The sequence below is a fragment of the Lactuca sativa genome, chromosome 8, assembly GCF_002870075.4.
Source record: "Lactuca sativa cultivar Salinas chromosome 8, Lsat_Salinas_v11, whole genome shotgun sequence".
In the NCBI taxonomy this organism is placed as follows: Eukaryota; Viridiplantae; Streptophyta; class Magnoliopsida; order Asterales; family Asteraceae; genus Lactuca; species Lactuca sativa.
The window spans coordinates 125,021,708-125,093,796 of NC_056630.2; the positions used below are offsets into that span (position 1 = coordinate 125,021,708).

The following is a 72,089-nucleotide window of genomic DNA, read 5'->3' on the forward strand; positions in this document are numbered from 1 at the left end:
TTAAGAGCTATCTAGTCCCATTTCCTTGATGAGTGACTAACTTAGGCTTGTATGTAAGTAAATTAGAGACAAGAAAACAATCAAAAACACCAAGCTTTGGGTGTTTACGGCCCAAGAGTTTCTTGGACCATGAACACCAAATTCAAGGGCCTAAAGGTGCCCTAATCACTCCTAAGGCTTTAGACTTTAATACTCATTTAATCCTAGCTAATTTATGGACTTCAAAACATCAAAAGCACCCCTTAAAGGGAGCTTACGGCCAAGAGAATACTCTTAGGCCGTAAACACCAAATAAGGGCACCAAAGTGTGCCTAGGGTCCTCCTTAGCCTTAAACAAATGCCTAGAAATTATCCTACTTGTGTTTGGGACTTGAAAGAATAAAATTACCCATCCCTTGAGAGTTTACGGTTGTAAGCTCCAAAAGAAATGGTCTTTTGGCCGAAAACTCCTTCAAGGAGTGTATTAAGTCCCTAAACTACCCAAAGGATTAAACAAACAAGTTAGGCTTATTCTAGAAATCAAATAACACTTCAAAACACCAATTACCACCAAGATTGAAGTTCACGGCCGTAAACTCAAGGGTTTACGACCGTAAACTCCTTGTGTGGGGTTTATTGAGTAGTAAACACTTATATAAGGCCCTTTGGTACATTAAACCCCTTTAGCCTTGTCCCATAACAACCTAGAAGCAACCCTTAGGACCTATGACACTTATACAAAGTGTTTACATGTTCCTGAGTGTCCCAAATTATTTCATTAAGTTATTATTTGGCTAATTAGTTATATATATATATATATATATATATATATATATATATATATATATATATATATATATATATGCTCATTATATGATAACTAGGCTCGTGCGTGTGAACAAGTCTCCGTTTGCCACCTAGCACGGTATCCGATACTTCAATCCAATCCACTCACCGCAAGTGAGTTCATACCCCTTTAATTAACCTTTGAAATACTTTTAAATGTTTTAAATACTTTTATGGGGGGGGGGGGGGAATACAAGTTAAATACTTATAGTTATTACATCAATCACATGTGATTAATAACTAGAAAACCAATGATTTTATCACTGTTTATCAAACTGTTTTACTTCAAAATGTTTTACAAACTCTTTTACTTATTAAATACTTTTATTAAACTTTGTTTTACTTCTTATAAATTGCATGCCTATATATGTATAGATATATAATCAATGTTTAAAGGGCTTAGGAAGGCCATCCGCCCTATTTCCTTTTTCTCGATTTGGATGTGGTCTGGTGGGATTTCGGGTGACCGTCCGAAGGTCGTTTAAATATTAATTATATATCAAATATACATATATAGACATAAAAGTACTTCCATATTCATGCTTATTAGACACATCATTAGTAAGTTACCATCGGAGTAACACAGGATCATACTACTACAATTTCTAGATCAATGAGTCAGTTCATTCATGAGTCAATACTTATTAGTATGAGTACATATACAATAATACTAGAAAGAGTACATATACAACTATACTAGAAAGAGAACATATACAACTATACTAGAAAGAGAACATATACAACTATACTAGAACGAGTAACATTACATTACATATACATGAATACGTTAACAATTATGATCCACTATATCGGAGCATGCCTTAAATGTCATGGCCCGAGTTGTAGCCAGAATTCTCTTGGAGGGAGAGCGTGAGTTTGCGTATAGATCTATATTGGATTGACTATCCTACACCTTGCTGCTAGCTACAGCCGGACCTGCAGGTCTGCGGGTGCCAAACGTCATTCCGTTATTACGACCATTCGTATGTCGTTGTTACTAGTCGATAGTATGGTGCAATTTATCACATGATACCTTAATATAAATCCGGTTTAAGGTAGTTAGTACAGCAGTAGTTCCTATAATACAACACTATAGTACTACAATAATTTACCCATTACATATATTTAGTGATTATTTCACTTAAACATTAATGTACAAACTATATTTTGTTAAATGATAGTTACACTTGGGAAATTACACACTTTTACAACAAACGAGCATACAAAACAGTTAAGCCTTGGTAGAAGGCTACTTTAATAGAAAATATAGGTTTTTCTGAGAAATTCAAACTTTTACAAACACTTACAAACATTTACTTACATTTTACAAACTTACACTTGAGACATGTTCAAACGTTTTTGATAACAAACATCGACACTAAAATACTTATGAACTCACCAGCTTAATGTTGATAAACTCTTTCAAAATAACTTGTATTCTCAGGTCATCAGTAGACAGGTACCGATGCCAGCTTTTGAGAAGATGGAGCGCATCCAAGACTCATCTTATTATTTTGATTTACATTATTTTTTGTGTCTATAACTGTACAGAACACGCTTGTATTAAAATTATATATTTAATGCAATGGATGATGTTGTTTGCTTATTTACTTTTACTGTGTTGTGATACTTTACATGACATCCTCCGCCCCAGAACGTTTTCGCCGTTCTTGGTTTTGGGGTGTGACAGCGTCGTAAGGTTACAGTACGCAAATGTGTGTCGTCTTCTTTATAAAAGGGGCTTCATTGACACACATTTGTGTGTCATCTGACCCTTTTATGACACGTAATGTGTGTCGTTAAAGGGTATTTTTCTACTAGTGAAGAACAAACACGTAAAATGTAATAAAAAAATTCTAAAAATAAACTAGAAACTCAGGAACCACAACGTGGAAATGGGCTCACCACGACGTGGTCACTGTAAAAACAGAAAACAAAAATAAATTTTTATGGATTTTACCCCACAAAAAGGTTCATTCAACTAATGGTAGGTAATTTTCACTAAAATTAAATTGTTCCCCGACAACACCATCAAAAACTTGAGTTTATTTTACTACCAGTTTTAAATTTATAAAACATATAAGATATCAACCAGTTTAAAGCAAATAGACAGTGTACTTAGTTGCGAAATAATGTAGTTAAGGTAAGAAGGTTATCAAACACTTAGGGAACGAGTATGATTTCAATGAAAAACTATTGCTATTAATTAAACTAAGAAATACTATAAATGGGGGGGGGGGGGGTTCTAATTTTACAAGTTTAGAAAAACGTAAATCATCAAACTAAAACAATTGAATTAACTAACACTGCTATAAATAAAGCAAGCAAACAAGTAACGATTTTTATCAAGATTAAAGAGCACTTTCATTTAGCTTCGAATCACATCTTCCCTATGGTTGATTTCTTCAGTGCAATGGAATATTTAGTTGGTCACTGATTTCTAATGTACTAGTTATCTTGTTCCAATTTCCTAGCGTTTAACAATTTATGAATGACTATTACAATGATCATAACAAGTGAACACCTAATTGATAGTATGTATTTGGATTATGAATGATTTATTATCTATGATCAAGATAATTAATCAAGCACATAACATGGATAACTAATGCTCTCTAATACAATCAAAGTTACTAATTAATATAACCTAACCCTGGGATTTGTTTAATCTCTAGATCTAACTATTTAATGATCATAAACAGTTAAATAACAAGTTAATGCAATTGGAATATCATCTAACTACACATAACTTGAAAATAAGCAATCAAAATTAGTACTTTAATATGTTAGGTAGTTGATATATCAAACACAAGTAAAAACCAACAAAATAAACCAAAAACATATAGTTTCAAGGATCTTCTTTGCTAAACGAAAGTCTTAAACTAGAAACACGAATAAACATTGAGTAAACTAGATTAGACATGTCCAAATCAAGCAAATTGAATGATTCATCGCTTCTCATCTTTGGATCTCTTCAAATCTTGTTCTTCAATCAATCTCTGGCCTCCTTAGTGTTTCTAGGGAGTTTTTGGTCGTAATTAGTCGCAGATAATCATAGCTCTCCTCCAAAATTCCGACTTAAATATGTATTTATAACTTTGCCAAAAATACATTACCTCGTCGTGGTAGATGGCTCACCACGTCGTGATGTTGTGTTTTAGGTGTACCCTCCATGTTTTCCATGTAGATCATCCGAGAATCTTCTAATGCTCGACACGTCACCACACCATGGTATTCATGTGACCATGACATGTCAAACACTTTTGCACGTGTTCTTCTCTCTTGATGATTGCTTCAAGTCCTTAGCCTCCAACCTAACATTTTGCTCATTTTTCCTTGAGAATGTCTTTATCGCTACAAAAATGAAATATAAACAAATTAAGTATCATTTAATAGTAAATGATGCCGAAATGTAGCTAAAAATACAAATATATCGCCTAAAATATATGACTAAATATGACGATATCACAAAGCAAAAAGTCGATGTGGCTTATACATATTATCTTATTTGGCAAACATTCGGGTTAAACTGAACCCTTACGTAGATCTGTACTCACTTTCCCTAATTTTTTCTTCTTTTATTCTTTTAGCAAACCACAATTTTATACAACTACTTTCCAAGGTCATCAAAGTGGTTTATCATTATAGAGTGGCGTAAGCAAGACAATGAATGTTTACTTTGGGAGATGTCATTATGGACAACCTTTCTTACCTTGCTTACACAATTTTGGAATGATAAACCACTTGAACGACCTTTGAAAACAGTTGCACAAAATCGTGATGTTCGGAGAGAATAAAATAATAAGAAATTAGCGGAAATGAATAGAAATATGTGTAAGAGTTCAACTTAATCAAGTTGTGTGCCAACTAGGATCATATATGGAAACCATATCATTTTTTTTTTTGCCTACTCGACAAATAGAAAACATGAAACACATGAAGTAAACCGATTGATAAAATTTAAAACAAAATTGTAAGAAGGCAAAATAAAACATAATGTATTTATGCAATTTTCCCTTTAAATAAATAAGCATCACCCCATAGATAAGTTTTGCAAAAGCCTTACGATAATGGAGATATTCATCGGCTTTTTGGTTATAAAATTTGCTCTAATATGACACAAAAATACTTGGTTTGTTATGGATGCTCTAAGCACATAGGTTGCATAATCTTTTTCCAGCTTTGATCAAATCATTTAACAAATATTTTCAGTGAAAATGGTTAATTTTCTTTTTTGCCTAAATGGTCGCTCACGTGTCATATTGTCCTAACTATGTTAAGTATCATATAAATTAACCAAAAACTAATTTGATAAAATTAAAAGATTTACTATTTAGCAAAGCAAAAAGAACGAGTTGAGGCCCAACATAAACAGCCCGCCGTCCATGCCGGCACGTCGTAGAAGCAGAGAAAATGACATGCCGTTAAATAAGACGACGGACGGACGACGGCGAGGGTGACTAACGAATGGCCGACTTCGCACTTTGTCTGCTATTCCACTTGGAAGTTGGCGGACAAACACGCCACAGTGTTGGAAAAAAATTGCAACAAGTGGATTTTTATAGGTCTACTTTCAAAATAGATAAACATGTATTTTAGTAATTTTAATTATTTGTTTTTTAAAGCAAACAAAGCATTATATATTCACTCAACTCAAGATACTCATTATATACTTATGTTATTTGCGTTTAATCATTAACATATCCATTTATATAGATTACTAATAACCAACGAGATAGCTACCATCTTCTATGTTCACTTGATTGCTGGTTTAAGGTTGTGGTTAACGCGTCGTAGTTTATTTTTCGAATTTTTGGTTGTTATATTTAGTAAACCAAAAAACAAGCTTATAAGTTAGTTTTTAAAAAGCAACTTAGGTCATGTTTGATATACTAGTTGAAAATTTAGTTGATAGTTGAAAAACTATCTACTAACTGAAAAACTAGCTGATAAATTAGCTAGAATATGACTGTAAACGAATTGAACGTTCAGCGAACTGTTTGTGAACCGTTCGGCGGAAAATTTGTCTATATTCGTTTATTTAATAAATGAATAAACATGAATACAAATTCTCGTTCGTTTAGTTAAACGAATGAACATGAACAATATTCGTGTTCGTTCAATTATGTTCATGAACGTTTGTTTATGTTGTTCGTTTATGTTTGTTTATATTTATTCATATAAGTTTCTTTTATGTTCATATATGAATAATTATGTTTGATTACATTAATATATTATATGTTCAATTATGTTTGTTTATCTTTTTGTTCATTTATGTTAATTCTTTAAGTTCGTTTAGTATGTTCACGAACATAAACGAACAAACATGAGCACTACAATTTGTTAAAACAAACGAACATGAACAAGAAAACTCGTTCGTGTTCGTTCATTTGTTCATCTAAATTAAATGAACAAACTTAAACAAGCCTTCGTTCGTATTCGGCCAGTTTATTTACAACCCAGCTGATAGAAGATATAAAATGACATAAATTAACATTTAGAAATATATGATTTTTATAAGTGATTAAGGGTATATTTAGAAAAAAAAAATTAAAAGCTAGTCTTATATATTTCATAAGCACTTAACTTTTTATTTTTCTAACCTTGTTAGCCATAAAAATGAACACTATAATTTGTTAAAGGAACGAACATGAACAATAAAACTCGTTCGTGTTCATTCATTTGTTCATCTAAATTAAACGAACAAACTTAAACAAGCCTCAGTGCGTGTTCGTTCGGTTCATTTACAGCCCAACTGCTGGAAGATATAAAATGACATAAATGAACATTTAGAAATATATGATTTATAACTGATTAAGAGTATATTTAAAAAAAATTATTATTTTTTTAAGAGTATATTTAAAACGACTATCACTTTATTTTTCTCTAACAAAAAAGAACAAAATAATTAGAGAATCTTTAAATATTTAAAAATTTAGCCGTTAAAAAACTCTCATTGATCACTATATTTTTTATATAATAAAACAATTTTTAGCGAATTTATAAAAATAAAACAACTTTTCAATGGATATATTTTTTCGAAAATAAAAAGACATTGTTTTTCTAAAATATAGTGAATATATAACAAGCCTCCCAATATTATTGGAAAAACCACAAAACCATTTAACTACTAAAATAAACACAAAAACATATTTTGTGTGTATACACACACGTATATTTCGAAGTCTAATTTAATATTTTTTTGTTGTTAATTTTTTCCTTCCAAAGTAGAATATGAAAAAAAATCAAATATTCCAATTTAAATTTTAATTATCACAAAGTTTAAGTCGTAGCAAATTAAGGTGTTGTTTGTTTTTTGAAAAAAAAAAAAAAAAAAAAAACTTCTTCAGACATTTTATTGTTGCGCGACACACCATACGATCAACACTTTTTATCTCGCAGTTGTTTGTTTTCAAAAGTCTTCAGATTAAAAAACATGTGTGCGTGTTCTTTTTAGCGCAACACTTGTTTTGCCTATTCCAACTTCTTCTTCTTCTTTTTTTCTTGCTAAAATATTGATTATATATCGTTAAAATCTTTTTTCATTTTTTTTTATTTTTTGTTTATTTTTGTTTATTTTTTTCTTTTTATTTATATTGAATAAAAATAATTTGTTGATGAAATATCATTATTTTATGCTAAAATATTTTTTTTTGTTAAAATATCATTATTTTTTTGTTGGAATATCATAAATTATTGCCAAAATATCATACATTATTAAATTTTCGGTATTAAAAAACTATTTTCGGATTATAAAATCAGTTTAATTTGAATTTTTAATATATGCAGCAACATGCAGATGTTAAAAAAACAAACACGCTTCTTATTACAGTTTGCAGCCGTTTGGTCCACATCTTCTACTGTAGAGAGTTATAAAGGTGGTCCGCAGGCTTTATGATTTTTTACTTCAAAAAAACAAATAACACCTAAGACTATGTTTTATGTACTAGTTGAATAACTAGCTTTTACCTAAAAATTAGCTGATAGGATAACTAATAAAACTTAAATTTTATAAAACTAGTTTATAAATGCTTGAAATATATAAAATGACATAAAAATATATTTAAAATGATATACATTTTATAATTAATTAAGAATATATTTGATTTTTAAAAAAAAAAAAAAAACTTGTAGAAGTTTTTCTTTTTCTTTTTTTATTTTTAAAAGAAATTGTCTTTCTAAAATATAGTTAATATAACCAGATTCCCGATATTATTGAAAAAAAAACCACAAAACCATTTAACTACTAAAAGAAACACAAAAACATATTTTTTTTGTGCATATATATAATGCACAACTATATATATATATATATATATATATATATATATATATATATATATATAGTTGTGTCACTTGTATATTAAGTCGGTGCACTTAATAGAAAGAACATATATATTTTTTATTATACTACGTGCCGAAATCGAAACAGTGGTCCGGGACCCCCGGGCTCGACTAAAGTTCGCCACTTGAATCCATAAAGTCTAATTTTTTTTTGTTCTTAATTTTTTCATTCCAAAGTCAAATACGTAAAATGAATCAAATATTCCAATTTTATCACAAAATTTAAGTCGTGGCAAACTAAGGTACTGTTTGTTTTTTGAAGTCAAAATATATGCAATCTGCGTACCATATATGTAAGCCTCTGCAGTAGAAGAGGTGGACCGAATGTCTGCAGTCTGTAATAAAAAGACCGTTTGTTTTTAACGTCTGTAGCTGTTGAAAAAAATTGATTTTTCAAACTTAGTTTCATATCATAAACATTAAAAATGCATTTTCAGCAAAAAAAAAAAAGAAAGAAAGAAAATGCACGGTGACCCATGTTTTTTTTTGTTTAGGTTAAAATTAGGTCTGAAGACCTTTGAAGACAGTGGTTCATGTCTGCGCCAGGAAGACCTCGCGCAAACGTTTTTTGATCTGTGCACTTCCAAAAAACAAATACTCTGCGAAGACATATGTTTGCGTGTTGTCTGCGCGACGCAGACAAAAGTGGTTGCGCTGATCTTCACAAAAAAAAAAAAAAACAAATAGCCTCTAAGATTATGTTTGGTGTGGTAGTTGAATAACTAGCTTTTACCTAAAAATTAGCTAATAGGATAACTGATAAAACCGACATTTTATAAAACTAGTTAAATACTTAAAAATATAAAATGACATAAAAATATATTTAAAAATATGTATTTTTTATAATTAATTAAAAATATATTTGAATTTAAAAGAAAAAACTCTAGCAGTTTTTTAGATATGAAGTTTTTGGTTTGCTAAAGATGATGAATTCAAAAAATTCAAAAAATAAACTGCATAATCAAGTAGTTGCAGGGTACAACATAACCTAAATTTTATTACACTATCAATTATTTTGAACATCAATAGCTTTTAATAAAAAAAAATCAACAAAAAAAATATGTAAATATGCTATATAAAAAAGTTACATAAGGAAAATGAAATTTTCATAAATAAAGTCTTGTACTAGTAGTTTTTTCATAAATAAAGTCTTGTACTAGTATTTCAATTGGTTGTTTTTGTTTGTAAAAAAAACCCATCCGATTAGGCATTTCAAGTCAAAATCACAATTTTTAAAAATTTCAACAAGTTATGTTCTCTTCAACCAAAAAATAAATCATGATTTTTTTATAAATAAAACCAAAACATAGATATTTTTATGGGGAATAATGTCATAAGAATTTTAATAATATTTTTGACAGACCATTTATATAGTTTTGTCTGCATAAAATAATTAAAAAAGCTGCGGAATTGGCATTCCCATGTCTTTGTTATGACAGTGAAAAAGAGAAGAAAAATCTTGTGTTTGGCAGGGAAAAAGAGATCTCCCAATTTGCTTTCATATCATATCAGACCCTCCCTCCCTGCACATGACCACACCATAACCTGATCCCGCCGCACTCACACCATTACTCATGCCTGTCAGAATTATTTCCAACAAGGATATTTTCGTCTTTTCCACCTTCTCCCTTAAGGGTATAACCGTCAATCACAAATTTCGCGCTGCACCCAAATTCTTTACATCCACACCCAACAGAGTTTCGTTGTTACATAACACCCCCACATAAATGGATATTTACACAGCTTGCACATTTTCTAGTAACGATTTATGATATTTTGCTCCACCCCCACTCTTAAATAACACCGTGAGAATTTGGGATACATTTTGATTTCAACATTAGGTTATTATTTAAATATTAAATTTAAATATGATGAGTAAATAGTTTTTGTATAAAAATATAACTAAACATGCAATTATTGAGCTTAAGGTTAAACATGGGGGCTGAAAATAAAACATGGTTCCATCGCTTACATGCAAAGCGTAACTGCCACGTGTACTTAAGGCGTGGCGACACAGTCCAACAACAGCAGAAACGGAAGCGGCGACGTGGGGCCCACCTGCCTTCCATTCTCCCGCCTCTTCAACTCACGAACCCCTGTAACAACGGCCGTACAACCATAAAAACGGGACTGTGGGTCCCATCCTCCATCCCCACTTTATTTTTTATCACGTATTTGATCAACTAATTTTACGGATTTAATTTATAAACATTTTTCCAATGAATATTTATTATCATAATTTCTTTTAGAAAGATTAGTTTTAAAATAATTATAGGGTTTGGTTATCTCACATGCAAGTAGGGTGAGTATTGACATAGTGGGGTCCAACTACAGCACCCACCCGACCCGTATATCCAATGAACATTAACCTGCATACAATACCCTTGGCAAAAGCAAAAGAGGGAAAAGAACCCCTTGTTCCCCCACTTGCTTCTGTAGGCGCGTGTCATTCACTCTTCCCACCACTACTCTTCTCCATATTTATATATCCCCAACACTTCACACCGTTTCCTACTCCATTAAATATCTCTGCATCTTCTCCCTATCCAAATAGCGACCGACGGCGTGAAACTCATAATTAGACCCTTTTAAGTAGCAGGGATTTCTTTGCTGTAATCAGGTGGTGACTTATTTGTGATAGTGAAAATCTGCCATGGCGCAAGAGTTGGCTGACGGTGAGTTTTGGCTACCACCGGAGTTTCTCAACGACGAGGACATACTCATGGACTTCATTCCTGGAAAACCCAACCCTGCAACCCCCACCGGCGTTTTGAACAAGGGCTCTTACAGTTTCGGGTCGTACGGGCCTAACTCGGATCTGAGTTCTCCGGTGGAGTCTGTAATGGGCTCTACTGAGACGGAGAGTGATGAAGAAGATTACCTGAACTGTTTGTCCCAAAAGTTCGCTAAAACTACTCTACAAGATGATTTCCGGAAAGCAGATGCCAATTTCAACTACGAAAACAACCACTCTAAGGTATCGTTTTCAACCCTTTTTTGGGTGTTTTTGTTATTATATTCTCTTAAATCGTAATTTCTAATTTGGGGATTTCTTTTTGTGCAAATAGGCCACTAGGGTTATGGCGGGTTCGCCGCAATCAACACTGTGCGGTTGTAAAATGAGTTCAAGCAGGGGTAGCCCTAATTGTCCTTCACCGCCGGCCACGGCGGCGCTTAACCGCAACGAGGCTTCATGGGATCTTTTGTACGCTGCTGCCGGCGAAGTAGCTCGGATGAGGATGGTTGAAGAAGCTGCTTCCCGTTACTATAACCAAAACAAAAATTACATGGCTCAACAAGCACCTCGAAGAACATCAAGCCCTAACCTCAACTATCAACAACTTCAAGTTGCTCAAGTCAGTATCCAATATCCCTTTTATTTCGTACTCATTGTTATATTCCCATTTCTTCTAAATTCTGATGGTTTTTGTTCCTTTATGTAGTTTCAGCAGTTGAAGCAGCAACAAATGGCGAAGCAACATCAGTATCTGCAATTGATGCAACAGAACAGAACTAGGAATGACTCTGTAAACGGCCGGCCGGTGGCTCCGCCGGCGTCTGCGTGGCCTACGCCTCAACAATCCCAGCAGCAGCCACAGCAACGACCACCTGGGTCGGGTATGCGGGCTGTGTTCCTCGGAAACCTTACCACCAAACGAGAATCCACCGGTACTGGTGTTTTCTTGCCTCGCCAAATTGGAGCTCCAACTGAGCCTCTCAAGAAACGAGGTCTAATTTCTCACTTACTTCATTTGTTTTTTTCCACTAATCTTTTTTCGATTTTATTAAATGATAATTTTAATTTGAATTACTGGATCTGACTTCTTTTTGGTATTATTTGGTTTGATTTTTTCAGGATGTTCGACAGTTCTGCTTCCCGATAGAGTTGTTCAGGCACTGAACTTGAACTTGGAAGCCATGGAAGCCGAGTCTAAGCTTCAGTCTCGTTGCAATGGAGGACCTCTTGCTTCTGACTACGGTAACTTTCGCACTCCACTTTTTTGTATTTAATATCTCCTGTTTTCATATTTGTAAATTCAAGTTTCTTAAATCTGTTTCTTGTTTCAGACGCCGAGATGATGTACCGGAGTAGCGTTATGATGGCCCAACAGCGGAGAAACACCCACCGTCAACAACCGGCATCAAAGGCGGAGTTCCGGCTACCTCAAGAATGGACCTATTGAAGAATCCAAATAGTAGTTTTAGCAAAAAAAAAATAGTATAATATATAGTATAGAAGATGATTTTAAGAATGGGATTTGTTTTGTTTTTTAGTGTTTGAACGAATGAATCAAAAAGGGGGGATGATGAATAAAGAAAGTGTTGGTGGGTGGGGTGATAGGAGAAGCAAAAATGCTCCGTTTTGGGTTAGAAAGGAGGGTTTTGTTTATTTTAAGAATAAGGTGATCAAGGTTTAGATTTAGTAGAAGGTGAAAGAAAGTCAAGCACAATGTACAAGTTTTTAATCCATGAGGTGGGTCGGGTCGGGTCGTGTTCTGGTTAATGTCTTTGGATGCTAGCCATCAACTTGGTGATATTTTATTTTGTTTTTGGACACGAAAGTTTGTAGGAATGACAATTCCAACCCAGTATTTGGTAAAAAACTGGGCAAGTTATAATAAAAGTAACTATTAATTTTTATAGCTTTTGTTTTGTTCAATGAAATGTTGATTATTATGTAATAAATTGAATTATAAATGAGTTGATACGACTATGGTTGATGCATCTATAAATTTTATCATTGGTATATTATTAAATGAAGTGGATACAAAGACAATAAAATTCAACGACGTTGTCATTAGAATATTGCGGCAGAAAAAGACCAGTAAAATTTATTGAACGTAAAAAATTAAACTATTAAAATTTTAATGCGACATTTTTAGAATTGTAGAAAATATCAAAATAAAGTGTCACCTTGATACTTAACAAGTAATGCACCAAATTTGAGATTTGAGATTTGAGATAAGAGAGAGGGAAACTTTGTTTTGTAGAAAACTGAAAAGTGGTGGTTTTTGTCGGGTATATAAGAATTTGAAAGGGTGAAAAGAACCCTAAACCGGTGCGTTTTGAATTGTAGCAAACTTCTTCTCCTGTTTGTTCAACAACCGAATCTACTTACCTTACGTTTTTCTTAATTATTTGTATGACGATAATTATCATTAGTCTACTGTTTTTTTAATATTAATTACTTATCGATTTTATTTGGTTGTTGAGAATAATTTGTTTGTATATAATCAGTAACCATGTGTCTTCTATTAAGTTTTTGGGTTGGCATTTTGGATTGATTTCTTTTTTTTTGTTTGTTTGAAAAAATTACTAAATTTCTATCCAAACAAACTTTTTCTTTTCAATTCGAGTTTTTTTTTTCTTAAAACCTTAAATGTAAAAGTTTTTACAAATTTGTTGTATATCTAAAGACTAGTCGGTAGAATAACTAAAAAAAGAGATGGTAGCTATTAAAATATAACGTTTGAAAAAAAATAACTAAACATCGAAATGTAAGCTAGTGAATAAATGTAAAATGTAAAATGATATCAAATAATATGTAAAATGATATCAAATAATATGTAAATGAATAATTCAATAATATATAAATATGAATACAGGTATGTTAGTTGAGATTTTTTTTTAATAAACTAAAGTCTGTAAAAATATAAAAAATAATTACAAAATAAAGTGATAAAATGAAATAACATTGAACTAGAAAGAATTAGACGGACAAAATCAAAAGGTAAGTTGATAACTTAATATATGCTCAACGATTATTGAAAAAAAAAAAAACTATATTTTCACTCGTTTTGAATTGTGACAAGTTCTCATTGTAATAATAATTAGCTATAAAAGGATTTTCGTTGGAGTTGCTCTTATAAATTTGAACATATTTTGTTAGAACAAATTTTATTAAGCTAGCAAGAAGATAGACAGAACAAACAAATAACATCAAGAAATAACAAATTTATAATCCTGCAACCAACGTATCCAATTACATCCATAATATTCTCAAAATCTAAGCTCTCGTAATCCAAGTTTTCTCAAAATCCCTAATCTCACTCTAAGGTTATAATATACTGTCTTTCTTTACATAAAAAAAAAAAGACATGAATAACACTTAAAGCATATCCAATAAATAATATATGTTATAATTAAAAAAAAAATTATCATCTTATATTGGTTAATGTCATAAAACCCTCAAGTTTTCAGGGTTTTATCGGTTTTGTCCAAAGTTGAATTTTATGTCCGTTTTTACGCTAACATTTTCGAAAAAATGTTCGGTTTTACCTCTTTACCGGTGATAACAGGTTTTCTTTACCATTATATTAAATTCGTAAAAAAAACCTTAAGTTTACATTTTTTTTTTGCGTTTTTACCCTTAAGTTTAGAATTTTTTTTTTACACTTTTACCCTAACTATTTTTTCATAATATACGTATTCATTCAGAAAAATCGTATTTATATACAAAAAAATGTTTAATTAAATATTATATTTATATTTTTTTAATGTTATATATATATATATATATATATATATATATATATATATATATATATATATATATATATATATGTGTGTGTGTGTGTGTGTGTGTTTGTGTGTGTGTGTTTGCAAAGTTATACCATTTAAAAAGACAAATAATATTTTTAGAATTATGAATACGTGTTTTATAAATATAGTTTTTAGAAGTGTAAATAAATATTTTTACATTTTTATATATTAATATGTATCTATACTTCTAAAAATATATTTATACTTAAAAAAAAACATATATCAAAATATATAGTTACACTTCTAAAAATACATGTATATACTTATATAAACATGTTTATGATTCAACAAGTGTTTTTTTATTGATATATATATATATATATATATATATATATATATATATATATATATATATATATATATTTTTAAATACATAAAATGTAATGTCCCAAAGTTTAAGACTAAAAATTTCTTTTAATAAAACATTACTTTAAGCAAATTCATCATTTCAAAACATAACAGAGTATTAGTTTCCAAAATACATGCTCGTTATCAGAGAAAACATTCCCAGACTGTCTAATTTATGGTGTGTGTCATGCAATCACCCCGAGCTCTTCCCTCCGCTACCGGAAGTACCTGAAACCAAAACTGAAAACCGTAAGCACGAAGCTTAGTGAGTTCCCCACCCTACCACATACCATGCATAACCACATACTGCACATACTGGGCCACGCCCGCTATTATGGGCCTTGCCCCCTACCTCGGGCCTCGCACGCTACAACGGCCCCGCCTGGCTTCGAGCCCCGCTCGGATACAGATCTGTTTCACTTAGGCCTCGCCTGTCACAGGGCCTCGCCCACTAACATATAATAGCACATAAACATATCACATCACATCACATAAGCTAAACACATGCTAACGGATCTTGTCCTAAGGCCTCGCCTATCTCTGGCCCCGCCCTTGTCGTGCTACTGATGAGTCATGAAACCCCGTCCATACTCCTGCTGATAGTGAGGTACGGGCCCAGCCCAACCTCACTTCTTCCCTAACTTGGGCCTCGCCCCTGATCTGCTGCTACTGAGATGTGGAACACCATCCACACTCTGCTATTTGTGAGATACGGGACCTCGCCCACACTCACCTCCCTACCAGGCACATACAAGTATCACACAGACAACAAGTATAAACTATCACATAAACCATTCCTTGGGCACCCGCCCTCTATCATTGGACCTCGTCCCGAATATCATACTAGCATACTGTGCCTAAGGCTAACCCCCGAGTCTTATACTCATAATTACATGGGCCGACATTGTGGCCGTAGACCCATTCATACAAAGGGAAACTCACCTGCACTGGCTGAACTTGCTGATGATCCCACTAGCCGCTGCCCGACAACTCTCTGAACTCCTGCTCCACCCGCTCCCTGAGCTACCAATAACAATGCAACACTGAGTCTAACTGACCCCGAAAGACTACCAAGTCAACTCTGGTCAAAGTCAAAGTCCTGGTCAAAGTCAACCTCCCAGGTCAACCCTACTCGCCGAGTCACCTTATTGACTCACCGAGTTCATATGTTCAAATTCCTTCTATTCGCGACTCGACTCGCCGAGTCAGTCCATGACTCGCCGAGTCTACCGATTACCAAGTCCTGACCTGTCCAACTCACCGAGTCTCCATTCGAATCACTGATTCGAGTCTCAACTCGAAGGGTTTGGGGTTTCGCAACCTGACTCGCCGAGTCCAAGACAACCTTCAACAGATTCGTCGAGTTGTTCTTCCAACTCGCCGAGTTCCTGCCCAACTTCATCTGACTCGACGAGCTGTTCATCCCACTCGTTGAGTTCCTCCAAATCTTCATGCTACTCGCCGAGTCCACTCAAAGGACTATCCGAGTCCATTCAGACCTCCATACATGCAGAGGACTTTTGAGTCATGCATGGACTCCAAACTGTAGATCTACCCTTCCCAAGCCTATTCCTCACATAAAGTTGCAAACTTTACGTATAGAGAAGGAGATATAGGCAAAATACACCACAAACTAGGGTTTAAGGCAAGGAGGCTCCATAATCAACTCAAGGGCTGCTACTTTATGCTTCTCAAGACCATAATATGCTTAGATCTGAAGTAGCAACTTCAGATCTGGCTTCTAACTCGAAATAATAACATTATGGCTAAAAAGCCCCAACAACCACACATAGATCTAGGTGCAAAAAGGGTCCGGGAACTAGTTTATTACCTCCAAATGCTTAGAATGAACTCACAATCCCAGATCTATAGTCCCTTCTTGCTCCTCCAAGTTCCTTCTTCCTTCTCCAAGCTTTAATGCACCTTCCAAGGCAACAAATGGCTCAAATAGAGGATATGGCGGCTAGGGTTTAATGTTCTGGGTGAAAGAGGCAGTAAAGGAACCCCGGGGAAGAGAATGAGGCGCTTAAATAGGCTCCAAGTCCCGAATTTAGGGTTTTCTCCGCACAGACCAGACTCGCCGAGTCCACTTGGCCGACTCGCCGAGTTGGTCACTTACACCTCGACCCGGATCCCACTCGGACTCGCCGAGTTCCTCCTTGTACTCGCCGAGTCTCCTTTAAAATTAGGGTTTTCTTTCCTTTCTTGGCCTTCCCGATTTTGGGTGTTACATAAAATTATGTACTTGTAGTTCTACAAACATATTAATTTGTGTTTTTTTACATCTTAAATGGTTTATCCTAGAAAAAAACCCATACACACACACACACACACACACACACACACACATATATATATATATATATATATATATATATATATATATATATATGAAGAAATAACATTAAAAAAATATAAATACAATATTTAATTAAATCTTTTTCGTATATAAATATAATTTTTCTGCATGAACACATATAATATGAAAAAAAAAATACAAAGGGTAAAAATGTTAAAAAATATAAACTTAAGGGTAAAAAGGTAAAACACTACAAACGTAAGGTTTTTTTTTTTGCGAAATTAATATAATGGTAACATGTTATCACCGGTATAATGGTAAAACTGAACCTTCTTTTGAAAATGTTGGGGTAAAAACAGACATAAAATTGAACTTTGGGCAAAACTGACAAAACCCTAAAAACTTGAGGGTTTTTATAACATTAGCCCTCTTATATTTCACTAACTTTAATCCTTTATTAAAACAATTTATCCAATTGTCTCTCTCATAAACATGTATTTTTTTTATTATAAATTTAACTAATTTGTTGTCATCTATATAAAATATTCTATAACACCCTCTTATTTAACTTATGATTTTTTAAACATACACAATATTTAAAACATAAAATACTTTAGTAAAAATATTATTAAACATTAATATTTAACCCATAAATATGACTACGTGTCCAATTAAAAACTCTTATTCTTATTATTAACCCATAAATATGACTGGGTAACACTTTTACAAAATAAGTAAATAACACTGTCTTTTAATATTGATACCTACATAACAACAAATCACTTAAACAACCAAACATACCAACAGTCCAACACATAGCATAAAAATCACTTTATGATGATCTTTCTATGCGTTCTATAATATGAGAGCAAGAAACTAGCATAACCGATCATTATAAGAACTAGGAACACAAACATCACCATTAACTTACCTGAGATACGTTGTGGATAACAAGGACAAGAAATCAGCCGTTGATGACTACCTTCCCACCATAGAGTCCTGCAATGCGAATTCAGCCAACTTAAACGTACTTATCCCAACATAACCATAAAATAACAAAATATTCCTATTATTTGTCACTCAACTACATTAAGCTAAAAAAATACATATAATTTTTATTCCTTTTTATTTAATTTCGTTTAGTGAAATGGTTCCATCATAAGTTAAAGTAATCAAAAGAGACAAAATTCATAAAATTATAATGATGTCCTGACTTCTAAAATCCAATGTTACGTTGTCAATAAATAAACATATAAGATTCATTTTCTAGAATATACAGATTAGATAGGCGATATCTTGTTAATAACACAAAAGAATAACAAGTTAAGAATTTTTTTATTATAAAACAATGGTTTCTTAGTAATGAAATACTCAAATACCATATATAATACCATATTTAATCCATTCAAATCTAACTCTATAAGTTTTGTTCAATTCGTAATCGAACAAAAATCGATGCTCCCAAGTTTGATTAGACTTTGTTGTACAACATTTCATAGTTTGACTGAGTTTAAATAAAATAACACCAGTTGGGCTCACTTCATGGTTTGAATATAAAGTACAAACCAAGCATTTTTCGATTAAACAAAAATGTGTCTTAATTTGTTTTGGAAGTAGAAGTAAGAAGATGCCTTCTGCCCTTATGCCTTGACGACTTTTTCCTTCTTTTTCTTGGTTTCAGGCCGGACCGCTTGGTTTCGTACTTCTGGTTGTCGTTATTACCTAAACCGGACAACCATATAATAACACATACAAAACCGTCTTTCTATGTAGTTTATATATATAGCCACTTACCTTACTTAATTATATATATATATATATATATATATATATATATATATATATATATATATATATATATATATATATATATATATATATATATATATATATATATATATATATATATATATATATATATACACACACTGCTACATAACATAAGAACTAGTGATTTTAACAAAACTACCAAGACTATGATTTATTCATATCTAAAATCTCGACACGTGAAACAAATTAAAAATAGATGTCTACGTTTTTTTTTATAAAAAAAAATCGGTTTAAAAGGTGTTGCAAAGTCGATGTTGTGTCTATAGATTAACAAACATGGTTTATAAAAACACCTATTTGCTAACTGACTTTCGTGAGGTTGACATTTCATATGATTTAGCGTATGTAAATTGTAAACATAAATTTATGCTAAGGACTATATATGATATATCTATTTATTTAGAAAACTCGTGGTCCATGTACCAACATGCAAATAGAATGTTGTCTATCTCTTTTATTTGTTTTTCAATATTCACCTTATTTTTCTCAAGGAATAACACAAAAAAACATATGAATAATCACAAATAACACATATTCTATATTTCTTGATAAACCTTTTTGTTAAAGATTAACCTATAGCTAGCATTCTTTTTGTCTTTCATAAACGGAAGAATGTTGAGCACATTTTCGTCTAAAAAGTTTTATAGTTTTGCTCGATCATATATTATCTACGTTTTTTAGAGATTAAAACTTTTTGCCAATTCATTATGATGTACATATAAACCTCCAATCTCTTGAAATGGTTAGAGGTTTAAATAGCTGATATTAGTTAGGTTAGGTTCTAAACATACATTACCTAATAATATTATATCCAACAATTTATAACCTCTTTTAATGTACAATTATTGCTAGAAATGTTAGATCTACCAATTGATTTGCCATCGACACTAAAACAAAAAAACTACTTATGTAAATTACAATCTTTAATGCAACCAACCTTAATGTTAGTTTCTTTTGAAACGAAGTATTATATTAAAACAACTAGCAAGACGCTAAAAACAGTTACAAGATATTATAACAAACATTAAAAAGAAAACATCACCACATATTCCAATCAAAAGAAAAATACTTGGCACCATACTTCAACAACTTGTAAGAGATAAATTGAATCTTGTCCGGCGTCTTCATAGAAGAGCACCTTATTTTCTGAAAAACAAGGTTGTTTTGAGCCTTCCAAATTAACCAAATAGCAGAATAAATAAGGCTAAGCTTCAATCTCTTATACTTCTTGCCCAACCAATTGCAACTCAACATTAAGGAAAGGTCATCAAGGCTTACAGGAGGAGAGGGTAATAAACTCATCCAATTATATAAAGCCAATGGCAAACAGCCCGACATAAATGAAACTCAAAAAAAAGATGTGTGGTGTCTACGATAGTAGCTAAGCAAAAAGGACAATCAAAGGTGGGTAAAGTAAGTCCCTTTAACACAAGATTTTTAGCAACATAGATCCTATCTAGCAAAAACACCAAACGAAGCAATTTGTTTTTAAAGGAACCCATGAAACCCATTGAAATTTCACCAATACATCACTATTGACAATATCATCCGTTAGCTTCCTTAAGGACTTAACATAAAATATACCATTAGGATCAGCCTTCCAAGATCATGAGTTAGGAAGAGGAGAAGTTTCCAAACCTACGACCAAGCTGTTAAGGGTAGCTAACTGTCTGTACTCGACAATAATACACTTATACTTTGTAAGAAATATAACAACCCGAACTTTTATATCATATAATTATCTAGGGATTATCATAGTTTCTATAAAAAAATTGCGGAATTCAATAACACTAAAAATACTTTACATCCCACGCAATATTCAAGTTTACAATAAAATAATACACATAAGATACAACAACAATGTATGCTAAAAACAGAACTAATTCTAATCTAAGTCCTTATGCTCCTAGGTCCTCTCACACATCGACTAACACCTGAACCAACAAAACCTGAAAATCTACATACATCAAACCACATGTATGGCAAGTTATATTTTATCTATTTTCATGTAAATCATCATCTTCTTCTTATCTTTCTTTCTTTACATAATCTGACATTCTTTTTCTATTCTTTCTCGTATTCTGTAAATCCAATCTCTTCTTTCTCTTAACTTACACAATTATTCTTTCTCTTTACATGCACTTTTATTCTGATAAAAGGAGGTTTAGACCCATATGGGTGTGGGTAAGGTAGGATAGATGATTAGGGAAGTTCGATTTGTGATTTAGAGCCCAAGGGTATAACTGTAAAGTGACAATCGATCCTTTTATGAATTTTGGATTTTTGTTCGGAAATTTTTAAGGCAAGGTTGAGTTGATAGAAGTATCGAGCTTCTCGTTACCTTTCCGTGGATATAAAGAATATCAAAAACGGATAAGGGATGCAAAAGTTATGATCATTTGAAGTTAGAAGGGTTTTGGCCCAAACCGGATACGCAGGGCGTACCAGGTGGGAACGCATGGCGTTCAAAGAAAAATGGACAAGGGCCAACTTGGGAATGTTGGGTGTTTCCTGAGGGAACATAGGGCATTCGTGGGGCTGTTTTAAAAACTCGTTTTTAGGGTTTGACCCCTTTATAAGCATCATTATGGACCCAAACCTCTTCCATTCTTCAACCTCCATCCTCTCTAATCCTAAGGACGAAACCCTGGCCCCCATTTGAGTGATTATTGAGCTTCAAAGTGATTTATGTGTGTTTTTGGTGCTTGAGGAGAAAGAAGGAACTTCTTGAAGAGTCATTGCTTGACTTGGACCTTTTGGATCCATGCTCTGTTCACCTAGATCTAACTTCTGGAGGTATACAGTCTCAACCTTGACAACTCTTTCATGTAGATCGATCTAGGTGGAACTTTGTTATGATTTTGGTCTCTTTGTGGTAGTTCTTGTGAGTAGAAGTTACTCCAGAACCTTTGAGCTTCATATTTGGCCCTTGTTGTGGTTATGGAGTCATAAAGTTTGGATCTTGATGAGTATAGTCATTTGATGAAGTTTGGGACTTAGTATTTTGATTTGGGTCCCATTGAGTTATGCTAAGTCATAAAGTTGGAAACTTTATGACTTAAGAAGTCCCTTGAAATCAGATCTGGAAGTTGGAAATTTAGACATAATGGATTGAGTTGAGAAGATGCACTTTTGGTACCCTTTTTAACTTAAAAGATTAGATCTTGACTTCTTGGACCATTCTAATGGATAAGGTAGGAAACTTTATCCATTATTGAGATATTAAGAACATAAAAATGTAATCTTGGGTGTTGTATTCAACCCATGCAAGTGTTAGATGGTCTTAATGGGTTAAAAGGTTAGAACTTTGACTTTAAGCACTTAATGGGACATGCAAGGTCATAAAGTTGGAAACTTTATGAACCTCAGTGTCATATTGGACCTAGATCTGTGTTTGGACGAAAGGAATTAAGGTATTAATCCCTTAATAGAGAGTTTAGGGATTCAGCGGGAACCCCCGCGTAAGTGGGAGGAACGCAGCGCGTTCCAGTTCGAGTTTACGAGTCTGGTCAAGGGCTTGAATGCCCCGCGTTCGAAGTAGTTCATCTTGGTTGACCCGTTTGACCTTGACCCTTGATCAAGTTTGATCAAAAAGGGTATTTTTGGGTATTTTGTGATATTGATTGGGTTTTGGTCTACGTTTTGTATTCAGGAAGACTTTAGAGTTAGTGTTGGAGCAGTGTTTTGTTAAGCTATTCGTCATTCTATGGGGTGAGTTTCCTCAATGTATTTTCGGTTCAAAGGCACCAAGGTAAGCCCATTGGTTTGATAACGTGAAATTTATTGATATGTTGAGTATAATATATATATATATATATATATATATATATATATATATATATATATATATATATATATATATAATTATATCTAGTTTTGATATACTAGCTGGTAGATCTGTAGGACTACCCATGATTCTGTCTGCATGATTATTTGTATATGTTTGTTATATGTCGACATATTGTGTTGGGTTGAGGTTGTACTACTTCGTGCTGTAGCCTACAAACCCTGGAGCATTTCAGATATAAACTGAGGACCGGGTGGTATGCCAAACTCATACTGAGGGCTCACGTGCATTCCAAATACGAGCCGAGGACTCGGTGGTATGCCAAACTCGTACTGAGAACTTGAGGGTATTTGATCATTCCATATATGAGCCGAGGGTTGGGTAGAGCATGCCAGATTCATACTGAGGGCTCTGTAGCATTCCAGATACGAGTTGAGGACGGGTTGGTATGCCAGACTCGTACTAAGGGCTGAACATTGGTATTCCAGTCCGATGACTGATTTGGTTGGGGATCAAGCCAAACATAAGTTGTGGGCCCCGAGGGCAAGCCAGACTTATGTTGTGGGCTTAAGAGCATGCCATATATGAGTTGTGGGTCTAATAGGCAAGTTAGACTCATACTATGGGATCAGGTGTAATCTAGTATTTTAGTTGTTGACCCAGTACATGATGTTATTTATACATGTTATCTGTTTGTGTGTTGGTACTTTGGGAGAACTTAGTAAGCTTCGTGCTTACAGTTTTGTTTATGGTTTCAGGTTCTTCAGATGATTTGTGGCAAGGTGAAGGTGTGACCGTACACATACTTGGTTTTACAACGGATTGGATCTTGGGAGATTCTGATTTTAAATAATGTTTTGGAGACAATGTTTTTGTAAACACTTTTATTAGAAAATGGGTTGTTTTGAAAAGATTAAATTTGTTGAAATTTTTGGGATGTTACACTTATACTCTTTCTTATCTTTTTCTCAGGCTTGTCTCATACTCCATTCCTACTCTATCATCACCTCTTACTCTTCTCATATTTCAACCTTACCCTTTTCTATTATTATTTATCTTTACCTCTCTCATACTCTTCCTACTTTATCTCTTTTCTTGTCCCTTACTTTTATCATAACACATCTCTTTTGTTCTTCTCATATGTAACATCCCAATATCAGGTACTCTTATTATTTCTTGTATTTTTATAAATATAGCTTATTTGGTCCCTTGGATAAAAAGGCTTGTGGTTTTTGTTGTACGCAGGGCGTACGTAAGATTATGCGCAACATACTCATGGAACTTAGGAACGCGGATGATCAGCTAGTACGCTGGGCGTACGTGTGGTACGCCGAGCGTACTAGCCTAATCTTCAAACCTTAATTTTAAGGCTTGCTACCTATTTAAAGAACATGATGTCCCCATTTTATCTTCCTTATCAACCACCAAATCCTCCCTAAAACCATAATCCCGAGTTGAGTTGCTTGTATGAGTTTTTGCAAGTTTTTTAGTGTTCTTGGTGCATGTAGTGGAAGAAGGAGACGAGAGAAGTAGTTATGGGAGCTAACAAGCTTGTAGATCCAGAAACCTTTCATCTTTGTGCATCATTTTCAAGTATAAAGTCTATACCTTGGCAATATTTTCATTAGATCTTTATGGTTGAAGTTTCATGAACTTTTGTCCCCAAGATTGGACCTTTACGAGTTTGGAGCACTCCAAGAAGTCGTAGTTGTCCTTTCATGCATTTTAGGACCTATAGATTCATAAAAAAATGGTTGCTTGATCATTCCTTTTGGCTCATGCATCATTAAAGTAGCTTAAAATGTGTTAGAAGCTAAAGAGTGTTGTATTGGGTCCTTCTTAGCCATGCAAGGGCTTAAAGCAAACGACTTTATGGGTTAAGACATCTTAGATTAGTAAGATCTGAGGTTGGGTTGGTTTTCTTAAAGGATTAAGACATTAAGTTGGTGGAAATAGTGGCAAACAGAGTATGCCGGACGTACTCCTGGCTACGTCCCGCATAGCCGGTTCCGCCCCCGGTGAATGATGATTTCATTGTACACCCCGCGTAAGAAGTGGTACGCTCAGCGTACTCGTTGGTCGTTGAATTTTGACCTTTGGTCAAGATTTAGGGTTTTGGAACATGAGAAGGGAAAAATTAGAAAATTTAGTTGTGGGATTTGGAATCGCGAGTGAGTTTTGGACCTTAATTATTAATTAGGGTTAATTATTTTGTTGATTAGGCAGAGTCTAGATCCAATAGTTCGGGTGTGAGATTTACTAGTCGTCAGTATCAGGTGAGTCTCCTAACTTATTTTTACCTGTGTGGTAGAATAATTGTATCTATAATGACCAGTTGGGTCTAGCTGTTATGGTTATGTTATGCTATTTATATGTGACTGAGGCTGCGGATAACCTCCAGGGTTTGTTGATAACCCACAGGACGTGCTGTTTGCCCACTGCGACTGTTGATAGTCCCCAGGGTTGCTGATAACTCATATTTGTTTATTTATGTTGTGTTGTATGTGGTATCTTGGGGAACTTACTAAGCTTCGTGCTTATAGTTGTTGATTTATATGTGGTAGCTACTTTCGAGGATCGCGGGAAGGCGAAGGGCTGATTATACACACGCGTTGGGAGATTTAGTACTGGGACATGTTTATGAACTTTGATATTTGTGATATTGGTTATTTTGGGATAATTATGTATTTGATAACTTGGTTTTGTGAAACCCTAAATTTTGGTAAATTAAAATGAAAAATTTGGACTAAAATTTCAGGTGTTACAATTTAGTACCAGAGCCATGGTTTGATGGATCTGGATGAACCTTTGGGTGATTCCAAAGTTAAACTAAGGATCTATTTTTTTTTTTTGAAGAACTCAACAAAGAAATGAATACTTTTACAGGAGAAAAACCCAAAGAATCAGTGTGTACAATCGACCAGCGCTCGAGCAGTAGTTTCCCAGAACACCTCAATTTATTTTATCAGTAGTGCAGAGTAGATATATCTATATCATGAGCTTATAGAATTGCATGCTAGTTAGTGATAGGCAAAGGAATCTTGTAGAAATAGTATGGTAATGTTTCCTGATTTGTGATGCCTTAGCCTAGGAGTTCATTCTTATGAGATTGAATATGTCTTTACTATTTGCTTAGTGTATGCTACATAGTTGTACATAGTTAGGATTTTATAGCCTCAAAATGCCTGATTTAGCCTTTCTTCCCGTTCCTTGTTTGGTTTTGGATTTGAGGTAGGATCATTTATTCAAATGTATATAGAGTCTCGTATTATGTACAATTGGTATACGCGAAGCAAGGGACGAGGACAACAGAGATCTTGTGAGGCAGAGCATTATTGGGAGCAGTCCAGAGTCAGTGTCTAGATGCTTAGTTGTGGTTCTAAGGAACCAGCAGGATGAGTCCATAGCTGATTTGAGGAGGTAGAGTCCTTAGGGTCTTGAGAGGACGACTTGAGACAAATACGGGTTGGTGTGGAAGGTAGTATTGGGCCCGTACTACTGGAAACGTTGGATCTGTATGCGGCTCGAGGAGTGACCTGAAGGAATTAAAGGGCTTGTAGGAGTGTGTGGGTGTCGATATATGCGTTTTGGCCTGATTTCTGATAATTTTCTTATGTGTTTCACCATGGTGGTTACCCGAGGTTCAGGCTCTAGTGACCACGAGAGGCCAAGTGCCAGTGATGATGAGATCCGCAAGATTTTTTCCATGGAGGTGGTCAAAGCAATCAAAGAGTCTATTCTGGAGATATTTGGGTCTATCAAGACCACGCTGATTAAGACTTTTGACGAGCGATATGTTGTAGCCACCGCAGTTGCTGCCGAGACCGCAGGGGGTGATTCGTTGTGGTATCAAGAGTTTACCAACACAAATCCACCCGAATTTGATGGGACCCAGGATCCAATTGTTACCGTGAGATAGATTTATGATGTTGAGGGATATTTTTATACTTGCTCCTGTTCAACAAATATGACGGTTCGTTTCGCGCTGATCCTGCTTCGCTTCGGAGCGAAGGATTGGTGGAAGTTTTGTGACAGTTGATTACATTATTGCAGAGCATACTACGGTGACTTGGGGGAGATTTATGAGATGTTCAGGGATGATTTTGTACCCGCGATTGAGCGAGAAATGTTGGCCCAGGAGTTCATGTCTCTCAATCAGAAGACAGGGACGGTGGTTGGGATTACCAAGATGTTTCATGAGACGGATTTGTTTTTCCTTGAGTAGGTTTCCACAGATCATGCATGTGTGAGTAAGTATTTGAGTATTCTGAGTAGGGATATCTGCGAGTTTGTGGCGTACACCACATATCGAACATTGGCTGTGTTGCAGACCAATGCCAGGAGGAGAGAGATTGAGTTGGAGAGCCATGCTAGAGAGGAGAGGGAGACCCAAGGGAGAGATATGAGGCTAGTACAATTGCAATTGGAGATTAAGAAACCCAAGCCCGCTGATCAGAAAGCTGGAGGCCAGAAAGGCCACACTTGCGGAAAGTGCGGCAAGGGACATGAGGGACCCTGTCTGTCCGGGTCGGCTTGCTACCTATGTGGCAAGGAAGGTCATTTGGATAGGGATTGCCCAAGGGATTTCGGGTTTGTTTTAGCTGCAACCAGACGGGCCACGTGAAGACAGATTGTCCTCATCTTGCATCTAGGGCGGTTCAGACTCCGAACCTTGCGACGCAACGTATCACTGATAGGCGGCAGGGGAAGGGGGAGACACGAGGGATCGAGGGAGAGCATTTCAGTTGACAATAGAGGAGGCCCGCGCAACTCTAGACATCATAGTTGGTATGTGTTCTTTATATTTTTGTTAATTTATTTATGTTGCTTATAATATCGGTTGTATATGTATTTTTCTTGTGAATTCTATGCCTGCGCTTGTGCGGTTTGACTCGGATGCGAGTCGATCGTACGTGTCATCATCATTTTGTCACGATTTTAGTGTTACGCGAGAGACTTTGAGCAGAACCTTGAGAGTCTCGATACCTGATGAGCATCCAATATTTGCTATTGATGTTTACCGCGGTTCTGTGTTAGAGATCTTCGACATTGGTTATCCGATAGATCTTATCCCTATCATGATGGGAGATGTTTGTGCGATCGTGGGTATGTATTGGTTGAGCTGTTTTGGGGCTCTGATTGACTGTGAGCGTTAGTTGGTGACGGTTTGAGACCCTAGTAGGGGGGTGTTGACTATCAACAACGAGGGTACTAGATCATGATCAACTTTTTGTTATTCCGTTAGGGCAAGGTAGAGTTTGCAGCATGGGTGTATGGGTTATATGGAATATGTAGTGGATACTCAGGTCGAGAAGAAGGGATCGACCTCTATTTCTGATGTTCCGGTAGTATGTGATTTTCTTGATGTTTTTCACGAGGAGTTATCGGGTATGCCTCCTGGGAGGCAAGTGGAATTCCTGATTGATCTGATTTCGGGTGCGATGTCGATCGCCAAGGCACCGTACCGTCTTGCACCTCCTGAGATGCAAGAGTTATCCTCTCAGCTACAAGAGATGTTAGGAAAGGGGTTTATTCGGTCGAGCAGTTCTCATTGGGGAGCGCTAGTCCTTGTTGTAAAAAACAAGGATGGTTCACACCAGATGTGCAACGGCTACCGAGAGTTGAACAAGTTGACGGTGAAACACCATTACCCTTGTCCGAGGATTGATGATCTTTTTCACCAACTTCAGGGGGCATCTTGGTTGTCCAAGATTGATTTGAGGTTCGACTATCATCAGATGAGGGTCCGAGAGGAGGATATTTAGAAGACGACCTTTCAAACTCGCTATGGGCATTACGAGTTTGTGGTGATTCCTTTTAGGCTCACCAACGCACTGGAGATGTTCATGGACCTCATGAACTAGGTTTGTAGGCTTATGTTGGATCGATCATTGATGACATTCTAGTATATTCGAAGACTAGGGAACAACATAAGGAGCATCTACGAGAGGTTCTTGGGTTTTGAGGATGCAGAGGCTATATGACAAATTCTCCAAGTGTGACTTCTGGTTGCACGAGGTTTAGTTTTTGGGACACCTCGTTAATCAGAATGGTATCTTGGTCGATCCAGCCAAGATAGAGGCGGTGATGCAATGGGAAGTGTCGAGATCTCCGTCCGAGATTCAAAGCTTCCTTGGATTGGCAGGTTATTATCGGAGATTCATCAGAGACTTCTCTAAGATTGATGTTCCTCTCACCAGGTTGACAAAGAAGGATGTTTCTTTCATTTAGGGGCCTAATCAACAGACATCATTTGAGACTCACTACAAGAAAAAAGGCATTTTACGACGCTCATTGCGCGTCGTAAATGGCTCAGACGACGCGCAAATGCGTGTCAAGGAAGGCCATGTCATAAAGATAGACGACGCGCATTTACGACGCGCATTTACGACACGCATTTACGACGCGCGGTTACGACACGCAATGCGTATCAAGGAAGGCCCTGTCATAAAGGAAGACGACACGCATTCGCGTGTCGTAACCTTACGACGCGCGTGTTAATGACACGCAATGCGTATCAAGAAAGCCCCTGTCAAGAAAGGTCATGTCATAAATGAAGATGACACACATTTTTGCGTATCGTAATTTTAAATTTAAAAAAAAAATTATTTATGGATTTACTTATTTTCATATTAAATTTGCATTTTATGTCACATAATGGAAAATAAAATACCATATACAAATAATACAATGCATTGCACAAAAGTTAATGTTATACAAATAATCATTCGAATAGTAGACAAATGTAATACTACAAATAATCATTCCAATAGTAGACAAATGTAAGATTTCAACATTTTTTATATAATTAACTAAATTATTAGCCAAATTTCCTAAAATACCAACATACTTTTCTATGAAGAGCATTAACACTATTCTTTTCCATCAAAAACTTCAAAACCTGCATAATTAATTTAATGTTTAATCAGCTACAGGTCAATAAGGTAGGTTTAAGCAAAAGAGGTTCATAGTAGTAAGATTTTACTTACCACTGTTGTTAATGACATTGAAAGAAGCAGCCCAACAAACACCCCCTCAGAAGGATTATTACTAAATGAAACCACAAACAAAGTTAAAAAGTCAAGTATTTTGTGACAACCCCGGAACCAAGGCTGTTTTTACCCATGGTATGACCTAATACATGATAATAAAGACTTGTTTAACAAAAAGAAAAATGATTTCTCACGTGACATCACTATTAAGAATTGATGAAAGAGGGTACTCCACACTGTTAGGCACAAAAACCACATGCAATACAAAATTACAATAATAAATAAGTTCTAAAACAAAAAAAAAAGATATGAAACCATTTTTACCTAGTATTCATTAACTTCAGGATCGGTGTTCACAACAACACCAACATCATCCATAAGGTTGACTATTCTTTTAGCATTTGTATATGTTGCAAATGTTTTCCCTCTAATCATGATTGTCCTTGGTGTTGTGGCTTTTCGCTCTTCAGGGCTCATTTCCTGTTTCAACATGCATTGCATTGCATTAACAGAATGTTCTAGTATCTTCTTCTATGAAGTTCTGGATTGTCATCAAACTTTTGGAGAGAAAGGATAAGATATAACGTACAATCAGCAGGAGATATGTAAATCCTCATAATAGAGGGCATTTTGGTCATTTTTACATAATAATAGAATGAAAATGAAAGCATCATACCTCCCACAGACACACAAGTAGGTCTAGGTTAGTGACCCACTTGTCTGTTTTTAACCATTTTGTTATGATCTGACTAAGTTCAGGACTACAAAATTTGAACCAACGTCTAGGAGTAATGCCGTTGGTCTTATTTTGAAACTTGTTTGGCCATATTGACACATAATCTACAAATAATTCAGCCTTTAAGATGTCACTGTGGAATTATGCTACACCATTAACCTGCCAAAACAGAGAAAAACAAATGGGCTGAATTGATGGAGCCTAAATTATCCCTAAAAAAAGGCACAAAATATAAGATAAAATTAGTTGGTTTTTCCTATATTTATAGTATTCAAACATCTTACCGTATGGCTAGAAACCACACAGAACTTTGCTATGCGGACAACCGACTTATTATGATCTAAAATCCTCATATCAAAATTGATAGTATCCTGAAAAAAAAAAACAAAAATGAACATCAAAGAAGCAAAAAAAAAAAGGAAGGAATTGTGCTTTCTAGTATTCTTACCCTCAAAGCAAATGCTAAAGGTGAATGTATAAATTCAACCATTCCTTTTTGAAATGTGGAGTCAATTTGGTCAAACATTGTTTTGCAGGACATCTCGTAAGCAGGAAGAACAGAAGCTTCCATACTATCTTCAGTGCTTCCTGTAAAAAAGGGTGGTTCTTTGGACTTTTGTTCCTTGAGATACTATGAAAGGTGGTTCTTTGGATATATTTAGAAAGAACAAGAATAAATGATATTAGACAAGACAATTACCTTATCAAACACAAATGATCTATCAATCTACTTGTTAGCTATATTTTGAACTGCACAAACTACTTTCTTGTTCTCAGTATATGTAATCACTACTGGTGTGTGTGCTTTTGTCTCATGTTTAGAAAACAATCAAGAAATTTTTGTAAAATGTTATACCTCTGATATTAGGCAAATAAGTAAGTTAGGGGTAATATGGGAATTCATTTAATTAAAGGGTATCTTATTAGTAGGAGGGGCATTTTATAGTATTTAGCTGTTTTGTCAGATAGTATAAGAAGAGGGTAGTGGGCAGGGAGTGAGTGTCAAATTTGTTTTAAGAAAATTTGTCAAATTCATTTGTCAAATTCTTGATATTTTTAAGCAAACAGACTCACCCAAACTTGTTTTAAGCTTCAAAAATATTTCATCCCGACTCTTGTTTGAAGCTTTACTAAGCCTATCCTGTAATGAGTGTCGAAGAGCACCTGTTGGTGGACAAAAAGAGCATTCAGATTCAATAATCATATATATATATATATATATATATATATATATATATAGAACCCTATTACTAAATGTGTGTGTATGTGTGTGTCGAATTGGGATTTTCTATCAATCTGCAATTCTGCCTTTCAAAGACCATATTATTTTGTCCCTACATGATAAAGACATGAGGATCTATAAATGAGGTTAAAAGTTCAAAGTTAAACAATACCTTCTTTAAAACCATATTATTAATTTTAATCGTTATTTTAAAACCATCTTATTAATTTAAATTGTTTTTTATTAACATCAGTCAAACTAGCAAACCAAAACCTCCTAATCCAAATAACAACAAACACAAAACCCAAACCATTTTGGAAATCAGGATCTTTTTTTACTTGTGCACAGTGTATACACCACCTCTTTTTATTAACTTCCACAATGCTGCTTTGGCTTCCACCACTGTTTTAATCCCTTGCCATTCTTCAAACACCAACCTCTGTATGTTAAACTGCAACCACACAAAGACAAAGATAAGCATCACGGATTCCAACGGAATTGGAATGTACATTCCATTCCATGAGTCATTTACTTAGCAAATGAACGGAACTAAATTCTGTCCCAATTCCTTTGACAGATTCCATTCCTACCTCTGCACCTTGACGAACACGAATATCTGTCCCCTTGCTATCAATCGATATCAAAGAAACATCATCCACCTCACCCTCCAATGACAGTAACTCTCTCAAGGGTTTGGAAAACATTACATTCAGCTCCTGTCACCATCATTGATTCAGATATATAAATATAAAAACAATGATTATACATACAAATAAAAAACCTTACTTTCAGATTCTGCTCACTGCCATTAACAGCAATATCATCAGGTTGAAGACCTTCATATTCCTTCACATTAACCCAAGCAACTGTCCCAAAACCTCCAATAAAGTATATATCTCTGTTTCAAACAAAGGAATAATGTCAGCCAATGGTTGACTTGTTTGACCGCTACCATGCTGACGTGGCAGACACGAAATAGTCTTATCTTATTTGTAATAAACAAACCTTATATTCTGCATCCTAAAGTAGTAGAAGTTTCCCCACTGTTGTAAAGGTGCTTGTTGGTGTTTTGTTATATACTGCTTATGTGCCCATTCCTACAGTAAATAACAACAATTCATAGATAAGATAGATAACAATTAAAAAGTTGATAAATTTGATTTACTTGCAGACACAGGTTGGGATTTTCTATCAATCTGCAATTCTGCATTACAATTGATTTGCTGCTTAAGTTACCATCCCTCTTTAATTCAATACATATAGGTGCACGAGTTGCACCACCTTCACCAGTTGGCTGCTCAACTTAATTTGAAAATTGAAATGACTTGTTTTGTTATCATAATGAATTAGAAAAAACATAAAGTGAATATATATGTCCAGATTGAATATGAAAATAAAGAAAAATGAAGATCGTACCAGAGCAAGATGCCCAATCAAACTGTCCATAAATTGGTAAACCTGAAAAAGCAAAAGGGTAGGCTAGCAAGATCAGATTGGCTCCATGATTAGCTAAACAGTAGACCCCTAGCAGTTGATGAGTGGAGCTTGATCTAGTAGAAAGCATAATGCAAATTAATACTTCGACATATGGCATTAAGCAACAGTAGATGAGTTTCTGCTGCAAGCAATAGTTTTGAATCACCTATATGCTAAATTGGAATCTAAGCAAAAATAGTTCCCAACTACATTTAGAAAAAGATCCATCAAAAATAGGGATCGCAACAAAAACATATCGAGAGATCCACTGACTTAGTCAATCAACACAAAAGCAAGTAGTCGGATCAAAAGAGTGCATGTAAGACAAACTTACGGTATTGCCAAGAGCAACAAAATTAAGAAATTTGGAAGGGTGTTTTGAAGAAGACGATGAATTTGCATCCCCAATGGCAAACACCTTCGTGGGGTTTGAAGAAAGGGCTGTTGACGCGCTCCGGGAAGGTAAATGCATCCCCAACGGTCCAACTCCGCCTATTTATTTCATCGGACCTTTGATCGTCGGTGGCAATCATGTGGATCCTAGCGAAAACGAGTGCTTAAAATGGTTGAATTCACAACCGAGTAAAACTGTAGTGTTTTTATGCTCTGGGAGTCAGGGTGTGTTGAAGAAGGAGCAGTTGAAGGAAATAGCTATTGGTTTAGAGAAAAGTGAGCAAAGATTCTTGTGGGTGGTTCGAGATCCGCCACCAGGTGGTGGTAAAGAAGTCGGTCTGGATGCGATTCTTCCTGACGGGTTTAAGGGCAGGATTGGGGATAAGGGGATGGTGGTGAAGAATTGGGCACCACAGCCGGTGATACTTAGTCATGAGTCGGTGGGTGGATTTGTGAGACATTGTGGGTGGAACTCGGTGCTTGAAGCGGTGGTAGCTGGGGTGCCACTGGTGGCATGGCCATTGTATGCGGAACAGAAGATGAATCGAGTGTATTTGGTTAAGAGAATAGACACAAGAGAGACAGAGATATTGATTCAGGTACGATTGAGAGGTAAGAACATTTAATCATTTGAAGAAGAAGGAATTTGGATGGGCGAGGTGGGGACGAGGAAAACTTGTTTCCTGTGAGATCCAAAGCACAAAAGCCCTAGTTTTTCCAATTTTGGGATGGCGTGTTTTAACATGTGAGAACGTGGGTGAAGGCGGGGGGACCTAGGGCTTCTTGTTGGAGGCGCTGGAGGTGGGTGAAGGAAGAGGCCTTAGGGCTTCTTGTTGCTAATTCAAAGATCAACATCGATGGTAGAAGGTGGAGGCATCAGTAGAATGAACAAGGTAAAAAGAGAGGAGATCGAACCATTTGGTGTGAGGGTCGATTTGGAAGAAATCTCAAACCCTTAACCTTAATTTACCATCCATTTGTAATTTGGCTGAGGGGTGGAGGCAGTGGATGTGGATGAGGGGTGGAGACGAGGGAGAAGAAGATGGGGGTTTAAAAAATTTGGGGATTTCATTTTCCCTCGGACACGCGCGTTTCTTAAAAAAAATATAAAACGACATTCACAGATGACGCACAAGTGCCTTCCGTGTTTTTAATATTTTTACATGAGACACTAATTTAAAGGCACTCAGTAATGCGCGACATAAATCCTTAAAATTTTTGAAGAGATGATACTTTTTTAATGTCACTCTCTAATGCGTAACATAAATTAAAGAGCGTCGTGTTTTGCGCGTCGTAAAAGGCTGTTTTTCTAGTAGTGACTCTTCAATAGAGATTATGTGAGGTGTCGGTACTTGCCCTCCCTGAGGGAGTTGAGGACTTTGTAGTCTACTGTGATTCACCCATTACAGGATTGGGTGTTGTGTTAATGCAGAAAGGGCATGTGATAGCATACGCTTCAAGGTAATTAAATCCTCACGAAGCAAAGTATCCCACACATGATTTGGAGTTGGGGCGGTGGTTTTCGCCCTCAAGATTTGGCACCACTATCTCTGTGGTGTTCGATGTACCATCTACACGGATCATAAGAGCCTGAGATATCTTATAGATCAACCTACCATGAATATGAGGCAAATAAGGTGGTTGGACGTAATGAAAGATTGTGACTGTGAGATATTGTATCATCTGGGCAAGGCCAATATGGTGTCGATGCTTTGAACCGGAAGGCAGAAAGTTCCCCGATTTAGGATGTGTGCGTGGGGATGACCGTGATGACTCCAGTCTTAGAGATCATCAAGGAAGCGTAGTCAGAGGCCATTAAAGAGGAAAATCGGAAAAGTGAGCAGCTGATCAATCAGATCTCAACCCTTAACATTGACAACCGAGGGATTTTTACTCTTCGTGGGCGAGTATGGGTACCATATGCGGGTGGGGCCCAACAGATTTTGATGAAGGAGGCCCACAAGTCGAGAATTTACATCCACCCATGAGATACCAAAATGTATCTCGACCTGAAGCATAATTACTGATGGGCATGTATGATGAGAGATGACATGGTTTGTAGAGCGAAGTTTGAGCTGTCGGAAGGTCAAGGTCGAGCACCAGCTCCCCCATGGCAAGTTGCAGCCTCTAGAGGTTCACCAATGGAAGTGGGAACATATCACCATGGATTTTATTACAATGTTACTGAGGAATGCGAAGGGTGTTGACACTATCTGGGTGATAGTGGATCGTTTGATGAAGAGTGTTGACTTCTTAGCCATTATTGAAAGCTCTTTTGTAGAGAATTTAGCCGATATTTATGTTCGAGAGGTGGTGGCTCAGCATGGGGTGACAACATCTATTCTGTCAAACCGGGTTGTGCTCTTTACTTCCAGGTTCTGGAAGATATTTCACGAGGAGTTGGGTACCTGGCTACACTTCAGTACCACATATCATCCATAGACAAACTAGCAGAGTGAGCAAACTATTAAGACGATCGATGATATGCTGCATGCATGTGTCATTGATTTTGGTGGGAGTTGGGACTCCTATCTTCCATTGGCTAAGTTTTCTTATGACAACATCCATCATGCTAGTATCGGTATGTCCCAATTCGATCTCGTTTATGGTCAGAGGTGTCACACTCCTATTTGTTGGGGTGGGGTAGGATAAAGGGTCACGAGGAGCATGGAGGCAGTGCTCAAGATGACTGAGCTTATATAGCATGTTCGACAGAGATTGGTGACAACACAGAGTCGCTAGAAGAGTTATTGTAACATCCCAAAATTCACGACCAAAATTTTTGCTTTTAATATAACTAAAACACATTTGTAACTTGGTTCACACATTGAAAAGATTTTCAAATAAATGATTTATCAGAGTTCATTCCCATATATCACATATTGTGGAAAACATAGGTTATGCGCAGCGATCGTCCCGAGCTCCTTTATTTGAAAACTGGACGTACCTGAAACCAAAACTGAAAACCATAAGCACGAAGCTTAGTGAGTTCCTTAAATACAACATACCATACATATCAATTGATCCATATATTCCATACATAACTGTGATCCATACATATCATTCATATATCATAATCAATAAAGGTGTTATGTGTCGTACATAGTCTTGCCATTATGTCAATGGCCGCCACCTGGGTCTTAGAGACAAGTGCCAAGAGCCACATCCTGGTCTTCCATTCAAGTATCAAAAGTACAACTAGCATACATACTACTCAACTTAGCTAATTAGCATACAGTGTGCCAGGAGCCACCTCCTAGTCTTTCGTACATAATGCCTAGGGCTAACCCCCGGGTCTTCTTACAATACATAATAGCATACAGTGTAACATCCCTCTCTGGCACGTATCACAATATTGTCCGCTTTGGGCCACTCGGCACGAGGACTTCCCAGGGGGTCACCCATCCTGGTACTACTCCCGCCCGAGCACGCTTAACTGCAAAGTTCTTATGGGATATGCTACCCTCACGGCTTTAAAACGCATTGTGTTAGGGAAGGTATCCACACCCCTTATAAGGAATGCTTAGTTCTCCTTCCCAGTTGATGTGGGATCAGATCTAACCCACTTTCACCCCCCATTATAGGGTTTGACGTCCCCGTCGAACACATCGACCTGTGCCCTAGCTCTGATACCATTTGTAACATCCCCCTCTGGCACGTATCACAATATTGTCCGCTTTGGGCCACTCGGCACGAGGACTTCCCAGGGGGTCACCCAACTGGTACTACTCCCGCCCGAGCACGCTTAACTGCAGAGTTCTTATGGGATCTGCTGCCCTCACGGCTTTAAAACGCGTTGTGTTAGGGAAGGTATCCACACCCCTTATAAGGAATGCTTAGTTCTCCTCCCGGTCGATGTGGGATCAGATCTAACCCACTTTACTTGTAACGACCCAAAATTCAAGACCAAAAATTTCTTTTAATAAGACATTACTTTAAGCAAATTCATCAATTCAAAACATAAACAGAGTATTAGTTTCCAAAATACATGTTCGTTATCAGAGTAAACATTCCCAGGCTGTCTAATCTATGGTGTGTGCCATGCGATCACCCCGAGCTCTTCCCTCCGCTACCGGAAGTACCTGAAACCAAAACTGAAAACCGTAAGCACGAAGCTTAGTGAGTTCCCCACCCTACCACATACCATGCATAACTACATACTGCACATACTGGGCCACGCCCGCTATCCTGGGCCTTGCCCGCTACAACGACCCTGCCGCTCCAGGCCCCGCCTGGCTTCGAGCCCCGCTCGGTTACAGATCTGTTTCACTTAGGCCTCACCTGTCATAGGGCCTCGCTCACTAACATATAATAGCACACAATCATACTGCAAAACGTAAGCTAAACATATACAATGGATCATGCTTTAAGGCCTCGCCTATCCTGGGCCTCGCCCTTGTCCTGCTACTGATGAGACATGGAACCCCGTCCATGCCCCTACTGATAGTGAGATACGGGCCCAACCCACACTTAATCCTTCTCTAACTTGGGCATCACCCCTGCTCTGCTGCTAATAAGATGTGGAACACCATCCACACTCTGCTATTGGTGAGATACGGGACCTCGCCCACACTCACCTCCCTACCATTCACATACATGTATCCACAGACAACAAGTATAAACTATCACATAAACCATTCCTTGGGAACCCGCCCTCTATCATTGGACCTCGTCCCGAATATCATACTAGCATACAGTGCCTAGGGCTAACCCCCAGGTCTTCTACTCATAACTACATGGGCCGGCATTGTGGCCGTCGACCCATTCATACAAAGGGAAACTCACCTGCACTGTCTGAACTGGCTGATGAACCCACTAGCTGCTGCCCGGCAACTCTCTGAACTTCAGCTCCACTCACTCCCCGAACTACCAATATCAATGCAACACTGAGTCCAACTGACCCCCGAAAGACTACCAAGTCACCTCTGGTCAAAGTCAACCTTCCAGGCCAACCTTACTCGCCGAGTCACCCCAGTGACTCGCCGATTTCATATGTTCAGAGTCCTTCTCTTTGCGACTCGACTCGCCGAGCCAGTCCATGACTCGCCGAGCCTACCGATTTCCGAGTCCTGACCTGTCCAACTCACCGAGTCTCCAATCGACTCACTGATTCGAGTCTAAACTCGAAGGGTTTGGGGTTTCGCGACCTGACTCGCCGAGTCCAAGAATAGACTCGTCGAGTCCAAGACAACCTTCAACAGACTCGCCGAGTTGTTCGTCCAACTCGCCGAGTTCCTGTCCATCTTCATCCGACTCGATGAGCTGTTCATCCCACTCATCGAGTTCCTCCAAATCTTCATGCTACTCGCCGAGTCCATTCAGATCTCCATACATGCAGAGGACTTTTGAGTCATGCATGGACTCCAAACTGTAGATCTACCCTTCCCAAGCCTATTCCTCACGTAAAGTTGCAAACTTTACGTGTAGAGAAGAAGATCTAGGCAAAATACACCATAAGCTAGGGTTTAAGGCAAAGAGGCTCCATAATCAACTCAAGGGCTGAAACTTTATGCTTCTCAAGACCATAATATGCTTGGATCTGAAGTAGCAACCCCAGATCCGGCTTCTAACTCAAATGGATAACTATCCATGGCTTAAAAAGCCCCAAATCTCACAACCAAAGAAGATCTAAAGAAAAGAAACGACTTATTACCTTCAATAACTCAGAAAGTTTCCCCAAACTTCAGATCCAAGGCCAATCCTTGAAGCTTCAATGTTTCCCCCTTCTTCTTCTTCCTTCAAATCACTCCAAAATGGATTAGAAACTTGAATACACAACAATGGGGGCTTAGGGTTCGTATTCTGGGTGAGAGAGGCAGTAAAGGAACCCTAGGGGAGAGAATGAGACGTTTAAATAGGCTCCAAGTCCCGGATTTAGGGTTTTCCTCGCACAGACTAGACTCGCCGAGTCCACTTGGCCGACTCGCCGAGTTGGTCACTTACTCCTCGACCCGGATCCCGCTCGGACTCGCCGAGTCGCCCCTAAAATTAGGGTTTTCTTTCCTTTCTTGGCCTTCCAGATTTTGGGTGTTACATACAGTGTGCCAGGAGCCGCCTCCTGGTCTTTCATACATAATGTCTAGGGCTAACCCCCGAGTCTTCTTACAGTACATAAACCAAATGGGTCATCATTGGTGTCTTCGACCCATACAAACAATGAGGAGACTCACCTCAAATGCTGAAACTCCCTGCAAGAAATCCTTAGCTACTGCCCTAACAAATCCTCGAGCTATCAATACCAAAATATCACCCAATTAGCAATTGGGTCCAAAACCATGATCCATAATCCATACTTGGGGGTAAATTGACCATTCTACCCCTGGCCCAACAAGGCCTAAATTGTAAAATCCATGAAATCCCATCAATGGCCCAATTTTCCAATTTGGGACCAAAACATTACGTGGAAATACCCTTAGAACCCATTCCTTACTTCGTAGCCCTCCAGGGATCAACATTGGTCAAAGTCAAGTTGAGGTCAAAGTTAACATCCAAGTCGTGATCAATGTCAATGCTCTAAGTTTACTCAACTTGTCGAGTTGTCCTTTAACTCGACGAGTTCCCATAAACCACAAAATCATGATACAAAAAATCAACTCGTCGAGTTCCTCCATGAACTCGTTGATTTCTTCAGTCTGAATCCCTTTCGTAGTGCATTAATCCATTATTCTTCATATATGAACCCAATACTCTAGATCTAGGCTGGAAATACCTTTTAGAAGAGTAAAGTTTCCAACTTTACCCATTAATCCCTTCCTAAAAAGAATAAACTCAAATCCTAACCCAAAAAGGGCCAAGGTCTTAATCCAAAACCACCAAATGTACAAGGTAGACCATGAGGTCATAGATATGGACCATAAGAACCAAAATATCCCGTAAAGTCTTAACCTTTGTCCACATGCATGACCATTTGGGGCTTGAAAGGCCAAAACAAAAGCTTAGAGGTTGCATGAGGCTTCTAGGGCGACAAAGTTGGCACCTTTATGCCATGAGAGCCCCTCAAGGCCCTAGATCTAAAGTGTTTTCCATAAGGGACATCCAACCCATCAATAACCATCTCATTTGGACAAAACAGGACAAAGTACCATAAAATGGAGATCTATACGACTACAATACAAGGTTTAAACTTTATACCAGAAAAGTGTCGTGGATGAGGCAAGGATTCTGGATCTATATGCTCCTTCTTGTGTCTCCAAGTTCTTCCTTCTTCCAATAGCTTCAACACTCACCAAAGACACTCAAAATGACTCACAAACTCTCAAAATAACTTTAGGGTTTCAAGATTTAGGGTTAGGGACTTGGAGGCTAGAAATGAGGCTAAACCCTAGGGCTTAAGTTGTTTAAATAAGGTGAAAAGTTTCGATTTTAAGGTTTCTCAAACCATGTCCAACTCGTCGAGTTGGTCCTCCCCAAACTCTTCGAGTTGGTTTTTAAATTCCCATGTGCCCAGTTATTCCAACACGTTGAGTTCTCACCCTTAAACATGACGAGTTGGCCTCTTAATTGAATATTCTCTTTCCCTAATTAGCCTTCTGGATTCCGGGTGTTACAGTTATGCGGATCGACGATGCTTTGAGCTAGAGTTTCAGGTAGAAGATCTAGTGCTTCTAAAGGTGTCACCTTGTAAGGGTGTTATCCACTTCAGGAAGTGGGGCAAGTTGGGCCCTAGGTTCATTGGCCCTTTCCGTGTATTGGAATGTATGGGCAAGGTGGCCTACTATTTGGAGATATCAGAGGAGCTGAGATAGATTCATGATACCTTCTATGTTTCCCAACTAAGGAAGAGTACTCGTTTTAAAGTGAGAACTCATGATATCTTAAAAAAATCTAAAAAAAATACAAATCATAAAATCGAGCATAAATCTATGTCAGGGAGAAAAAAATTGGATCATTAAAATTGAATCATGGATCATAATGATGCAAAATAAAATAAAAATTAAAATTGAATCATGAATCAATTTTAATGATGCAATTTTTTTTTCCAATTTTTGTCTCCCGGACATAGATCTATGCTCGATTTTATGATTTGTATTTTTTTAGATTTTGTTTCAATTTTTTTAAGGTGTCCTCACGAGTACTCACTTTAAAATGAGTTCTCACCCGTCATCTTTCCAACTCTACCATCCGATTAAATTCCTCAATAACCGAGCCTCCACTTATAGGAGCTTTTTCAAAAAAAAATTGTGTTAGTGTTTAGTACATATGATGGTAACTCACGTAGGAGGGATATCCCATGACCTTTGTAAATTGTATTTATATTTGTAAATTGTAATTATGTGATTTGGAGATAAATTTGAATCATTATCATGATATGGGAACCTTTCTAAAATCTCTCTTATATTTTCTCTATTTTCTTTCTCTTTCCTCTATCTCTCTTCATGACGCTGTCATCGCTGAAACTTACCCTCTCTAACCTTCACATCTCCCCACTATGATGAATACTATGTCGTCAACCACATCGATGACTCCTTTTGATGAGATTAATATGGAATGGAAGAAAGCGGGCTCCATTGTTAAGCTACGGATCTATTTAACTATAAGTTAAGTGTTACTCCAAATGGTTCTCAAGAAAGACTATACAATTAGTCAAGTGTGGCTAAACCAAGAAAAATTTTCGTGATAATAAAGATGCAAGAATGATGATTCGCAATATCTCCATGTGTGATCTCACAGGTAGTGATTACTACTCGAAAAATCTAAGGTATAGCTAACCTTCTTAAAACTGGCACTCTTCCAATTTTGAGTAAATGGCTAGCCTTATTAGACATCGATCACCCTTGCCCACCTTCACAAAAACTTGGTCGATGTTGTTATTTCAAGAACAATGGATCACACATTCCCTCCATATCGTTACTGCAATGATCATTCATCCTCTCCAACCATTCTTCATGTCAACTCAAACGATCATTCATTGGGAATCCGCATTGCAACGACCATTTTCGGTTGTTGAAAAGCTGTTGATAGTCGTTATACAACGACGGATCACAACCATGCCCAAGTCAACCTTACTAGTTACTACTAGGTATATTGTCTACCATCGGGTCAGTAACAACATCAAGTTGCTATCTTGCAACATACTTCCCAACAACGATAATTATTGCCCAATTCACACATCAAGCCCACTATTGGTGTTTTGAGGCCTCTACCAAATATAAGCTAACTCACAAACCTATTTCACTGCCGGTTTTCCTTTTCTTGTTGGACCACCTTTGACATGTCTAATTCAGTCACTATGGATTTTGTTTTGGCTTGATCATTTGACATGTTCACCAATTACCCCTAACTCTTTAACACCATATCACTGAACGATCTAGGTACGAGTGAATAACTTATGGATATCGATGCAATAGATCATGTACATACAAACACAAGTACACGTTATTCTATTCTTGATAATCATGACTCGTGTTTCTTTTTTGGAAGTGGGTTCAAAATTTCTATAGTAACCACAAGCTAGACACAACCACTTTTCTCTCCAAAACCCCTACTAACCTCTATACCAAAAAAATGTCCTTATGACCCCTTCCATAATAATAAATTACATATATGCTAGACACTTTACTCATCAAAATAAACGTTTGATTGAATTGGAAGAATTTAATTTTACTATTAAGTATTACAAGACTCGACAACCTCTAGTTAGATCTAACAGTGACGACCCATTATATCCATTCGTTCCATTGCTTCCTCAATTCTATATGTCCACAAGTCAATCCATATTGTGACAACTCGGTCATCTAGGATATCAAGTCTTGAAGTCTTTAGTACAAATAATTCCTCAATTCCATGTCTACACAAGTTTATAGTAACACCCCCACCTCTAAGGGGCTATGCTCTTTACAAGTGTGTATTTTATACCTACTAAGTTGTATTAGGTAGTTTCATTGTTATTGACACTCATGTTAATTCCAATTAGACTAAATGATAGATGATACTAAAATACATAACCATCTAACTTTGAATCTAATTAATTTCGTACTTATGGGACATGCCTTTGTTAGCTGGTTGGTTGATACAATGAGTCCACTTATCATGGGTTATAATGATATTCCTTGAAATATGAGTGATGTGACTGTATAACGGTTGTAAATATAAACAATTCGAGGTTGGGTGAAATCTAAACGAAACCTATGGTTGCCCCACCCCAAGGTAAATCATAAAATCGTAAATTATGTAATGTTAGTTTCACTTTTAACTGAATCCCATTTGAGATAAGCTTTGAACTTCTTATAGATTTTGAGGTAAACAAAATGGTCCAAATCATAAAACTAGTATGTGCCATATCATACCTCGCACTTATAGTCAGTCATATCATTTTTTTCTCACCTTGCAAAACTTATGTGTCATACCACTCCAACCAAGTCCGGTCCAGACGGTGGGCAACCCGGACGGTCGCCCAGGTCTTATGTCTCTAAAGGGTCTAAAATTCCTAGAATACATGGTATATATAGAGAGAAAAAATCAACTTATTTAAAAATGCTAGGAAAAATATTTTTCCTTAAATTAGTTGTTTTTGTAATGTTGTAACCATATTTTTATTTTTTAATATTAATAGTGAATTTTATAATGATTTGTTTATTTCCAATTTTAAAGATCTATTTTTTCTTTTCAACCTGGACCACTATATATTTGGACGGGCCTCACACCAACGTTTAAAATAAAGAAAGTTGGGTGTGGCAAACTTGTCTCATGCAACAGCCTTACCAGGGTTCATCGGTACTGTATTCACCGCAGCACCGAAGGGTTTACATGTAATACTTATCGGCGTTTCTTAAAAGGCTTAGGGGAGAATGTAAATCATTTGATTTAATAGGGCGAGAGTTGGAAAGATTATTATTATAAGGAAGAGTTGTCAAGTATCAACGTTGGAGAATGTCCCATTAGCTGTCAATGCGTGTCTATCAATCTCTACAAAAAGCATTAATGCAATCACGCCTTTGATCATGCATATGACCGAATTTACTCTTCACCTCCCTAAACTACAACCATGCATAACCTTTTTCCCCTTATTAAATCCTCATTGAAACTTACAGTCTCTTCCTAAACGATCATTGATCACATTTACCACCCTCCAAAATTATAATAGCAACTTCCCTTCCCTTTTGCAACTATTACACTTCGTGATTATCAATAAAACACTTCAACCTATTTATGTTTTAATAGAAATAAATTCAAAATTATTTTATCTCACATAGGTGTCGTTTGTTAGATAAGGATTAATAGAAACACGAACCCATGGAAAATATCTAGAGATCAATAGTAGTGAGTGAGTATTTAAAAATTAACAGTAGTGTGTGAATATGTCAAAAAGCTAATGAAAATTATAATATAAATATATTATGTTCGTTTAGTAAAAAAATTAAAAAGAAAAATACAATGTAAAAAAAACACCTTTACTGTTCGGTCCTGTTGTTATAGTATTTACTGATTTTGATTAAGGGTAATATGTCATATTTAGTTATCTATAAATGTAAGTATTAAACAGTTAGATTTAATAACAAAACGACTAACCAATAAAAAAAATAAACTAGAAGGACTAATATGTTAATTTTTAAAAGTTTGGACTAAGAATGCATAAAGTGTTAAAGACAAGGTGTAAAACTGTAATAAAATGATATGGTGGAATTGGGGAGATGAAGGGGCCCACGACCAAATGACAGGAAGGCTTAAATGAGAGTATTGGAACTGCAAGTAGAGTGGGCGCGTGAGGTTCACCGGGTGAAAGTCGGCGTGGGGAGGATTGATTGAGTGGGTGAGCTTCCATGTGATGTATGGTGGGGAAAGGTGAAGGTTTTAGGTGTGTGCGGTCCCATGTTTGATGTGTTTATCGAGAAAGTGGGTTTGACCGGTCCTATACTCTTTTAAATCGACTCTATATTATTTATACATATTTAGCTGTTATTAATCTATGTTCCCATGATTATTATTTCAGATTCAAGATTGTAGTAATACTTAATGTCAGATTTTAAAGAATTATGGTAGTACACACATTATCTGTTCAAGTGTTTTCATATAAATAATCAAATCATAGTATACACATTATCTATTCTTACGAAAAAATTCACGAAACCATTAAAGGTGCTTATAAAATTAAACTTATGGAATTGTTGAAATATTAAACTATCTTTGATGTGAATTTATTTTATAATTTAATATTATTAATTTTTTTATCCACCATTCAACATTGAGACTAAATAATTTTTTTATTTTTTATTTTGACCATTCGATATAATATTATATAATACTTTTAATGTTTTTATTTTATTCTTATAATTATAACATAATAAATTTGTATATTTTAGGTATATAAATAATAACTCGATAAATATGAATTTTATATTTTCGTATTAAAATATGATTTGTGTTTAAAAAGTGACTAATTAAATGAGAAGTTATATATATATATATATATATATATATATATATATATATATATATATATATATATATATATATATATATATATATATAAAAGAAAAAAAAGTAACTATTGGAGAAGTCATTTATTTAAATTTAAATTATGTTTGGTGTACAAGATGAAAAGTTAGCTAATAGCTATAAATTTAATTTCTTTTACCTGAAATATATAAAAATACATAAAAGGCATTTAGAAAAATATGTTTTCTATAATTAATTAGGGATATATTTAAGAATTACAAAAAAAAAGGCATGAAATTCTAATTTAAGGTTGTGTTTAGTATGTCACAACTATCTTGTTTCTCGAGATTTTTTTTAGTTTGTTGTGTTTGGCAAAACTAAAAATAGTTTGTAAGTTAGTTTTTTAAAAATTACTTAGAATATCTTTTTAAAAAAAATTCAAATATACCCTTAATTAATTTATGTCATTTTTTCTATTAAGTTAAATTATCAATTAAATTTTACCAAACATTGTTTTATCAGCTAGTTTTTCAACTAATTTTTCAGCTAATACTATATTTCGCATAGCCTTAGAAATCAAAATTGATAAAATGGTGAGGTAACAATAACTTTAAGTTATAATATAGCTTAACCATTAGATATGTTTTAAATAATAAAAAAAATTATCCAAAAATTATCTATGTTTTATATATTGGTAGTCGTAATTCGAAGACATTGGAAAAATAGTGTTTGTATAAAATTAAAAGGGTAAATCATCATATAAAAAAATCTAACTTTTAGAGACATATGCCAGTAAATAGCTTTCTACAAAAATCTTTTTTTTTTCCATTTTAAAATATACGTTTTTCTTTTGTCTTAATTTTAATTTTATAATTTTTTAAAATTTTATAATTTCGGAAATTTAGGTCATCTTCAATATTTTTATCATCCATTTCCTTTAAAGAATTGCAAATGATAAAAAAATAGTATGAGCCATTGGACAGAAAACATTTAATTAACTTCACACACATGGAATCAACCATACAAAAAACATATTATCATAAAAACAAAAATAAAATGACTATAAATTTTAATAATTGTTCAATTTTGAAAGCAATACATAAACACAAATATTAAAAGGGAAAAAATAATTATGACAAGTTTTAGAAAATTTACGGTAGATCTCTATATTACACAACAAAAACTCTAATAAAATACTAGAAAAATAATTATGAAAAGCCATAAAGGGAAGTCAAGTTTCTGCATATATATCAAAATGAATGTGTTATTTATACAAACATGTTTTGATTTGTTACTAAAAATTATCTTTAAATTAGTTGATCTCTTATTGGCATCCATAACTCTTTCCCACTACTTTTTTCTTATTTTGTGTACGTGGTTCTTAATATACAATTAAAAAAAAGCATTTAATGATTATGGGCTAAACTCTAAAGAGGATGATATCGAAGGAGCTAATGGTACTAGCCTACTGGGTATTTTAAGCAGGCCTTGACAGGGTGGGGCTAAATGGATCGTTAATGTGTTTCCGTAATTCCATTTCTATCATTTTTAACAACAGAGTTTAGTTATTTATTTATGTTAACTTTAACACATTCAAAATATCATAAAAATATTTACAGATATTCTTTAACAGTAAGCTAACGATTTTATAAATTTAATATATAATTAATTATTAGTTAATTATAATAATAGTTTATGTAATAAGAATTTTAGATGTATAATAAGAGTTTTGAACATCATATTTAATATTAAAATCATTGTCCCAATCTTGATTATTTTTTTTGCATTAATATATTTTCTATAAACAATTTTTTTATTTTTAGGTTAAATATTAGAAATCTATGTAAAAAGCTAAACAAATATATCAAAGACATTTGTATGGAGGCTATCAAAACCAATATTCTCTTTTGAGGGGCTATATGTTGGAGCTGCAAACATGTAATGAAGGCACAACTATCAAGATTCAGGTATGCCCTCAACCTAATTTTGTCTGTTGAAACTAGGATGTTTAAAAGGATTTATGTATGTTTGGAAAGCCTTAAGATGGGTTTTAAGGTTGGGATGAAAGAGTTCATGGGTCTAGATGGGGCATTCATGAAGGGTCCATACCCCAGACAAATACTAACAACTGTAGGACTTGATTCAAATAATGGTATATACCCTCTGGCATATGTTATGGTAGAGAGTGAAAACACCAACTCTTGGACTTGGTTCTTAGAATGATTTTCAGATGATTTGGATCTCACTCCTACTTGCAATTTCACTTTTATTACAAATAGACAGAAGGTATAAACTCATATATTATTTGAATTTTAATTGATTATGAATATGTTTAATTGGCTATTTCTAATCAATTGAATATGTTATAACTATCAACTATGGGCTTATACCCACTATTGCCAAAGTGTTTCTAGTTGTTGAGCATAAAATTTGTATTAGACATGTTCAAGATAATATAAAGATTTATGGGGAAGGAAAATAATTAACAGACTTGGTTTGGGCTTGTGCTTCAGCAACTACCATAGCTGGGTTTGAAAGAGAGATGCAAAACCTTAAAAAGTTCGGCCTAGAGGCACATGAATGGCTAAGTAAGATCCCCCCCAAGTCAATGGGCTAGATCACATTTCTCGGGTAATGTTTTTATGGTATTCAAATGTTTTGTTGCTCTAGTTAAGATATCAATTTAATGGTATATATGTTCAACAGGTAGGGTATTGCCTAATGCTTTAACAAGTAACATGTGTGAAGGCTTTAATGGAAAGTTGTTGCATGGTCGCGACAAACCGATAATAACATGTTTAGAGTACATTATGGAGTATCTTATGAATATGATTTGTGTTGTACAAAAGGAGATTGACAAGTTCCAAGGACTACTGACCCAAACTGCTACTATACTTTTGGAAGGAATAAAAAATGAGGCGGGGAAGTACAAAGCTATATTTGTTGGGGATGGTAAGTAACAAGTTTATGGTCCTTGGATGGACCAATGTGTGGTAAATCTTTTACAAAGGACTTATAGTTGTAGAAAGTGGGAAATAACATGGATACCATGCAAGCATGATATTGCTGCTATGAATGACAAAATTAATAATATGGAGGAATGTGGTGATCCTCGTGATTGGATGCATGAATACTACAAGCTTAGCACATGGAAGGAAATGTACAAGTTCAAGTTCAACCCTATAAATGGGCGTAATATATGGAGAAATTCACCATGTCCATTCACCCTAACCCATCACCATCAGGTAATGTATTTATATTTTTACTTTTGGTATTTACTTACATATGTTTAGTATAATGTAGTACTATGTGGGTTGGATACCCAAATAAAAAAAGGAAGAGATCACACACTTAAGCACCTAGCCAGGGAAAAAGTTTGAGTAGGAAGAATCTCAGTGTCACTTGCAACAAACATCAAAACAAAGTCCAAAACTCTAGGAGTCACAAGGGACAAAGAGGACCAAGTGGATTGAGTTCAGGGAAAAAGAATGGAAAGGGCTCGGAAGGGGCAAGTGGAATGACTAAGGGGAAAAGGAGTGGTAAATGAAAAGGACATGTTGATTAGTTTATAGTTTACCTGTTTTAATATGCTTAATTATCAAACAATGTGGCATTGTACCACTTTTTTGGGTTGAGACATGTTGTTTAAGTTCACTTCTAGTTGTTAACATTAATCTTTTGGTTTGTGGTATGTTAACAGTAGATATCATACTTTGTGTATGTTTATCAATGTTAATTTGGGTTGTTTAAATTGTTTAAGAATTGACCATTTATTGTTGCATATCATTTATACCTATCAGTTTTACTTTGGTATTACCATTAAACATAAAAGACAAATTTAACACCCTGTTATGAATCATTTTCTAATTCGGGGTTGTCGGCCGAATATCAGGTATCATCAGGCTTAGGGCCTTTGGGGAAAGAGAGATTTATACCCATTTGGGTGTTGTTAATGTAATTTAGACGATCCGGGATTTCGGTTTGTGTTTTGGGTTAAAACATATTGTTTAAGTTCACTTCTAGTTGTTGGCATTAATCTTTTGGTTTGTGGTATGTTAATAGTGGATATCATATTTTTTGTGTGTTTAAAATGTTTATCAATGTTAATTTAGGTTGTTTAAACTGTTTAACAATTGACCATTTATTGTTGCCTATCATTTATACCTCTCAGTTTTACTTTGGTATTACCATTAATCATAAAAGACAAATTTAACATCCTGTTCCAAATCAATTTCTAATTTGGGGTTGTGGCCCGAATATCAAGTATCATCAGGATTAGGGCCTTTGTAGAAAGAGAGATTTAGATCCATTTGGGTGTGGTTAATGTAATTTAGATGATCTGGGAGTTTGGTTCGTGTTTTGGAGCCAAAGGGGTGTATAGGTAAAGTGTCATTATGGGATTTTATGGAAATTAGATTTTAGTTCGTCATGAAACGGAAAGATGTTGGGTGTACGTGGTTTCTGTGAGGTTGTGGTCCTACTGACTAGGTGTATGGCGCGAACTTAAGTACTTCTATCATTTAGCTTACTATCATAGAATCGCAACACATAGCAAAACACGTAAAAGTTCACTAAAATTATCCTATGCCCCTTCCACTATTGCAGACTAAACAGACGTTCTCTTTTTGGTGATAAAGGGTATAGTTTTAGGTTCCCTAGCTATCCCGATCTCATCAAGACGTGTGTTAGTTTTACATTGGAGAGAATGTAGTTGATCAGGCTACATTCACTCCTTGGTATCACTAAGAACAGTCCCGAATTAACCGAGATACCAGTGTTATTGTGTTTGATTCAGCGTTAGGTCCTTATCCCTAATGCAAGCAAGTGTGTTTCATTTACTTGTTTTGTTCAGAGTTATGTTAGTCCCTCTTTTTGGTTTATAGTTGCATATCAATGTATGGCTCGACATGCTAGTTCACTATAAACAAAGCTCTGATACCAACCTGTCACACCCCCGAACCAGACGGCGGAAACGTCCGGGGGCTGTCGTGACTCAATTGAATACCATCACAATGAATATACATGAAACATAACATCATTCATCACCAACATTTGAATATTACAACTGATAGTGTTTACATTCATTACATTGTCTCAAATCATTACATTTCCAAAAATTAAATTGTTCGGTTCATACATAAATAAACTGCAACCGTCACTGAATATGTTTTCCTTTGGTTCACTGGTTCCCTGAGAATACAAGTATTTTGAAAAACGTCAACATATGAAATGTTGGTGAGTTCATAAGTAGTGTTTGAAATCCAATGTTTTGTATTGTTTGAAAACCACCAGAAAATCCGATATTTTCTGAAAAGAAAAGCTTTTGAAAATGTTGTGAAGATCCATAGGTATGCTTGTTTGTTTCTATACTTAAAAAAAAATTGTTCGTTAAGATTGTATGCATTTTGAATCTGTATGTATTGAAAAACCCTAGGAAAACCCGATGTTTTCCTAATTTCTTGTATTACATGAAGTTACATTGAAACCATTGCATAGCGTATAGTGTCAGTCCCAGGCGACGTTGGATTATTTTTTAGCATGATTAATTACTACAAACCCGCATTACACAAACGCCCAGTTTATAGCTATACTAACGATCCCGAAGGCGTCGTCCGTACTAATCACGTTATCCAATCGCCCTGACTATGTGTAGTCCCACATCCGAAGAGAAAGAGGTCACGAAGACCCCGGTGACTCCATTAACCGGTTGGGGATAAAATGTACGAGGGGTCCCCGACCCGCCTCGCATAAAATGTAGACTTTACTAGCTATACCAAAGGACCCTTGGGGACCAGTAATATACAAGCCATTGAAAGTCCATTTACGTTGTGTCGGATCGGTAAAACCCAACACTCCGTAAAAAAAATGTCTTCGAGCCTTAAGATCAGGTCATTGGGCTAGCTAGGCTCAACGAACAAGATTTTACACTTTTGGGGCCCAAAGATGGTGCGTAGACGTCTGTGCACACTCGCATGTATGATGAATTACCAAACGTTACTTGTATAAATCGTAGTATCGTAATGTTAGTAGTTGTAGATTTCTATTGGTTCGAGACCGAGCCAATTCGTTTAACAACGACTTTTGGTATTGTAATGTATTGTATTTCGTCGATAGCCGCGGTGCCATTATTTGATCAAATTGTGTATATTGAATTAACCTTGAAATTTTTCTGTTTCCAGCCCCTCATTGTTTGTAAAATTTACATTTTCAACCCTTTTATTAAATACTTCCCGGTTTGGTCCTTAAATTAATTTTCTTGACATTTTAACACCAAAAATTATTGAAATTAATATTTTTCAGCATATTTTTCATAGAAAACAGTTTAAGTCCCTGAAAATGCAGTTTTCTCGGTTTTAACCCTTCTTTTTCGCAACTTTGACAATTTTGGCCCAAATTGGAAATTTTTTGCAACTTTGGTCCTTTTTAAATTTAAAAAGCATTTTAAACCTTTGAAAAGGACTTGGATCACTTATGGTCCACTATTTTACAGAAAATCACAGTTTTGGCCCTCCAAAACAGAAAAATTCGCATAATGGGCCTCATTGGGCCAAAAATGTCATTTTTAGCCCATTAAGCTTGGAATTTATGTTTTTAATCCCCTAAATGAGTATATTTTCAGAAATTGATTTATGGAAACTTTTTTGGCACACTTCATCCATCAGAATTCGTGATATGCCAATTTGGACCCTTAATTTTGTATTTTTCACATTTTAGGCCCAAAATTTGTGTTTTTAACCCAAAGAAAATTATTACTAAACCATTTAACCATTTTTCTTGAAACACTTTGTATTTAGAAATATATTTGAAGCTAAAATCATTTATCACAAGATATATCTCGGTTTTGAGGGGTTTTATGGCTAGATCCAACATTATAACACACAAATGCATACATATAAGCATGGAAATCATACAAGGCATACAAACACATATAGATCTACACTTTCACTTGTATTCCCCCCCCCCCCCCCACAAAACTCATAAAAACAGAAAATAGGGAGTATGAAGCTCACCTTGGGTGTGGTTTCGGTTTTTGGAAGAAAAGATGGAGGAAAACTTGATGATTTTTGGCCTTAGCACCTTTCCTTGGTAGATCTCGAGTTTGAGATGGTTCTAGGGTGCAAGATCACGATTTTTGCATAGATTAGGAAAGGATTTTGATAAAAAAAGAATCTAAACCATATATCCAAGTATAATCTTACCTTAGATGATGATTAACTTGCAAGATCCTCTTGAAAGTCCCTAATTTTCGAGATTTTTGGAGAGGGGAGGAAGGAGAGTTCTTGAGTAATCTAGAGAGAATTTGAGAGATTTTTGTGTGGGTGTATGGCCGAGAGTGAGAGAGATAGGAAGAAGAGATGTGATCTTGAAGTGATATGCATGGAAGAATGAGAAATAATGCATGGAAGTCCTATGGGTAATAGTGAGGTGGCATCCAAAGTCAACACTTCCATTTCTCTTTGGGTTTGGGCCTTGGGCCGAGAATGGGAAGAGAAAAAAAAGGATTTTTGGGCTTTTTGCCCTTAAGCCCAATATTTGAGGTAGTTTGGGTGTTCATTGGCCTTATAAAATAAAATTGTGATTTTTATGCTTTATTAAGCTAGGTTAGGTTAAATTATGGATCAAAGCTTGTGATTTATTTCATTCTAGGCCCAATATGGCCCAAAATTTTGAGATAAATAAGTGTGGGTCCAATTAGAGCCCAATTAGGGTTCTAAGCCCATGATAGTCTATTTGGAAGCTTATTGGTCCACTTGGATCCAATAAGGAAGTTCTAGTCCAAGGTGTACCTAAACAAGAACTTTTAGGGTTTCCAATTGTTTGATGACTATTTGTAGTACTTGTATGATGTATCTGATTGAAGTTTTTGATTCACATTAGCTTGAATGTATAGATTACATGACACAAAATTTCCAGTTGTGACATCATCCCCCCGTTAGAGGGAATTTCGTCCCGAAATTTTGTTTGAAAGCTAGATTTGAGAGTGCTAGAATAGGTGAGGGTACTTCTGCTTCATTTGGTCTTCGCGTTCCCAAGTGAATTCTGGCCCACGCTTTGCGTTCCACCGTACCTTCACGATCGGGATGCGGCTTTGTTTAGTACGCTTCACCTCCCTGTCCATGATTTCGACTGGTTCTTCGACGAACAGGAGATTCTCATTGATTTCGATTTCGTCAAGGGGAATGACAAGGGTTTCATCTGATAGGCACTTTTTCAGATTAAAGACATGAAACACGGGGTGTACACCGTTTAGCTCCGCGGGTAGTTGTAGTCTGTAGGCTACCGGACCTATTCGGGCGACGATTTCGAAAGGTCCAATGTATCGCGGGTTCAGCTTTCCCCGTTTTCCGAAACGTATAACCCCTTTCTAGGGTGAGACTTTCAACAATACTCGATCACCGACCTGGAATTCTAAGGGTTTTCGCCGTTTGTCTGCGTAGCTCTTTTGTCGGTCGCGCGATGCTTGTAATCGGGCTCTGATCTGAACGATCTTTTCTGTGGTTTCGCGAATGATCTCCGGTCCTGTTAGTGCCCTGTTGGACGTATGCGTTTTTGCTAGCTGGGTGTCACCTACTTCCGCCCAACATAACGGTGATCTACACTTACGCCCGTACAATGCTTCGAAAGGGGCCACCTTGATGCTTGAATGGTAACTATTGTTATATGAGAACTCAATCAGCGGTAGGTGGGTATCCCAAGACTTCCCAAAGTCTATTACACATGCACGAAGCATGTCTTCAAGCGTCTGAATGGTTCGTTCGCTTTGACCGTCCGTTTGTGGGTGATACGCGGTGCTCATATTGAGATGAGTTCCCATTGCCTTGTGGAGCGATTGCCAAAAGCGCGATGTGAACCTACTGTCCCTATCCGAGATGATAGATTTTGGCACTCCATGGAGTCTTACGATTTCTCGTAGGTACACCGCGTCAGTCTCTCCATCTTGTAGGATTCTTTATTTGGCAGAAAATGGGCAGATTTCGTCAGTCGGTCAATTATTACCCATATGGTGTCCAATCCGTCCGACGTCTTGGGCAGCTTGGTCACAAAATCCATAGAAATCCCCTCCCATTTCCACTCAGGGATTTCCGGTTGCTGTAACAATCCAGAAGGTTTCTGGTACTCCACTTTTACTTTGGCGCACGTAAGGCACTTACCAACATAGGTCGCGATTTCCGCCTTCATGTTAGGCCACCAATAGTGTTGCTTAATGTCCAAATACATCTTGTCCGAACCAGGATGAATGGAGTATCGTGTCTTGTGGGCTTCCTTTATAACGGTCTCCCTAAATCCTCCGATTTTTGGGACCCAAATACGGTTCATAAAGTAGTATACCCCATTCTCCTTGACTTCTAGGTTCTTCTCCATCCTGCGCAATGCCTCGCTAGTTCTATTTTCTGCTTTCATAGCCTCTGACTGGGATAATGCAATTTGAGTGGCCAGATGAGACTGGATGGTTATCGAGTGTGTTTTCGTACGGCGATTTGAGTACTCCTTCCGACTTAATGCATCGGCTACCACGTTGGCCTTGCCTGGATGGTACTTGATCTCGCATTCGTAGTCGTTTAGCAATTCCACCCATCTTCGTTGTCTCATGTTCAGCTCCTTCTGATTCAAGATGTGTTGGAGACTCTTGTGGTCCGTGAAGATGGTGCACTTTGTACCGTACAGGTAGTGCCTCCAAATTTTCAGAGCGAAGACCACGGCTCCCAGTTCTAGGTCATGGGTCGTGTAATTTACTTCGTGCGTCTTTAGTTGGCGGGACGCGTATGCTATCACTCTTCCACATTGCATGAGAACGCAACCTAAGCCTTGATTCGACGCGTCACAGTAGACTACAAAATCTTCCGTTCCTTCGGGTAGAGATAGCACAGGAGCGCTACAGAGAGCTTGCTTCAAGGTTCGAAACGCAATCTCTTGTCGGTCGGTCCACTTGAATGGCACGCCCTTTTGCGTAAGCAAGGTAAGCGACTTGGCGATCTTAGAGAAGTTTTGGATGAACCTCCTATAGTAGCCTGCTAGGCCTAAGAACTGACGAATTTCTGTGGGCGTAGTCGGAGTTGCCCATCCTTCCACAGCTTTGACCTTAGAAGGATCCACATGAATTCCGTCTTGGCTAACTACGTGGCCTAGGAAATTCACACTCCGGAGCCAGAACTCGCACTTGGAGAGTTTGGCGTAAAGCTTTTCCGTTCGCAGAGTCTCTAAGATTTGTCGGAGATGTTGGCCATGCTCCTCTTTGCTTCGAGAATAGACGAGGATGTCATCGATAAACACAATGACGAAGTTGTCCAGGAATGGTCGACAGATTCGATTCATTAGGTCCATGAATGCGGCAGGTGCATTTGTTAGACCGAAGGACATTACGAAGAATTCATAATGTCCGTAGCGGGTTCGGAAAGCGGTTGTAGGAATATCCTCTTCTCGGACTTTGAGTTGGTGGTTTCCGGACCGTAAATCTATTTTAGAAAAATAGCTAGCTCCTTGGAGCCGGTCGAATAGATCATCGATTCGTGGGAGTGGGTAGCGGTTTTTAACAGTGAGTTTATTCAGCTCTCTGTAATCAATGCACATTCTGAAAGATCCGTCCTTCTTTTTGACAAAGAGCACCGGAGCTCCCCATGGCGAGTAGCTAGGTTGGATAAATCCCTTGTCCAGAAGCTCACTGAGTTGGCTGGACAATTCCTGCATTTCAGCAGGAGCCAATCGATATGGTGATTTAGCGAGAGGAGTTGCTCCTGGAACGAGGTCGATTCGGAACTCAACCTGTCTCTCTGGGGGTACTCCTGGAAGATCTTCAGGAAACACGTCCGGAAATTCACACGCTACTGGGATGTCTTGGATGTTAGTTTCTTCTTTGGTCTTGTCCACTATGTGAGCCAAGAACGCCAAATTGTTCTTTCGCAGATGTTTTTGCGCTTTGATGCACGAGATAAGACGAAGATTCGTGCTAGGTTTGTCTCCATAAATTACTAGGGTTTCGTGATTCGGTAGACGAAGGCGAACGGCCTTCTTGTGGCACATAATCTCAGCATGGTGGGGGCTTAACCAATCCATGCCGATAATCACATCGAAACTCCTAATTGATACTGGCATCAGATCTATTCGTAAGACGTGTTGGTTGAGGGTTAGGGTACATCCGATGTAGATCTCCCTAGTGGATTCGGTTTTCCCATTGGCCATTTCCACCGTATAGGTTTCATTTAGCTTCTGGGGTTGCTGTTTTAGTAAATGTTTAAACTTCTCACTTACGAAACTTCGCTCCGCTCCGGTATCAAATAAGATGCATGCATAAGTGTGGTTTAGGAGGAACGTACCGGTCACAACTGCGGGGTCCTGAACTGCATCACTCTGACCCATAGTCAGCATTCTTCCTGCTCCTCTGTTTCCTGAGTTGTTGTTGTTAGGGCAATCTCGACAGAAATGTCCCGTCCTTCCACACCCAAAACAGGTGTGGCTAGGCCCTGCATTGTTGTCGCCGGTATTGGTGTTGTTGTTATTGCGGTGGTTGTTGTTGTTCTGGTTGTTTCCCTGACTCTGGTTCTGAGAAGGATAAGTCCTGCAGAACCTTGCAGTGTGTCCCCTTCGGTTGCAATTGGTGTAATGAAACTCCCTACATTCTCCTTGGTGATGGAAACCGCACTTGTTGCATTTGGGGAGATTACCGGAATAGGGTCTTGAAGCATTTGAAGCAGCTGAGGCTGGAGCATGTGATGTGACTGGAACCGGCGCAGTGACAGCGTTAACTGCCACCGTTTGCTGCTTTTTAGAGGTCTCGGGGCCCTGACGCCCCTTTCTCTTGTTGTTCCATCCTTTCTTACCATCACCCTCCTTCTTCTTCTCAGTCTCCACTGGTTTCTCGCCCTTCTTGTTGTTGTGATCATATAGCCTCTTTGCCAATCTCTTTGCACTGTCAAACGTTTCAGGGTTTGTAGCTATCACATTCCCATGAATGGGAGGTGTCAGTCCCCAGATGAATCGTTCGATCTTCTTTCCTTCTGATGTGATCATACCCGGGCACAACAGAGATAGTTCGCTGAATCTCGATATGTAAGCATCGATGTTCCCATTCTGCACCATGAGATTCCATAGTTCCTGTTCCATCTTCTGTATTTCGCCTCAGGGGCAGTACTCAGCCGTTAGCATCTCTTTCATTTCTGCCCATGGAATAGAGTTGGCGACAGGGAGCGTCATAGCTTCTACGTGTCCATTCCACCAAGTGAGTGCTTGGTCCACAAAAGTGCAGGCCGCGAACTTCACCTTCATCTGCTCGGGGCACTCGCATATCTCGAATACCGACTCTACCTTCTCGATCCATCTCTTCAGAGCGATCACTCCTCCAGTACCGTTGAAAGTTCGGGGTTTAGCGTTCGCAAAATCCTTGTAGGTGCACGTTTTAGTGGGTCCTTAGTTCGTCCCATTGTTCGAACTTCCGGATCCTTGCCCGTTACCTCCTCCGTTGTTCCCTCGGTGAAGTTGTGCCATAGCTGCTGTGACCGCAGCAGACACGGCTGCCTGGAAAGTAGTGGAGTCAACTTCGGGCGGGGTTGGTTCGGGATTTCCGCGAGTAACTGGGCGAGGCATCTTTCTGTCATGAAACGGAAAGATGTTGGGTGTACGTGGTTTCTGTGAGGTTGTGGTCCTACTGACTAGGTGTATGGCGCGAACTTAAGTACTTCTATCATTTAGCTTACTATCATAGAATCGCAACACATAGCAAAACATGTAAAAGTTCACTAAAATTATCCTATGCCCCTTCCACTATTGCAGACTAAACAGACGTTCTCTTTTTGGTGATAAAGGGTATAGTTTTAGGTTCCCTAGCTATCCCGATCTCATCAAGACGTGTGTTAGTTTTACATTGGAGAGAATGTAGTTGATCAGGCTACATTCACTCCTTGGTATCACTAAGAACAGTCCCGAATTAACCGAGATACCAGTGTTATTGTGTTTGATTCAGCGTTAGGTCCTTATCCCTAATGCAAGCAAGTGTGTTTCATTTACTTGTTTTGTTCAGAGTTATGTTAGTCCCTCTTTTTGGTTTATAGTTGCATATCAATGTATGGCTCGACATGCTAGTTCACTATAAACAAAGCTCTGATACCAACCTGTCACACCCCCGAACCAGACGGCGGAAACGTCCGGGGGCTGTCGTGACTCAATTGAATACCATCACAATGAATATACATGAAACATAACATCATTCATCACCAACATTTGAATATTACAACTGATAGTGTTTACATTCATTACATTGTCTCAAATCATTACATTTCCAAAAATTAAATTGTTCGGTTCATACATAAATAAACTGCAACCGTCACTGAATATGTTTTCCTTTGGTTCACTGGTTCCCTGAGAATACAAGTATTTTGAAAAACGTCAACATATGAAATGTTGGTGAGTTCATAAGTAGTGTTTGAAATCCAATGTTTTGTATTGTTTGAAAACCACCAGAAAATCCGATATTTTCTGAAAAGAAAAGCTTTTGAAAATGTTGTGAAGATCCATAGGTATGCTTGTTTGTTTCTATACTTAAAAAAAATTTGTTCGTTAAGATTGTATGCATTTTGAATCTGTATGTATTGAAAAACCCTAGGAAAACCCGATGTTTTCCTAATTTCTTGTATTACATGAAGTTACATTGAAACCATTGCATAGCGTATAGTGTCAGTCCCAGGCGACGTTGGATTATTTTTTAGCATGATTAATTACTACAAACCCGCATTACACAAACGCCCAGTTTATAGCTATACTAACGATCCCGAAGGCGTCGTCCGTACTAATCACGTTATCCAATCGCCCTGACTATGTATTGTCCCACATCCGAAGAGAAAGAGGTCACGAAGACCCCGGTGACTCCATTAACCGGTTGGGGATAAAATGTACGAGGGGTCCCCGACCCGCCTCGCATAAAATGTAGACTTTACTAGCTATACCAAAGGACCCTTGGGGACCAGTAATATACAAGCCATTGAAAGTCCATTTACGTTGTGTCGGATCGGTAAAACCCAACACTCCGTAAAAAAAATGTCTTCGAGCCTTAAGATCAGGTCATTGGGCTAGCTAGGCTCAACGAACAAGATTTTACACTTTTGGGGCCCAAAGATGGTGCGTAGACGTCTGTGCACACTCGCATGTATGATGAATTACCAAACGTTACTTGTATAAATCGTAGTATCGTAGTGTTAGTAGTTGTAGATTTCTATTGGTTCGAGACCGAGCCAATTCGTTTAACAACGACTTTTGGTATTGTAATGTATTGTATTTCGTCGATAGCCGCGGTGCCATTATTTGATCAAATTGTGTATATTGAATTAGCCTTGAAATTTTTCTGTTTCCAGCCCCTCATTGTTTGTAAAATTTACATTTTCAACCCTTTTATTAAATACTTCCCGGTTTGGTCCTTAAATTAATTTTCTTGACATTTTAACACCAAAAATTATTGAAATTAATATTTTTCAGCATATTTTTCATAGAAAACAGTTTAAGTCCCTGAAAATGCAGTTTTCTCGGTTTTAACCCTTCTTTTTCGCAACTTTGACAATTTTGGCCCAAATTGGAAATTTTTTGCAACTTTGGTCCTTTTTAAATTTAAAAAGCATTTTAAACCTTTGAAAAGGACTTGGATCACTTATGGTCCACTATTTTACAGAAAATCACAGTTTTGGCCCTCCAAAACAGAAAAATTCGCATAATGGGCCTCATTGGGCCAAAAATGTCATTTTTAGCCCATTAAGCTTGGAATTTATGTTTTTAATCCCCTAAATGAGTATATTTTCAGAAATTGATTTATGGAAACTTTTTTGGCACACTTCATCCATCAGAATTCGTGATATGCCAATTTGGACCCTTAATTTTGTATTTTTCACATTTTAGGCCCAAAATTTGTGTTTTTAACCCAAAGAAAATTATTACTAAACCATTTAACCATTTTTCTTGAAACACTTTGTATTTAGAAATATATTTGAAGCTAAAATCATTTATCACAAGATATATCTCGGTTTTGAGGGGTTTTATGGCTAGATCCAACATTATAACACACAAATGCATACATATAAGCATGGAAATCATACAAGGCATACAAACACATATAGATCTACACTTTCACTTGTATTCCCCCCCCCCCCCCCACAAAACTCATAAAAACAGAAAATAGGGAGTATGAAGCTCACCTTGGGTGTGGTTTCGGTTTTTGGAAGAAAAGATGGAGGAAAACTTGATGATTTTTGGCCTTAGCACCTTTCCTTGGTAGATCTCGAGTTTGAGATGGTTCTAGGGTGCAAGATCACGATTTTTGCATAGATTAGGAAAGGATTTTGATAAAAAAAGAATCTAAACCATATATCCAAGTATAATCTTACCTTAGATGATGATTAACTTGCAAGATCCTCTTGAAAGTCCCTAATTTTCGAGATTTTTGGAGAGGGGAGGAAGGAGAGTTCTTGAGTAATCTAGAGAGAATTTGAGAGATTTTTGTGTGGGTGTATGGCCGAGAGTGAGAGAGATAGGAAGAAGAGATGTGATCTTGAAGTGATATGCATGGAAGAATGAGAAATAATGCATGGAAGTCCTATGGGTAATAGTGAGGTGGCATCCAAAGTCAACACTTCCATTTCTCTTTGGGTTTGGGCCTTGGGCCGAGAATGGGAAGAGAAAAAAAAAGGATTTTTGGGCTTTTTGCCCTTAAGCCCAATATTTGAGGTAGTTTGGGTGTTCATTGGCCTTATAAAATAAAATTGTGATTTTTATGCTTTATTAAGCTAGGTTAGGTTAAATTATGGATCAAAGCTTGTGATTTATTTCATTCTAGGCCCAGTATGGCCCAAAATTTTGAGATAAATAAGTGTGGGTCCAATTAGAGCCCAATTAGGGTTCTAAGCCCATGATAGTCTATTTGGAAGCTTATTGGTCCACTTGGATCCAATAAGGAAGTTCTAGTCCAAGGTGTACCTAAACAAGAACTTTTAGGGTTTCCAATTGTTTGATGACTATTTGTAGTACTTGTATGATGTATTTGATTGAAGTTTTTGATTCACATTAGCTTGAATGTATAGATTACATGACACAAAATTTCCAGTTGTGACAGGTTGGGTCTTGGTTTTAGGCTAAGTAAGAAAAGGGTAAAATGGTCTTTTACCCTTTAGGAAGTTGGTTTATGGAGTGGGCCTCATGTTTTGGGTTTTGGGATAATTATTGATTATAGTTGTATTTATTGTTAGTTAGTGCGGGGTTATTCGGTTAAGCGTCTTGGGCAGTCATTTTGTTATCAGCGGACCGAGGTGAGTCTCCTCTCTGTACTCGTGGGTCGTAGGCACCAATGTCGACCCACTAGGTTTTGTTATGTTAGATGTCTTTATGACTCTTGCATGTTATGTTGGGCTAGGCCCATTTGTATGTTGGGCTAGGACGATGGATCAGGAAGGGGCTAAGCCCATTATATGTTATGTATTTGCTAAGTTTCTTTGTTACTTTTGCATTTGTATGATCGGGCTAGGCCCATTAGATTGGCAGGGCTAGGCCCATTATGGTGGGTTGGGCCCAATGTGACGGCTAGGCCCAATGGTATATATGGTATGCGGTATTTTGGGGAACATACTAAGCTAATAACCTTTGTGCTTCCGGTTTTTATGGTTATTGTTTTAGGTACTTCCGATTCGAAAGGGAAGGGCTTGGCTTGATTGCGCATCCACCCACGTTTCCGCATTATGATGATTTTGGGATTGTACTCTGATAACTGTTTTCTTATAAAGTACTTTTGAATATCTAGAAAAAAGATATTGAATGTTGACTTAAAGATAACTAATATTTTGGTTGAATAAAAAAATGAATTTTTTTACCTCATAACTTTGGGACGTTACAAGTTGGTATCAGAACTTTGGTTTGAGGGATTCAGGCACACTCTCGGGTATGTTTGAACTCAAACTGATGAATTAATAATCTTTTGAAAGAAAATGAGTTTCTAAAAAGATTTTGAAAAAAGGAATACATTTCTAAAATGATTTTATAAAGACAAGGGGGTGTGATGCGTGCACTCGGCCGAGCTCAAGTAAGTGATTCCCAAAATACCCATATATGTTTGTTATGATTACATGTTATGAGAATCACATTCTAGTATGAGGCTCGGGATACTTTCAGGAATTGCCTAATAGATTGGACTTATATGTGATTCCTTGTAGCCTAGGAAGCATTGGATGCGATGCTAGATTGGGAATATGTATTGGTATCAGTAATTGCTAAGTGTATGCTTTAAAAATTGTATACAATTAGGATCATATAGCCCCAGAATGATTGATTTGGCCTTATTTCCGGTTCCTTGTTTGGTTATGGTCCTAGGGTAAAGTCTTTTATTCGACAGTCTAGTTGATATGTATTGTGTATCATTTGCATGCATAAGGAAACCGACAGTGAGAGTGGAAGTTCCGAGCATGAGTTGAAGTATGTGAGTTTGAATGTTCTTTGTTTATTCTATGGATTGGAGTGCTACTGCAAAAATGTTGCTTGCTTTGTTCTTTGTGGAACTCTTAAGTGATGCGATTTAACTATTAAGTGAATATGTTAAGTCACATGTGACAAAGGTTGAATAATCTCAAAGCGATGGATTTGACCCTATTGTGCCACTCTCGTTTGAGTCTAATCGTTGTAGGGATGAGTCTTTTACTCGAAGGATTATGTAAGCTTTGTTGCATGTGATTGTATTCATGAGGTGGTTAACTAACATTATGGGGAATTCTTCAGCAGTTGATGGCAGGGTGAGGTCGGAAACCTAGGAAAGCCTAAGAAGTGCTTCAATGGGTTTATTCGCGTTGTTTTAGCAAGTGCTTGGAGTATCAATTTGAGAAGGTGAATTGGAGGATTCGGGATAATTCTTGAGGGAAATATGGATAGGTGTGGAAGGTAGTATACTACTAAAAGCACAGGATTCATACTCAAATCGGGGAGAGTCTTGGAGAATTTAGGAAGTCTGTAGGATGAGGATTCTTGGGTTTGTTCTTATCATTTGCATGTTTGTTTTTCAGTATGGTGATTAGCACTCAGGAAGGGGGTTTAGGTTCTGTTTCCGGCTCAGGTGTAGGTACTGAGCCGATCGATGAGCGGATGTGGGAGTTCATCTCGTCGGAGATTACCAGCGGTACTTTGGAGTTGACTCCTATGATCTTTGGTACGGTCAAGGAAGGGATTTTGGAGATTTTAGATTAGCATCTGGGCGTATTCTGTACTGAGGTTATGGCTTTTGTTGGAGCTCGCACTCTTTTTTCCCATGAGTTTCGTGCTTGTGGAGCTCCCAATTTCTTTGGGGAGAAGGACCCAATTGTAGTAGGATATGGTTAGCGGATATGCTAACAAGTCCAGGACGAGTTTCTGCCCCGAGGGATCGAAGGTCAGATTTGCCTCCTGTCTTCTAAAAGTCAGAGCCCGAGATTGATAGGAAGAGATAGACTTCACTTTGGGAGGCGAATCCCCGGAGACGATGACTTGGGATGAGTTTGTGACCCGGTTTAGGGCCGAGTTTGCACTAGCTATGGAGGTGCAGTAGTTGGCGAGGGAGTTTTAGGACCTTCTTCAGACGACCGAGACTGTGGCAGAGATCACTACCAAGTTCCGGAAGAAAGCTTTGTTGGTTCTGCAGTATGCATTGGAAGAGGAGATGAAGAAGGTAAGGTATCATAACATTATGAAGGATGACATCAGGTAGTTCTTAATACTGTAAAGTTATGAGACCCTGAATGATATGATTGTTAGATCCCAGGAGCGTGAGATTGATTTGGATCACCTCGGGAAGACGAAGCCATAGCAAACTCAAATTTCAGTGGGCCGGGTGAAGAGGCCCTAGACTCAGGATTCACGTTCAAGGGGTCATCAAGGTCGGATCCGTTGTGCCAAGTGTGGGAGGACCCATGAGGGAGGATGTCGAGATACGGGCTGAGGATGTTTCAATTGTGGTCATATGGGTCATTTTAGTTGAGATTACCCACGTGGGTCAGATCCGATGTGTTTTCACTGAAACTAGGTGGGCCACAATACAGTTGACCGTCTGATGTTGAGGGGTGGTTTAATTTGAGGATCACTGATGGTCATGAGGGTAGGGCAGGAGCTCCAGCAGCGAGGAGCCGAGCATTACAGTGTCGGTCGGGGGAAGCTGGGGTTTCATTAGGTGCTATTACAGGTATGTTATATTTTGCTTTCTTCTTGATTATTATGAAACATCCCAAAAATATAGCCCAAATATTTCGTTTTAATTTATTAGTAAAAAACATCAATATCATCCATCACATAAAAGTCATAAACCATGTATCTCAAAATATCATAATATCTATCAAATATATCAGAGTATAAACATCCCAGGCTGAACAAATGGTGTGTGCACTACAATCATCCAGAGTTCTTCCCCTTGCTACCAAAAGTACCTGAAACCAAAACTGAAAATTATAAACAGAATCGTGGGCCCCGCCCTACTACATCGGACCCCGCCAGCATCGGGCCCCGCCCGGCATCGAGCAAAGTTCGGCATACACATGATCATATCGTTTCAGGTTGGGGATTTCGTTCTCCTGAAAGTATCCCCGTGGAAGGGTGTGATTCGGTTCAGTAAGAAGGGCAAGCTAGGACCCCCGATACATTGGTCCTTTCAAAGTGACCGCTAGAGTGGGTAAGGTAGCTTATCGTTTATAGCTACCTGAAGAGTTGAGTCAGATTCATGACACCTTTCATGTGTCACAATTGAGGAAGTGTGTGGCCGATAAGACGTCGGTGGTTTCACTAGAGGACATTCAGGTGGATGTGGGCCTGAATTATATTGAGAGACCGATCGTGATTGTGGATCGCAAGGTGAAGACTTTGAGGAACAAAGAAATACCCTTGGTTCAGGTCCAATGGCAACATCAGAGAGGGTCCGAGATGACTTGGGAATCGGAGTCAGAGATGCGGGAGCAGTATCCAGAGTTGTTTGCGGAGCATGACTTCGGGGGCGAAGTCTAGTTCTAGTGGGGGTGAATTGTAACATCCTGGAATTCAGGTATATCTTTTTGATCCTTTTCTTTCCTCAAGTTGTCAAAATTAGTCCTTGAAAAGAATGTATGGCTTTTCAGTACGCTGGGTGTAAGGGAGAGTACGTTGCGCGTACTCATGAGCGTGTTCTTGACGCGGAGGCTACCCAGTACGCTGGGCGTACCATAGTGTACGCTGGGCGTGATGGTTTTTGAGCATTCTAACACTTCCTAAGTGTGCATGCAAACCTAATAACCTTGGATCTATGTTTGTCTAATTATCATGCAAAGTTGATTTCCAAGGTTATGATCCTATCTAGCATACATGGGGAACAATTTTAACTTGAATGAAAGATAGAACTACATACCTTGTTGTTGATTTTGATCCTTGAAACCTTGTGAGCCTAGCACCCAAGTGTGATGCCTCAAATGCTTCACACAACACCAAATGCTATGGAGTAAACTTGGAGAGAAAGTATAACACTCTAAAAATCGGCTCTAGCCCTCAAGCATGCATGTGTTGCCGATTTTGGGAGAAACATGAGCTTTATATAGTGTTGACACATTTAGGGTTACACCATGTAAACCCTAATGTGTCATGACTCTTCATTTCCATGACCCATGGGTTTGTAACTCCCATGGAGCCTCCATGGAGCATCCAATGGGTTTAACCCAACTTGATTATCCATGGAGCCTCTTAGCCCACTATATAAGTTATGGACGACTTACATAATCAACCCACATATTTAATTAGTTACAATTTGATCACTTAATTAATTCTAGATTAATTCTTGATCAAACCAATTAAATAATATTATTAATATATTAGAACTTATAATATATTAATAAACCATAAGTGTTATTTCTCTCATTTAGTCTATCCAATTGCATGGTGCCATGCAACCCAAATGGACCATGCCGGTTCGGGTTAAGTACATACCAGAAATAGTTATGGACTTAGACACCTTATCCAATAGGGCGTACCATAGTGTATGATGGGCGTACCATAGTGTACGTTGGGCATACCATAGTGTACACTAGGCGTACTAGTTTCATATTGAAACCCTAATGGTAGGGGTGAGCCCTATATAAGGAATGTTATGGCCTCACTTTTAGCCACCATTTCCAGAGAGTGAAACCCTAAGTGTGCCCTATCCCTCGTTCTAGAGCTTGTGTGAGTGTGGTTGAGCTTGAAAGTGTTCTTGTGTGCTTTTAAAGAGAAGGAGGTGCAATTGAAGGGGCTAGAGTTGGAGGGCAAGCTTTGGATCTGAGCTTTCTGAGGTTGGAGCATCAGTTGGAGGTAAAAAGCTCAAAGCTTTCTCAACCTTTTTGATTTGTGCATTATGGACCATTTCTAGGGTTTTGTCCCAAAGGTGGAGACTTTATGAGTAAAAGAGCTCCATAGACCTTGATCTGCCCATATTCAGTGTATAATGTGATATAGATCTATAAAAATTCAATCTTGGACATTAGGAGTGAGCCATGCATGAGATATGAGCTCCTTAATGAAAGAAGTGGTGTGATTTGGATGATGATGACCTTTACAGCCATGCAAAGGCATAAAGTCACTGACTTTATGGATTAAGAGGCATTAGAGTGACAATATCTAGGATATGAGCTTGTCTCTTAATCGATTAAGAACAAAATCATGAAGATTATGAAAACTTGGCGTACACTGGGTGTAATCCCAGTACGCGCAGCGTAGGGTTCGAGTGTCCCCGATTATGTATAGCATCCGAGTACGCCTAACGTGTTGAGTTGTTACGCGCCGTGTACTCCTTAGGGTTGACTTTCATTGACTTTTAGGATTTAGTCAACAAGTGGACTTTTGGACCATTGGAGGGGTCGAATGGTCTTTTACCCTTCTGAGAGAGCATATGAAGGGATTAGTCTAGCCTTTGAGAGCCATTATTAATTAGAGATAATTTTTGTATGTGATTAGGCGGAGGCTAGATCAGTGTTTCGAGTTTGAGATCACTCGAGTTTACCCGAGATGAGTCTTCTCACTATACCTTACCTAGAGTGGTAGTTATGTGTGACCAGAGGGTCTTATGTGCTTGTTGAGTTATGCATGATTGTGTGATATATATATATATATATATATATATATATATATATATTGTATGCTATATTATTGTTACTTAGACCGGACCAGAGGGTCCAACGAACTATGAGGCCAGAGGGTTCTCAATCAAACCGGACCGGAGGATCCAACGAGCTAGACCGGACCAGAGGGTCCAACGAACTAGGGGACTGGAGGGTCCCGCTGAGACACATGGGCCGGAGGGTCCTACAGAGTATAGCCTCGAGTGGCGAATTTTTTGTATGTGGTATTTTGGGGAAGTCACTAAGCATTCATGCTTACCGTGTTATGTGTTATGTGTTTCAGGTACTTTCGAGGATCGCACGAAGGCACCGGTGTGATTGTACACACACTCTTGATATTGAGCTATGATTGTGGATCCTGGATTTGAATAATTGTGTTGAAAACTTGTGGGTTGTTTTTGAGAATTAATGATGAGACATCTGTTTATGAGTTTTTAAATTGAAAAATTTGTTTGAAAAGTCATGTTGTTACACGTGTATCTATGGTGATAGCTAAAGGTGTGAAGTGATCTAGAAGTAATGAAGTCCATGGGAGACTTACTGGAGCATAAGTTTTATGGATTTTATACAAACAATCCTATGTGTGCATGCAACGCTAGATTTGGATCTATGTTTTTACTATTAGATACACAATATTATGAACACAAGAAGAACCCTAACATGCTCCTATGTATTTTGAAATTTAGATAATATAAGGGATTACATACCTCTTGTTGTTATATTGTAATAACAACTCGAATCTTCAATCTTCTTGCCTTTGAAAGCAAGTACCACAAGTGTAGTACCTCTAATGGGTCACAAACACCAAGAACAAATGGAGAGGCAAGAGAAAGAGAGAGGGGAGAGGTAGAAAATCAGCTTTAGGAGATTCTAGGATCAAGTGGCCGATTTTCCTAAGCCAAGGGATCCTTATATAGGTGTAGGGATTAGGGTTTCAATCCATATCCTTATCTAATTACTTGCCCACCAAGCAGTCCAAAGGATAACCCTAGAAACCTTATCATGGACGAATTCTAAGGCCTTATCTCCTAGAATTCGTCCACCCTATCCACAGGGCATTCATTTCCCTATTTTGCAACTATCACATAATTACAATTCAGCCCCCTTAGTTTAGTTAACTTCTTTTAATCACAAAATTAATTCTTGACCAATGTCAACTAAATAAATATGACTTCTCTTTTAATATATTATTCTTGTAATATATTAATAAACCATAATAACCTCTTTCTTTATCATTTCTCCAGTCAAGTTGCTTTGGTGAAAGCAACCCAAAAGGACCATGCACAACCGGGTCAAGTACTTACCAAATATGGTTACGAGCTTAGACACTGTGACATCCCCAAAATCTCGGCCAGAAAAGACCGATTTCATTTATGCTTTTTAAAACATTTTCAGAGTAAATCCATTTGATTTTTAAAAGATATGCGGAATTTGTTCCCAAAAACAAAACATGATAAAATAGATATTTATCAAAACATTTCATATGATTTCATTTCATAATCAAAAGTCGGGATGTCATGTTCTGATACAGATCACAAAGCATAAACGATATCATTACAAGTCGTTCAACAAATATATACATATGCAGACTTGTAAACAAAAATGACTTGATGATTCGCCCATCTTAAGCTCTTGCGCCACTTCCTGTAATACAATTCAACTGAGTGGGTCAGGCTTGGGAGCCTGGTGAGCATATAGGGTTTTCAAACCCACAATAATTATATTAAATTACAACAATCAACAATAAACCCGATTACCCATTCCCGTTATCCTCACCTTACGTTCCTAAAAATAACGTCTATTATAAGGAACTTATTTCAGGATTTTCATCGGGACGGACATTACTGCAGAGGGGCTTCCTCAACAATAAGTGTCCTAAAGGCAACCATGTGGGGGATAGAGTACACCGGTGAACACGTCGTTCACAACACCTACAGGTAATGAGCCTGCTAGTGTTCCACAGGACAGTCTAGAATAGTCCGTGGTCGTCATCCATACTCTGCTGAATGACTAGAATAACACCAATAACACCGAGGCCTCTCATCTGTTTATTACACACCAATTATCTACCCATGTTCTACCCAACATATTAGTAGATAAAAATATACATTTTTATACATTGTTTAGAAAAAAACTGTATAACATGATTTAATCAATACATATTCCACATAACAGATGAGGCATACACACAAATCACGTATTTCGTAGAGAATATACATTCACACATATAACCACAAAATATATACACGTAGCACGTATTTTATATTAAATACTTCATAATATTGCGTATTGAAAAGGGACTATACACTCACCTGATCAGAAGATGATCCGACAGCACTACGGCTTATAGAAGTAGCGTCTCTCCGCAGATCTGGAAGATCTTCACAAAAACCGGCTCCTCGCGGGCAGGGCTTCGGCTCGGGAATAACGCTCTTCGGGATTCTCGGGGCTTCGGATCTCGCTTCGGGGCTCGGGAATAATACCGGGGCTTCGGGGTATAATTGGCACGCAAATCGAGGCGAAAAGGCTAGAGAGAATGAGGATTTTGCAAAAGAAAAGAAGCTGCTTCGGACCTCCTTTTATAGCCTGATCCTCGGGGTTACGCGGGGCGTAACTTCGGGGGTACGCGTGGCGTAGTGCTTCGCAGATCGTCAGCGCTTACGTCACCGGGCCCTCTACGTCATCGCTTACGACTCACTACTCCGCAGGACTCGAGTGCCCTACTCTATACGCGGGGCGTACAGCAGTACGCGCTGCGTACTTCGGATAGACCGCCTCGCTTCTTCTTCGGATAATATCGAGGTTTAAATTAAAATAAATATTAAATATTTATTAAAACTTCAAAAATTCATATCTCCTTCATACGAACTCCGTTTTCGACGTTCTTTATATCCACGCGAAGGTGAGACTGCGCTCTACAACTTTCGTTTAGACTCTGTCAGCTAATTTTGACTTTTATTTTTATTAATTATTTTTAGAAGGCTCGGATAGGAAAACTTCGTTATAAACTCATAACTTCCTCGTCCGATGTCCGTTCTCGCCTAACTTTTCATCGTTTCGCTACTAACAACGAGATCTTCGATTCTCATTTAGATTGTTTCGGCTAGAAATTGCTCGATCTCGAATCGAGTATTCGGGCTGCACACTGCCACGTCGAAACTTCAGAAAATCATAACTTCATCACACGAAGTCAGATTTGGGCGTTCCTTTTATGCACGCTCTCGGTTTAACGAAATCTACGACTTTCGTTTAGATCGCTAAGGCTAAATATCGCTCTAACTTAATTTCATATTTTACGTCACTCAGCGTCGTGCCGGTCCCGTCGCGAAACTTCGACAGGTCATAACTTCTTCGTTATAACTCGGATTTTGGCATTCCTTATATCTCCGGAATCCTTGTTTCAACCACTACAACTTTATGCAAAGATATCGGGCTTATCTCACACTTAAATTTTGACGCTTATTTTATTCTTAATTCATTAAATTATAATAATTAAGAAAATAAACACATAAATCACATAATTCACATAATTCACAAATAATACATTTTATTATTTCAAATTGGGGTTACAAAGGTTAACCTAGACTATTACATTGCTAAAATGGCAAGCCTAGAAACACGGGCGTTACAATTCTCTCCACCTTAGAATGATTCCGTCCCCGGAATCACACACCAGCAAACAAATGCGGATAGCGACTCATCATGTCACTCTCCGTCTCCCAAGTGAGATTCGGCCCATTCGCGTGTTTCCATCGGACAAGCACTAACTCAACCATCTTACGTCGCAACTTCTTAGTCTTTCGGTCAACGATTGCCTCCGGTTCCTCGATC

At 37.3% G+C, this 72,089-nt stretch overlaps 3 protein-coding genes across 3 annotated transcripts; 2 read left to right on the plus strand and 1 right to left on the minus strand.

Moving 5' to 3' along the window:
• The first annotated feature begins 10,674 nt into the window (after window positions 1-10,674).
• LOC111887118 (uncharacterized) lies at window positions 10,675-12,812 on the plus strand. Its single transcript, XM_023883287.3, has 5 exons — window positions 10,675-11,146; window positions 11,238-11,525; window positions 11,613-11,898; window positions 12,026-12,148; window positions 12,238-12,812. The coding sequence occupies exons 1-5, from the start codon at window positions 10,823-10,825 to the stop codon at window positions 12,351-12,353; spliced, it is 1,137 nt and encodes a 378-aa protein (XP_023739055.1). The 5' UTR covers window positions 10,675-10,822; the 3' UTR covers window positions 12,354-12,812.
• A 19,287-nt stretch (window positions 12,813-32,099) lies between these two features.
• On the minus strand, window positions 32,100-32,741 carry LOC122195592 (uncharacterized). The gene is made up of 3 exons (XM_042897608.2): window positions 32,713-32,741; window positions 32,517-32,642; window positions 32,100-32,377 (listed from the first exon to the last, which is right to left on the minus strand). Exons 2-3 carry the CDS (start codon window positions 32,628-32,630, stop codon window positions 32,261-32,263), a joined length of 231 nt encoding a protein of 76 aa, XP_042753542.2. The 5' UTR covers window positions 32,631-32,642; window positions 32,713-32,741; the 3' UTR covers window positions 32,100-32,260.
• Window positions 32,742-33,809: 1,068 nt separating this feature from the next.
• LOC111887121 (UDP-glycosyltransferase 88B1) lies at window positions 33,810-34,421 on the plus strand. Its single transcript, XM_023883291.3, has one exon. It carries the CDS (start codon window positions 33,810-33,812, stop codon window positions 34,419-34,421), a length of 612 nt encoding a protein of 203 aa, XP_023739059.2.
• The last annotated feature ends 37,668 nt before the right edge of the window (window positions 34,422-72,089 follow it).

Excerpts from the sequence above, each read along its gene's own strand:
- LOC111887118 (XM_023883287.3), top strand. The coding sequence starts at position 10,823 with ATGGCGCAAGAGTTGGCTGACGGTGAGTTTTGGCTACCACCGGAGTTT. Across the intron at positions 11,899-12,025 it reads TGAGCCTCTCAAGAAACGAG|GATGTTCGACAGTTCTGCTT; the intron begins GTCTAATTTCTC and ends TGATTTTTTCAG. Across the intron at positions 12,149-12,237 it reads ACCTCTTGCTTCTGACTACG|ACGCCGAGATGATGTACCGG; the intron begins GTAACTTTCGCA and ends TTCTTGTTTCAG.
- LOC122195592 (XM_042897608.2), bottom strand. The coding sequence starts at position 32,630 with ATGTTTTCCAAACCCTTGAGAGAGTTACTGTCATTGGAGGGTGAGGTG. Across the intron at positions 32,378-32,516 it reads GTGTTCGTCAAGGTGCAGAG|TTTAACATACAGAGGTTGGT; the intron begins GTAGGAATGGAA and ends GTGTGGTTGCAG.
- LOC111887121 (XM_023883291.3), top strand. The coding sequence starts at position 33,810 with ATGGCAAACACCTTCGTGGGGTTTGAAGAAAGGGCTGTTGACGCGCTC.